Here is a 60,948-nt window from a genome sequence, read left to right as displayed (position 1 = left end):
TTTAATCTATTCTGTGATTATACCTTGGAATTGTGCCTTGAGGATTGAATTAAAATAAAAACGAATTAAATTATATAATCCTTATTTAATTATTAAAAAAAATATTCGTGTTTTATAAAAATATTGTTTTGGATACGAATTGCTAAAATTGTCCTCATTCAAGAACTCTGATTTTTTTTTTTTGATATCGGTTTTTGTTTTTAATATATTCATTTTACGTACGGAGATGATTTGTCAGTCTATACTCTATAGGATAATTAGTATAGGATATATTATATGATAACTTATATTTAAATAATTGTGATGTACAATATTTTACTTGATTTCGTAAACAAATTAATTTCATATGCTCATAAAAATTTTTCTATATTGATGCTGGAATTTTTTTTATAGTTATTTGAAGAAAAAGTTATGGATAACCTTTTGTTGTGTTTTTTTAACCTTAGATATAAATTATTACAAAAATTTTATGAATTTTCAACTTCAAAATGCCTTGCAAATGTTCGCAATTTTGATATAATATTTTGTAAACATTTGAACTTTTAATGCTTATAAGCAAAAAATGTGACTAACGATTTTTGATTTTTTTTTTTTACTACCATAAGAACAACTTATAATAAACCTTATATTAAATTTTAAAGATTTTTTGAAAGCCGAATTTGTTTTATCGATATTTCAAGAAAAAAATTCCCGTTTTTCCGTTACTTTTTCAAGGTTTTTCCTGACGCTTTTGAAAACTACTACACAGCATATATTTTACTTTTGACCACAAAGTACCAACTAGATTCAATTTCCTTTTCAAAGAGGGACTGATATCAAAAATCAAAGCACTATTACTACTCTAAAACGTGATGACAGACACAAAAATAAAAATAATAAAAACATTCATATACGTACGTAAACATAATAAAATAAAAATTTAATGAGAAAATAAGTGTGACAAAATTAAATTAGTATACCTAACAGTGATTCATGTTTACTTGCTTACACGTACATACCTACTTAGATGTATAACTGTAAATAAATAAAACGACAAACATAATCGTAATACGACATTTTATTTTGAATTTTTTGCATATTTTTCAATAATTTTATCGTTTAGTGTATATAATAGGTAATCTATTTTTCAGCAATTACAATAAATTTTTGTTACCAAATTTCGATAGATAATGAAAAAATAAATATTTTTTTTTAAATAGGATTTGATATATTTTAAATACACACCAATTTCGTCTATTGGTATCTAATATTTGAGATAAATTTTTGAATACATATAGTACATTCATTTATATTATTTTATACATTTTTTATTCAACTATAATATGTTTAGTTTTTTTTTTAAATTTACGAGGTAAAAAGTATAAAATTGTCAAATGTTTATATTATTATTAGGGCTGGGATTTTGATGCAAAGGCATCTTTTTTTCTGGTGTTTTGAAACATTGGTCCGTAAGTATAAAATGTGTTTTGGGTGATACTGATTATTTTAAAGAATTTTTTATTTTGCATTTTTTGCATTTTTTGACAAAATTAACTCTTAAATGCATTTTTAGGACATTTTTTATGTTTTTAGTGCATTTTCTTGGTTTTTAGAGCATTTTTCATAATTTCTTCATAAAATGAACGAAAATTGTTGCGATTCACAAAAAACTTTCGGCAAACTGCTGACGGTACGCTAGGGTTTTCCCCGAAAATTATCACCGTTATATTATACCTATTATGAATTATTATTTTTATTACACCATACATACATACATAGGTACAAGTTATCGTCGATAACAATTTTATCATAGCTAGGCTTAGATAACTATTACTGAATTAGTAACCAATTAGTACGTCCGCCGTCGTAGTCTCGATAGCATTCGTTGTGTTTCGTCGTGTCGTGTTTTTTCGTGTGATTCATAAGTTCAATATGCCGAAAGTAAAAACGTCGAAATCAAATCGATTAACGAAATATGTAAATGAATTCGGTAAAGAATTTTTTTCTACAGACGGTGAAATATTATTTTGCAAAATATGTGAAATAAAAGTGGCTTCTGAAAAAAAATTTACCGTTGTACAACACATTTCCCGAGATAAACACGTTCAAGGATTACGTCGCCGAGAACTTAAATCGGACCAACAGGTATCCACAATGCAATTTATAAATGAAAATCAGCTATCTCCGTTTTCTTATGATTTGACTAATGCCTTTCTTTCGGCCAATATACCACTTAATAAACTTGAAAATCCAATATTAAAAGGTTTTTTAGAGAAGTATACCAATAAATCAATTCCTGATAGATCGTCAATTAGAAAAAATTATGTAAGTAAATGTTACAATAATACCATGAATAAAATAATTCAATATGCAGCAGATAAAAAAATTTGGGTTTCTTTGGACGAAACAACCGACGCAGAAGGACGTTTTGTTGCAAACTTCATCGTAGGTACGTTAGAAGTCGGTTGTCCTGGAAAAACATTTCTTTTAAACTGTGAGGTATTGGAAAAAGCGAACCATTCTACTGTTGCTAAAATGTTCAATAATTCTCTATCTTTATTGTGGCCTGGAGGTATTCAATATGACAACGTATTACTATTTGTAAGTGATGCAGCACCTTACATGGTGAAAGCTGGAAAGTCAATCCAGTCATTTTATTCAAAAATGATACATGTGACTTGTATTGCACATGCCCTGCATCGAGTCGCTGATGAAATAAGAGGGAATTTTTCGAAAGTAGATAAATTAGTTTCAAATGGGAAAAAAATATTTTTGAAAGCACCTTCCCGCGTAGAGAAATTTAGAGAAATAGCAAAAGGTATACCTTTACCGCCGCAACCAGTTATAACTCGTTGGGGAACGTGGTTAAACGCTTCAATTTATTACTGCGAACATTTTGAATCTATCAAAGAAGTTGTCAATGCACTTGACAGTGAAGACGCTATTTCTATTAAAAAAGTGCAAACAGTAATTAAAAGTTCTAGCTTACACAGGAATTTAATTTATATAAAAGCGCATTTCGGTACATTGCCTGAATCGATTACTAAATTAGAAACTCGTGGACAGACTTTATCAGAATCTTTAAGAGTATTAGAAGATATAAGAGTTTTAATAAATGAAGCACCAAATGAAATTGGTACTGCAATAAATAAAAAAATGGAAAATGTTTTGAATAAAAATAAAGGGTTGAAAATACTACAAAATATTTCAAAAATTATAAATGGTGAAAAACCAGATGAAAACAACATACCGGAAGATATAACGACGGACGATATTTCACACTTTAAATATGCTCCAGTATCATCAGTCGAAGTCGAAAGAAGTTTTTCTACTTACAAAAGTATATTGTCCGACCAACGACGATCATTTTTATTTGAAAATATAAGACAGCATATCATTATTCAGTGCAATAGCGATTTTGTTCAGGTTAGTATTAATAACAACTAGCAAAAACAAATTAAAATGTTAAAATTTTTTTTTAAATTATTATTTTAGAATGAATGATTAAGAAAACAGAAGCATAAAAAAACTAAAGAAGCAACAACGTACAATAAACAAAAAAAAATACATTACTGTAGTATAATTTAAATTTTTTTCTAATTTTTAACCTATAATAAATATAATTTAAATGCATTTTTTTAGTGCATTTTTTGAGTTTTTTAAGTCATTTTTGCATTTTTTTAAGGGCATTTTTTGAGATTTTTTAGGGCATTAAAATCCCAGCCCTAATTATTATATTGTATTTTAAATAAACATAAATTGAAAGTAAAATCGTATTATTTAAAAGGTATTTTTTTTTTTAATTCGATTCGATATCTATATTTATTAAAGACATATTATCTACATGTTTTGACGATTTTAAGTATGTATTAGTGCATGCTTTTTTAACTAATTTTTAATACATGAATTTCCGGGTCATATATTTATAAATAAAATGTATTTTCTTAGGTTTAGTATCAGAGAATACCAAGGTATTCAATTTAAATATTTGATAGACAAAAACATTTTTGGAAAAATGGTGGAAGACAAATTTTTTAAATTATGGGGTTGATTTACGGCGTGTTGGGACTAATGATGGGGATATTCTTCGTTGCAATAGTTATATTAACTATACTTGTGGACACATTTATGTATCAAACTTTTTGGCAAGACTTTTTTCTAGCATTACCTACCCATATAATTTAATACTTCGGTCTCATAAACACAGCTATAGGTACTTGTACATTAAAAATCAAGAGTTTGATGCGTTGGAAATAATAAACTTTCAGTGTCATAAAAAAAAAAACAATAATTATCCGAATTTGTAGCATGAAATGGTTTAAAACCATCAAAATTAATAATGTATGTATTTATTTATATGAATGAATGTAGTGATTAATATATTGATTTGTTTAATTTGTTTAATTTGTTAAATTGTACATGTACATTTATTATATTTATAACTATAAATTAAATTGTAATTATATTTTATTCATAACGTTATATTAATCGATGGCAATAATTTATAAATTATTAGTATTATTAAATTGTTACTGATAGTTTTTTAAATAATAACTATATGTTGTAAAATAGCTTTTATAGTTTAGTTTAAGTATTTCCATACATATTTAGGGAACAGAAACTTCAATCAATAATACGATAAATAATATCGTAAAATTAGTTTATGAACGCGCAAGCGAGCGCGCGCTTATCAAATTCAAATTTCAAATTACCCCAGTAATATAAATACAAAATAGCATTGACGCGAAACGTTCTAGACGGCGGTCCGAGAAATAATAATGTGCCGCTCCTGAGACTATTGCGCGTAGCCCCTCTTTGGTAAAAGTGGGCGTGGTTACGGGTGACCGCCGCCGCGGCGATATGAAATTCAACGCCATCTCTTGAGCGTTGTATACGTTTCACTTTTACCAGAACGGCCTCTTAAAATAAACTGACAGCGTTTGATAGTTGAGCGTTTCCGAACAATATATTTTACGTGTAAGTTACTATACTTACTACTATATGCTGCTGGAGCATATATACCGAAAGTTCTGGAACGCCGCCCCATCACCATGTGTTAATAGTATATATATGTTACGGTAAATGATGTAACACATGAAAATTACGTAATTAACCGGGAATTATCGTAAACATATATACAAAATGGAGATTTTCAATATTTACCGGTTGCGATATTCACCTAACAAATTGGTAAATGTTGTGTACAATACTAAAATTCGACTATAACAAAACTTTTATGTTTTTCTGCTGCACAGTTTTACATTAGGTAGATTTCTAGTATCTACTATCTATAAATATGTTTTTGCGCAAGATATCTGATAATCATTACCTAAAGATTAAAGGTATAAAATATAATCGATAATCAAGTCCAGTATTAGGTTTTATCTTATCATTAGAAAAACCAATATAATTAATTGTATAAATGAAGTAATAAATTACACTAGTCCGTGTTGAAGACACTATCGTAATTGTCATTTGGCGTATATGTTGTTTAGCGTGTTGTTTTTTCGTTGTGTTAAAAACTTGGACAAGCAAACGCGCTGAAGAAATTGCTCACAATCTACTCGACATTTACACAACATTTGGAGCTCCGGTTATATTACATTCGGATAATGGGCGTGAATTTGTGAACTCAATAATAACTAAATTACATTCAATGTGGAGTGATGTAAAATCGTCCACGGAAAACCTCGGCTTGGATGGCACAAAATAATACAAAGGACTGGCCAAATGGCTTGAAATTTATTCAATTTCAGAAAAATCGCGTTTTCCATTCAGGTACTAATTTATATTATAATTAACTTAACCTATTTATACTATAATCAAGTTTTAATTTTGTTTTTCTATACATGGTAGTTTGCATACCTATAATTTTTACTATATTAATAATAAATAATATATTATTATGTATTATTATTATTATGTAGGTATTGGTAGATCACCAAATGAAGCGATGTTCGGATGTCCTGCAAGAGTAGGATTAGCCTCAATTGGCATTCCAACAAATGAAATTGAAAGTTTGTGTACTGAGGAGGATATTGAATCAATTCTACCACAAACTCAAAATAGTGATGAAAACACTGAAAATATTTCAAGTCTAAGTGATGAATATTGTGAAAATTATACTAAAGATGAAGCAAAACCTGGTTTGTTTTTATATAATCTTTCTCATTAAATAAAATTAAAAACATTTAAAATACTTTAGTTAACGAGCGTCAAAACAAAATATTGAATGAACGAAAAAAATCAGTCTCCTGTTTGCAAAAACAAGCAGAAAAGATGTTAAAGTCATCATCGGCTCGATTTGATCCACTCGAAATAGGTTCCACTGTTAGAGTATCAATACCAGATGTAGATCGTGCTAGAGGAGCTCCGCGTAATTTATTAGCAGTCGTTATACATGCCGAAAATGATCTTTACAAATTATGTGAGTACCCACATATAAATAAATTATTCAAATATTTACAAAAATGAATGTTATACACTTATACAGGATGATTCTTTTATCATAAGACACTCGTTATTTTAAAAAGTATTCATATTTTTGAAAAAAATTGTTACATGGTTTCAAGTTGTTAAAAAACAAATTTTTTATTAAAAAATTATATTTTAAAATATTTTTTATCCTTTTATTTTCTTAAGTTTTTTACTTTTTTGAATGACAGAATAATTTGTACGTAATGAGTTGTATGTATTTAAAGTTTTGACAAGCGGAGTAGTGGACAAACATTTTGCGGGGTAACCCTGTACCACTCCACTCCACGTAACAATAAACTTTAAATATTTATAACTCATAAACTTGTAAACTACTCGCCCTAAATTCCATTTTTATATTATATTTTAATATAGGTACTGAACATGGATACTTAAAACATAAATACACAAGATCTGAGCTAGTACCTTGTAAAGAAAAACTTCTTGACATACCTAAATCTGTCAAAGAAAAAGAGCTAACTCTTCGAGAGGCAGCTGGTTTGAGCAGTATTTCGGGCACTCAAGGGTACCAACGATGTCACTGCAAAACTAAATGTAAAAATAATAAATGTGCTTGTCGTTCTTCAGGTAAACTTTGCAATTCAAAATGTCATGGATCATTAATATGTGAAAATAAATAGTTAATAATATAATATGATATAAATAAAACAATAACCATTTGTATAATTTTTTATCGTAAATTCCCGGTAATTAACATAAAAATCTACTGATATAAATTAAAAATGGATATTAACGATATTTACCGGTAAATTACGTAAATTATTATTTTTCGTCATTTACCGTAACATATATATAGGTACATGCAGGGATGGCCTCTATATATATTGTATATTATTATATCTATTAGCTATGCCACCAATACGTAATTATAATCTTTATAACCATTGTAGAGTGTAACGTTGATTCAACAAAAGTTCTACAGCTATGTTATGAACCCAGATGACAATATGGCGATGCATATTTCGAAATTGTAGAGTCTTGGTAGAAAATTAAACCAGTTAGGTGAACCAATATCCGACTCAATGCTTATGACCAAGATACTAATGACTTTGCCAGAAAATTACAAACATTTCTACAGTGCATGTGATTCGATACCAAATGTGGACAAAACATTGTCTAATTTGTCGTCCAGATTCATGGTGGAGGAAACAAGGCAAACTCAAGAACATGATGTCCAGAGAGATACTGCAAGTAGTAGTGCGTTTTCGGCAAAGAAATCGTTTGGAACACATTATAAAGAAAAACACACGAAAATTGGCAATTCTGAAAAACAACGGAACAATGATAAAAAAACCAGGCAAGTGCAATTATTGCAAAAAGCCCGGGCATTGGAAGCGTGAATGCCGGATTTTCTTAAAAGAACAATAAGAAAAAATTAAGTGCGAATCAAACTCAGGAAATGTGTTGGTTGGTGTACAATCAAAGGACATCGAAACTAGAGAAGAGAATCAGAACAATGGTATGTGGATTCAGGTGCTAGCGATCACATGACCAGCAGAAGAGAATGGTTCAGTAACTATGAGACATTTGAAGTGCAGTCACCAGTACGTATCGGTGATGGTAAATATATTATGGCTATTGGTAAAGGTAATATAAATGTTCAAGCAAAAATTGGTGATAAATGGGTTGACAGTTATTTGTCTAACGTTTTACACGTGCCTGATCTTAAGGTAAATTTGTTTTCGTGTGGAGCATGCCTTGACAAAGGTATAAAAATGGTGACAGACAGTGACGGCTGTATATTTAAAAAAAACAATCGTATAGTTGCTATTGGAGTACGTGAGAATAACATGTTTTCAATGCTTTTTAAGACTAGGCCATTAAAAGCGGCTGACCAAGCAAATGTTGCGATTAAAAATTTCACGTTACTACAGTGGCATGAAATGCTGAGTCACCAGAATGTTCAATATGTTCGGAGTTACTTGAAATATATGCAAATCCCGTTTACAGACACGAAAAACATATAACACTATAGTTATTCGTATCAATTATACATATTATTATATTAGTACATATATCCGATCTTATTTTATTTACCTTAGCTTCTGTATATCTGTGTACATCAACATGCTTTTGTAAACAGATTCTGTTTTTCAAAAGTCTGTTCTTCACCAGCTACTTACTATGAAATTTGAAATTCGTACAGTTGATGAAAAATTAAATAATCTTACCAAACTTATAGAAGAAAGTAATAATAACTTGAAATCGAAGAATTATGAAACAGATGTTACACATAATTATCAGTTTGATTTGGACTTGCCCATAAATTCACTAGACCAGTTAGACGAATTGGAAATAAAACTAATTAGTGATAAGACTTATCGTGCTCATTTGGTATTCATTTCCATTTACATAATATTTAAACTTTAAATTTTATATTAATAAGATATATTATACTAGTCGTTAATTTATAGGTTAAACGACTTTCTGCAATCGGAGGAAAAACTATAAAAATGATGGTTAAACGAATAATGTCGATGTTATTTATTCAAGATGTTCTGTGTGTTTTCTCATATAACGGCCGTGGCAATAAAAAGCAAAGTTTTTCCAAATTAATTACAAATAAAATAATTTTTGGTAAGTAATTTAATATATACATATTATATATAACTTGTATGCATTTAATTTTAAATTATTTTTTATAGCATTAAATTGTTTATAATTGCACCATTTGCACCTTTATTATATAATTAGTGTAGGTGATATTTTCTTTCGTACTTTTGACAAAAATAATAGCAGATTCCTTGTATTCTAAACAGAGTTTAAATATCAGTAACACAATTTAAATACCTAACCCTCATACCAATTTTGTCTTACAAATATTGTTCATAAAAAAGTCACTGCAGTTTATATTAAAAACATTGTCATTCTTATATATCTCAACATAATAAAGTTTATATAAAAAAAATCATAATATAGAATATCAGAATTTTCTATACCTCTATAGTTAAGAGGACGTGATACCCAAAGTGTTCCGAATGCAACGGCCGAGAGAACGCGCTATTAGGTGTTTTCGGGATCCGCAAGCGCGCGACGTCTAAGCCACGCCCACTACTTGCAGTCCGCGGCACTACTGGCACTGCTCATTCAGCGCGTCTCGGGAGTAGGGATGGGCAAAGATTTATAAACATCGATTTTCGATGTATCGATATATCGAAATTTGAAACATCGATTTTTTTTTACATCGATTCTCACAGTGAAAAAAATCGATGTTTTTAAAAATCGATGTACATGGTAGAAACATCGATGTTTACCGATGTTTTCGAATTTATTAGTATTATTGGTAAATGCAATATTATGCAAATTGGCAAAATTGAAAATGGTACTTACTGTCTTACTTAATAATAATAATCTCTTTTATCAAATGATCGTATGTATTATCAAAGGTACCAGAAGCACTAAACTACTTGAAATAGTCGTTTAGTGATAGGACCAAACATTTTAGTAAACAGTAAACAGTTTTGACAAAAAATTGTCGCCAAAACAGATTTTAGTAAACTGTTTTCTCTCGGTACGTCCGCGAAAACGTGCTTAATGGTTATAATATAACCATTAATACAATACATATTATGTATTAAGATAAAGATAATACCTAAGTATATTTTTTTTTTTAGATAAATCATAGGTTTTCTTAGTACTTAGTTATAAATTATAAGTTATAACTTATAATACATACAAATTACAAAATATATAATATTAATAAAAACAATAAAACTAAACAAAAACTATATAATATTAAAAACATATTTGTTTATAAATGATAAAACAAAAACTAAAAACATAAGAGGTTAAAATATTAAAAACATAACTTATCGTTTATACATATATTAAAACAAACAATTTTTAACAAAATGGATAATATAATATTAAAAACAATAACTTTTTGTTTAAACATTTATGGCATAAAACACAATAACTTGGTTATAATGACCATAACGTATCATCTAAGGATTGCAAAAATAATAATTTGTTAAGATGTTTTGGGGTTAAACGATTCCTTTGATTACTTAAAGTTAGTCCAGCCTTAGAAAACAACCTCTCACTTGGTACAGACGTTGCAACAGTTGACAAATATTTTATTGCGATGTTTGACAATATGGGATATATACTTTTCATATCTTTCCATAAGTGAAGAGGATTGTCTGATAACCGAGCCACGCTTGATTTCAAGTACAAATTTAGTTCATTTGGAAACCCTATGTCATCAGACTGAAGCTGTCCTCTACGTCTGGTAGATTGTTGTACCATAGATTCATGTTCTTGCCATAAATTGAAAGGTTTTGCTTCATCATGTTCTAAAACAAAATAAATATATACATATAATAATATTATAATAGTTTTTTTTTTAAATTTAATTTCTTGAAGTTTCCATACCTGTTATTGTATCACTGTCACTTGAGCTTTCACTTTGAACTTGGTTTTGTAAGTTTTGTTTTATCTCGTCAGAAATATATTTTAACGTTTTAGAGAGTGCCAATGAATCTTTAAAATAAATCTTTTTAAAACGTGGATCTAAAACTGTTGCTATGCTAAAAAGTGCAACACTTTCAACTGAACCAAAACGCTTCTCACAGTGAAATAAAATTTCTTTTTTCAACTGAATGCCTAATTCTTGTGTAGGTTTGAATTGGCTGATGTTTTTAACCATCATGTATATCATAGGAATAACCATACTTGAAGTTATATATTTTTGACCACAAAGTTCTTTGGTAGATGCTTCAATAGGTCTTAATAAATCTATAATATCAGAAATATCTTTGATTTCTTTTGCGGATATCATTGATGGCAATGTAATATGTTTATGCACAATATCATTAATTATTTTGCTTAGTTTAGTGAAGCGTTCTAACATGTAATAAGTACTGTTCCATCTGGTTGCCACCTCTTGAATAAGTTTCTGTCAGTTCGGAGACACTTGAAATTGCATTCTGTGCTACCAGATTTAGTGTATGTGCAAAGCAAAGAATGTGTTTTTTTTTTTCCAAAAGATAAATCGATTGCTTTAGTCATGTTTGCCGCTCCATCGGTTACCACTGCAACTATTTTTTGTTTGGTAATATTCTATTCTACGCAAATATCTACCAATTTAGTGGCTATATATTCACTTGTATGTCTCTCGTCTAGTTCATATACTCCTAATAATGCTGCGTTGAATTTATATTGATCGACAAAGTGAATAGTAACACCAATATAACTCCTAGTTTGGATGTCTGTCCAAATATCTGTGGTTAAAGTGAAATATTGTACATTTTTTTAATTTGTCCATAAAAATTTCCTTCATTGCATCATATTTTTCAAATATTTTGCTAGAAATATATCGACGACTGGGTACTTTAAAATTTGGTGAAACTGTCTTCATTAAGTATTTAAACCCTTCATCTTCGACTATGCTTAATGGCTGATTGTCTTTACATATCATAAACATAATTGCATGGATAATTTTTTCGGATTTGACACCACCTTCTTTAAACGATACCATAACACCAAATGATTCTGAAATCGTTTTTTGCCGTTTAAATGCTCCCATAAAAGTTTCATTGGATACGTTATGGTCTTTATTTTGTTCAATGGAACTTGCAGGTAAATCACGAATCTTTGATGTTGATGCCACAGTAATCTCGGATACTGATGCCTCAGGACTCTTTGGTTTATCTTTATTAGATAATAAAGAATTTTTATGTTTGCTCTTTAAATGTCCATTCATATTAGATGTGTTACCTAAAAAATATGTTATGAAATAAATGTTATGCTCCACTTAGCATACGATAAACCAGAATAAATATGCAAATGTTGAAATGCATACAAATCTACGCTCTACATAGGTATTCTAAGTAGGGTCCGGAACTTGAAGCATTTGCATCTTTTTATCTAATGCTTGTATTCGAGGCCCATCTTTATAGAAATTTGACTTGTGCCATGCAGAATTCAATAATACAAATTTAATTTTGCATTTATTGCATTTTTTTGGTAATTCTCAGTTAGGTTATTTTTTTAACAATTTTAGTGAATTTTATGCATTTTTCTACTTTTGTATGTATATTTGCATTTTACTTGCTAAAAGAACATATTTAATTTAATATTATTTTGATAAAATTAAATATTTAAAAAAACTAACATATATTGTATAGCTTGTATATATTTTTATCGTCGTTATAGTCATTTTTGTTATTTTTGAAGTCATTTTTTGATGTTTATAAGTCATTTTAACCGTTTTTATGTGCATTTTTAAAGATTTAAGGTCATCAAGTTCCGGGCCATACTTATAAGATTCATTAAAGAATTTACAAATTATTTAACTGAGATACCCATGTATTAATATTAAATAAATTATACTCTACCTGATGATTTTATTTTTTTTTTGGCATAGCAAACATGTTGCAGTTTTGTCATCGTCTTTTTTAAAAAACTTCCACACATTACTAGTTTTATTACTCATTTTGTAATTCTAAACAATTAAATATGAAATATTATTCACTTAACACAAAACTACAAAACAAAACGTATACAAATACAGAGCAATAATAAAATTGTTCTTCAGTCTTCACTACACAGTACACACACTACACAGTAGACGTAGTCGAAAAACATACCTAATAAAAATTAATATTGATATACTAAGCATATTATACTTAAATAATACTGTGTCACCCCACTTAATCAATTTTAATAATAGTTAGGAATTGTTCAAAAATATAGAATATATGACACGGGCATAATCTTTACTCTTATTCTTAGTATTTTAATGCAATAGAGTCAATAAAGGGTCATCTGATCAAAGTTAGGTAGTTAGGTACTTAATTGCAATATCTAGGTACCTATATTAAAAGAAATTCAATTCGTTCGTCATTCTAAAGCCGTGTGTTCCAGGAAATACTAGTTGACATTTTAAACAGTTATAATACTACTTGTTTATTATACCATACGTTTAAATATGTCTTTAAACTTATATTTTTGACCAAAATAAATTTCACAGTACTCTTATGACTGTAATATTATGTATTACCTCTTACCTATACAACTATTTTCCGTATAATAAAAATAAAATTATCTAATACTGAAGAATCATTAAAATAACCGCAATGGGTAAATACTTAATACTAAATAACAAATATCAGAAAGCCGGGTTCATCTGTATTCTGTACCATAGACATATTAAATAAAAATGTAGAAACATAGTACATGTTGCTATGGTAGTATGTTACACTCAAGTGTATGGTACGACGAATATTTAATTTTATTCAATTAGTTTGTTCAATTAATTGAATAATGTACGAATTTACAAGTTTACCCAAGTTTCCAATTTCCATAAGACATTATAAAAAAAAAAATTTAAATATTTTTTTTTTTTTAAACATCGGTCATCGGGATAAAACATCGAAATTTTTCTCGATACATCAAAAAAAAACCATCGATGTCCAACATCGATGTATCGGACAAAAACATCGATGTTTTTAAAAAATCGATGTATTTTGCCCATCCCTACTCGGGAGCGCCGATTATTATTTCATGAACGTTCGACTATGATGTATCCCGTAAATATAAAATTCACACAGTAAACGCCGCGGTATTATTTGTAATATCTGCGCGTACCCATTCGAACTATCTTTTGTGAAAAGTTACTGCTTACCTAAATATATGCACCAATATATAGACTGTAAAAACAGTAACACAACATAGCTTAGTTTGTAGTTATTGCACTATTACTCATTCAAATATAATACATACAGTAAAATATAATTTAACAGTACCTAAACAAATACATCTTTTACGTTCAACTGTTCAATATTATATTATTTTTAACTACAGCATAATTTGCATTTTCCCATTTCTTAGCATCTTTCCGTTTATTAACGACTAAACTTAAAAAAAAAATATTATACAAAGTGGTTTACAAATTAGTAATACATGTATAAAAAAAATGTATATTATGTAGTAGTTATAATGAAGACTAAATTTTGTTTTTTTTATTTTTCATAATTTTAATATTTTCAATTATGTGAGGAGGTTCAATAATGTCGCTTTTTAATTGACGTTTGCTGTACTGAGGGTCTATTATTTCTCGAAGTAGACATTCCTCGTAAAATCTATATAAAAAAACAGTATGCATTTTTCAAAATTGTTTGATTAGGTATATTTTAATATTATACTGACAACTTTAAAGGGGATTCCATAAAAATACACCGTACAAATAGTGAAATTCGTGTTGTTCTTTTATACTGACCGGCTCACCGAACACCTACCGACGTAGCCGTGTCACGTTGGACAGTTTACCAGAACGGCGAAGTCAGTGTAGCCAAGATGCTAACATATCTAATACATGGATTTGTAATAAAAATATATTGTAATATTTTAAGAAGTATTTGTTTAATGTATTTTGATAATAATATGGAATTATATGGATAGGTGAGGGCATTAATATTTAATTATATTAATACATTTATGTAGGTATCAATACTATACTTAATATTCTATGATAAATATGTCATCATACACATACAAAATGACAATACAAACAAATATTCTAGACAAACACATACAAAACACAATTTATATGAATATCCAAATTTCATTACTGTTCGAACGAGGATCTACTAACGCGCATTATCGCGACTTATTAATTTCCCCCCGGATCATGCAACGGGTGGCGAATCTTCTCCGGCCGGTTTTACCCCCTCCCTTTTCGAAGTTCGCCATCGTACCGTTTGCCGTGAGTGCTAATTTTTATATAAGCTGTGCCGCCAGCGGCCAGCCTTTATATTATTATGACACTTTTTTCCTGGCGTTCGAGCCCGACGCATCGTTGCGTCCGCTCGCCGCCTCAGTGCCGGGTTGTGCGGTCAACGCGTTGTTCGTACTTATTATTCGCGCCGGGCTTTGCTCTCCAGCGTTCTACCCGTGCGGACCTAGTCTCCGCACGCCCGCCATCTTCACGTGTGTCGTAAGTTCTAGTTGTTTTGGTCGCGCGGTTGAAACGTGCCTACCCGTGTCTGCCTCACACGTAATCGTCCAGCGTGATCGCTGCTGTGTTGTGTTTTACGTCCAGTTCGACGTCTTATTCGAGCGATACGACTCATCGCCGACACCGACAATTCGTTGTGGGTTCACGTGTGTTCGAGTATACTTGCGGTCCGTAATAACGTGACGTAGGTATATATGTCAATAACATGGTGTCGTGAAGGAAAACAGCGTTATTATCAGCGTAAACATCGTTCACTCGCACTTACGCATATAGTCGCGTGGTCCGACGGCAATATTATTGTGTATAGGTACGCCGTCGTCCGATATTCGCCGTGTTCGCGGGTACCCACACCCTAGACGTGATCGTCTCGCATCTTAAGCTGCTGTCGCTTTACCAGCTGGGAGGACCGGAGGAATAGCCGCATCATTAACCTGCCTTCGTAGACCGTCGTGTCATCACCCAAGCCGTGGTCATTGGTAATTTGTTATTTTGTATTTTGTTCTCTGATGTAAGCTCCCTCTATACGGGCAAAGCACTGCTAGGTGATTTATTAATTATTATTATATATTTTTGTATATATAGGGCACTCATTCGTTAATTATTGTCATTTATTGTGTTTATCATTCTGCTTATTATCTATTATAACTAGCTGTGTGCGCTGAGCGCTTTAAATTGATTATATTATTGTTCTATATACACATATACCGGGTAACTTTTCCCGTTTCCAACACCTCGCGAGTCGTGTCCGATAACCGCGAATTTCCAAAAGTAGGATCGGACGCGGCGCCAACAATTACACACGAATATACGAATTGCATAAAAAAACAGTGCTTAATGCAAAATTCGTCGCGGATCGGAAACGGTTGAAATACTCGAGATTTGGAACTATTTAACAATTCGAACTGTAGTCGATAGGTTTAGGCATTAGGTCCCCGTGATTAGGATAGGCAGATGTAACAAGAATGAATTCCGCTCCGGCGGATATAGCAGCGGCGCATGCCGTAACATGGCCACCCGGAATTTTCGCATTTTTTTTTCTGTTTTTCACTAAATATTTTGCTTTAAATTTATTTAGAATTATAATTGTATATAATACCAAACGCAAAATAGCATTAAAAAAATAACACTAATAAGTATTATAATGACAATTATCTATTAAAAGGTAAATCAGGTATTGAGGTATGTAATTTTAATTTAGGTATTTATTTATTTTATATTTTTTAGTTTTTAGATTAAATAAATAATTATTTTGTGAATCATAATATGATTATATAAGTTATTATAGGTACCTACCTACTAAAGTGCAAGGATGGGCAAGTTAATGATATTTTTTAACTCAGTTAAGTTAAGTTAAATTAAAATCTAAATTAAGTTAATAGTTAAAAGTTAATTCAAAATTTTCTATCAATTGAACTGAGTTAACCAAAATTTAATATTAACTTTTTAACTTATACTTAACTTGTTAAGTTAGTTAAAAAAAAAAGTATTTTGTTTTCACATAAGTAAAATTAAAATAATCTGTACCTTAAATTGTTCATGTTATTAGACCAAAGAACTATTATTATTTGTATATGTTCCAAATTTAACAGTACAAATGTTGTTAGCACACTTATAACTTATAAAATGTGTACCAGGAATTTGCATACATACAATAGTTTACATAATTTAAAAATAAAACAAATTCATATGTATACTCATTAGGGTGGTCCTTTGTAATAGAACATTTTTGAAGTGAGACCCCTAAAACCTGATCTTATGCATATAAAAATAATGTGTGTAAAATTTGGTCAAGATTGATTGCACCTAAGACGTACCCCAAGAGGGTTGATTATTTGAACTTGGGGTAGTTTTTCAGTTTTTCCTAATTATCTCATAAACTATTCTACTTACGATAAAAATGTATAGAACGTTTATTATAAATAATCTTATTTCTTAAAAAAATGTTATCATTAGTAATACGCTTAAATCTATTTATTAACATGAAAATCAATAATGAAAATAATGTGTACAATTTCTGTTACATATCGATTATACAGTATCTCCATAGATTGATTAAATATACGAATAAAAAGTCTTATGTTAAATTGACGAATCAATGATATTATTTTTTCGTAATTGTCGTAATGGATGCATAATATTATTGGTTGCATATTGGTCATTAACTTGTTTACGTGTGGGTTAAAAATAGAATAGAAATTATCTCTTTAAAAATATATTCACAATAGTCTTATCGCACTGTATCGCAGTAATTTTTAGACTAAAAATATTGTGGCTATTAGTTGTCTCAGTAATATTATCGCAGTTGTCATTTGGTGATCAGTGACTATTAATTGTTAATTCATATTTGAAATATTACTGTTTAGGATATTAATCGCCTCTCCTATAGTCTATTCAAAATAAGACCGGACCTCGGCGGCGACCAGTTTTCGTTCGCGACGGTCAGGCACCTCCCCCACCATAGATCGCGTGTCAGGCCGAGCTGCAGAAATAAGCCACGCCCATGCGCACAACTCGGCCGCCGAGGTCCGGTCTTATTTTGAATAGACTATAGTCTCATCCGTACTTTCTATTGTTTGTTTTATTTGTATTTGTGTATTTTTGTAAACGGTATCAACCTATCGGCAACTCAAAGTGCACAGCACTGAACACCGACGTTCGGGTGAGATACCTTACGTGTACACTTCGTACATTGTTGTCGTGATCGTCGCTCGAGTCGTTGTACGTCGGCTATTACACTTTTTTGTTTTTGTTGTGTGTGATTTATACAACACAATACCCAAGCACGGATTAAGGGGGGGGGGCATGACCTTTTTACCTTTACTTTTTTTTTATTAAATCAGAAATATTTAGATATAGTGATAATAGTATATTTCGTAAATCAAAAGAAACATGTACACTGGTATATAATATATTATATTATATAAGAAAAAATACAAAGATTTGCAATGATAAAATATGGACGGTGTTTGTAAGAAAGGGCATAAGTCAAAATTCACTAGTTTTCAGGAGACAGGTAAACGTTTTATTCGCAATGTTTTACTTATTGTAAATTTTTTTTTTTATTTATATCATTTATATTTGATTTGATTTTTTAAAACAAGGGATAATAATTTTAATTTATCGTTTCATTATTTTAAATGACTTGTGACCATTATCACATTGAATTTAATAATTTTATGACTTGTGCCTTTTCTCACATACTGACTTGTATCTAATCGCACATGAATAAAATCGTAATTATTGTGATAAAGGACACATGTCATAAATAAAATAATAATAATATTATATAATCATGTTTTTTAGCAATATGTATTATGTACTTATCATTTTTATAACTCAACACCGTTTACAAAAATAATGTATTTTTTGGTAACACAAATAACATAAATAAAATAACACATAATAATTATAAATTTATTAAGATATATGGTTCATTTACGAATATTAAACACTCATATAGAAACATAATTAATTATAAATTGTAACAAAATGTACCTATATTATAAATTATTAAAACATATTAGAAAACAAATATGATAGTAAAATAAAAATAAATATAACTCCATAAACTTTTTTTAATTATTAATTTATAAAATAAATCATTAACTATTAAAATACTTTAGTTTAACCTTTAAACAAAAAATAAAAATTACAAACATAACTCTTGATAGGTAGTTTTTTAAAACATTTTTTAAAAAATAATTAGAAATTAAAAATAATGTAGGAATATAATATTATATAAGTAAACTGATAACTAAATTAAAATTTTAAAATCTCAGGATATGAGTAAAATTACACTTATATAATTAAAAATAAAATACATAAACAAATTAATCATTTTCTTCATCTGACACTATAGGGTCATTTATATTTTGTTTAGTTTTTAAATTCTGATAAAAACTATGAAAAGTTTCAGGAATAAATTTTAAAAGAGAAAGTCCTTTTTCTTTTCTTCAGTGATACAGTGATTCTTCAGTACGATATCGTTGTATGCTTTTGGAATTGATGTATTATTATTTTGAAGTGAATTTCTACGAGACATATTTATACTATTAAATAAAGCATTTTCACTTAGCATAGTTTTGTAGAATACTTTATTTTTGTCTTGTTTTGTATACCTTAACCATTTTACATCGCAGAATTTAAATATTTCGCCTTTGTCGTTTTTTTTTTTTAATTGGTATTTAGTTTTTAGTAAACTGTTAAAATCTAAAAAATACGATTGATCCATTTCTATAACAGTAAACTTATCTTTACCTGCAAATCTAATTAACTGGACCTAGTCATGTGGATGAAAAATAGGGGTAGAAAATCGTTTTTTGGATTTTTCTATCCGAGCGTGATCGGAATCACACTCCATCCGGGAGTGCCCAGACACCATAAATTTATGGTCAATAATTTCAATATTTGTATTTGCTTGTTCCAGAAAGATTAGACACATTGCCATAAATAAAGAATTTTTGTTTTGTCCAGGACAACAATCACTGTACATTATCACATGTTTGATTTCTGGTGGTAAGTTTGATAAAAAATGAAAAACGCATGACCCTATATCATTTCCTCCTCTTTTCGCTATTGACTCATTCAAGACATAACATGATGCTTTTGATGTATTAATATCATGAACTGTTAAATTAAAAGTCCATAATTAACGTTTATAGAATGCAATAGACGATTCTAGACTAGGGGTTGGAAGGCATTGTTGCAAATCAAATGATACTTCACATACCTCATTTGAATTAATACCGGCATCTCTTTTTTTGGTCTCATACGCATTTTCAGCTTCATTTTGATGTATTTTTTTTTCATTAATTAGTTCTATTTTACGTTCTTCTGTACAGCTAATATTGGTAGCTTGAATTGTTAAACTGTCACATTTAGAACATGTATCTTTTTTAGGGTTTTTTATTTTAAGACCACATTCTATAAAATATTTTTGGTATAATGTTCGACTAGCTGGTTCATTTATTGATTTTTTATAATCATCATATGCTAATTATATAGTATAATGAGGAGGTAGATATTTTTTGGCCGTTTCTTTTCTGCAATAATGGCTTTCATATGATGGTAATTTATTTATATGATCAATTACAGACTTTATAACTTGTGGGTTTTTTTTATTTTGAGGTTTGGAATGTCCTCTTTTATCAGGAGTAATTTTATGAGCAGGGGAACTACTTTTCTGGGTACAAATAAAACGTATAAATTTAGGTGTTATGCCAAATATTTTCAAAAAACATGCTTTGCAAACCTTTGTTAAATCTTTATCTTTTGGAATAAAATAAGAAAAATTACAGACCCTATTCTTTTGTTTTTCCGGTGTACTATTTCTTTTCCTACTTGTGAGTTTACTGGTAACACACACCAAGCTAGAAATATATGATACTTGTCTGTCTCGAGATTTCAAAGACCAGTAAATATTAAATAATGTTGTTTGTAAGTTTTCGTTAATTTTATTCTTACATTGTGACCTGCAGTCATTTAAAATTATTGATTTACGAGCTTTCACAGTTTTTCCAAGATTGGTAATATATTCTTCTCCACAATCTCTTCTATATTTTCGATTTTCTCTATATTTTCTAGTGTCACCTAACTATTTCTAACTTTCCTAATATTGTTATTACTACTATCAGTATTTAAGTTCATAGCATCATCTATTTTAATATTATAATACATACAATAAAATTAATCACTATTTTATAAACTATTTATTTTAACTTAAAATATTTACCCGAAATGTTGAATGAAACATGTTCAGGTGTACCTAATATCACGCTAATATCTTCGTAATTATTTGTATTTGGATTAATGTCACGTATAAAACTATATATATCACTGTTAGTATCATCTAGTTGTTGGATATTTTTCAAAACATTTTCTTGAGAAATAGAAACTTCAGTCTAAACAAATAACATAAAATTAAAATGTATAAAATAAAATAAAAATATAAGTCAACAATAAATAATTCAAAGTCAAAAAATCATTTATTTAGTTTAATTTCAAATTAAAACTGTATTTACCTGCTCTTCATGAATTGTTGGAGGTATATTTATAATATTATCCACACAGGAAACCTCTTCAGATATCTCGAGATTATCACAGCTATATTCAATATTATAATCTACTCCATTTAATGTTATACAATCACTAGAGTTATCGCTTTCATTAAAATTAGTTTGATTAACCCAGTTCTAAATTAAAATTAAAACATACAAATTGTAATAAAAAAATAAATATATTTTTAAGAATATTATTAATATTTTTAATAGTAATAATTAGGGCTGTCATTTATATGTAATACAAAATCAAACATTTGTACATATATATGTAATTAAAATGGACAAAATATGTAGTATAAAATAAAAGATTTGTATTAAGAAAAATTTAAAATTATGTTAACGTGTAAAATTAAAATAAAATTTTAAATAATTTTTTAATAATTGTTTTTAATTTCTAATCAATTTAATTTATAAATATAAAAACAAAGATATTTTCACAACTACGCGAACGCAAGTATTGACACTGTTGAAATTCGTAAATATATTTTGTCTAATAATTGATGAATATAAAGTATAATTTAAGATCATTAATGTATAGTCATCGAATAGAAACAAATAAGATAAACTATAAAGAAGTTATTAATATATAACTAATACTTTCATGTACTTGTGCATTATACACTTACAATTTTTACGAGTACTATTATCAAAGTATAAAATGTATAATATTACTAAACGTCCAAAATTGTCAACAAATCAACAATATGTAAAAACATGTAAAATAAAATATGTTTTATTTTATTGCAAATCACGTGAAATGAATTTATTATTTGCAGTATTTAATTAAATTTATTATGTTTTAGTAAAAATAAGTATGTATCTACATACAAATCCCAGCCCTAGACTAATAATATATTTTTAATTCATGACAAACACTTACTATTGTTTTTTGTCTTTTGTATTCAGATTCAAACTGATGATTTAAATTTCGACAATGTTCTGTTGATTTTGGTTTAATCTTTAAGTCCCCATGAGTATTGTCTATTAATTTAAATACAAGAATAAATTATATATATGAATAAGTAATAAAATTAAGTAATATTATTATTCATAAGTGATTAATAAGTGTATATTATAACGTAGTATTGTAATATAATAGAGTACTAACCAACGACCATTTTCAATAACTGTTTACTTCTTTTAGACGTCATAATTAAAAGTTTAGTTGCTACTAATAATATTATTAAAATATTTTAAACTATCTTTGCAGCAATTAAAATAAAATAGTATTAAAATATACACGGCAGCAGTGGACTGATTTTAGTTTAATAATTATGCATATTCATGTTGACTTGTGCCCTTTCTCACAAACACATTTTTTTTTTTTATTATTATGTCTAAACGCACATAGATGTATTTCGGTAAAAACAATAAATAGAATATTTACAGTTGTACCAAACGACGGGGCGTGAAACTTCCTACTAAATTAATGTATAATATGAAAATGTAAAAAAATGACTTATGCCCTTTCTCACAAACACCGTCCATATAAACTTATATCATTATTATTATAATACATTAACGTTTCCTATAAGCTATAGGTACATAGAGTACTCTATGAAGCTATACCATGGCTAAATACTATATTGATAATGGATAATATGTTATTATTGTTATTATGCTATCGTAATATCGGCAATATCGTCTATTTTTAGCATGGTGATAATGGTAATGCAATGGAATTTATAGGAATCCCGAGTACAATGAATACCATCGATTACGAATTTACGACGGTTGAAACATCATTACTATTTACTAATAATACATTTAGCTATCAAACTATTTTTTATGATAAAACATATTCCTCAATAGTTATTATTTATTAACCAAACAAATTGTATTTATGTTATTTTCAATATTTACTACGAAAACAATACTTCAACAAGTCTTGTATAGTCTTCAGTTGAAGTCACAATAACGTTTAACATTGGTTAGTGTTGGTGTTTTGTTTTACAAATACAACTTATAACTTACAATATCGTTACCCTAACAGCAACAACACGTATCTGCAAATTTTCGATTTTTATGTTTTGATATCAAACGATTCAGAACAATTTCGCGCGTATTTTCATTCATAACAATGGTTATTGTAAATTAAATATTAACCTCAAAAAATAGATATTAGTGATAACTCGTATCTGGTAATCTTCAGGAATATTGAATCTTTTGAATACATTTTTGGAATTGGGACCTAACAAATCCAATGGTAAATCTTTATCCAGAAAGTGTTGTACATCTTCAAACTTAACAATGTACTTTTTTGTGGTTCTCTTTCAGGTTGTTCTTGCAAAATTTTTTCAGCCATTTTTAATCGTGTGTCAATACTTAATCTTTCATCAAATATTGAAAAAGCAGAACACTCTTCACTCAAATACCATATATGATTTATGCATTTTATTATTGCTTTTTCCGCTACTTATTTATCGTTTATTTTATACAGTTCTAATTTTTTTAGAAACATGTTATCATTCATTGGAGCTGTAATTGCGTTTGGAGTTAATAACCATGATTCTGCATAGCACTTAATAATACAACAACATAATATTTTTAATGCCTTTTCTTCACGTTGCGTAATTTTGAATTGTTTTCGAAATAAAAATATTTTTAAATAATACAACGCTTTTGCCATCCATCGTGCAAGATGATAAGCACCTGGAGCTTTAAAACGCATCCCTCGTGGTGGCATACCTCCTAAAAATATTATTATTAATTCTAGAAATTTTTTATAGTCATCTCTAGGCAAATCTTCTTTAATTTTATTTATACAAAATTGTATTGTTTCGTCAGAAACGTCTTTTAAAATATCGTTCACATTTTCATCGGCAGACCATATTGAATATGAATTAGTATCTATAGTGTTCCATTCTTTTCTGAACTTTTTAAATAATAAAATATCTGGCCTTGTACTTGTTGCTAATTTTACTTCAGTAAATACACCTTGTAGAACTATTTCATACACATGATGCCTACATGCCAAGTATAAAATATCACGATCAAGTTTTTGCTCTAATAAATGACATGCACCGTTTAATTGACCTGTGTTACTAGCAGTTGTATCAAATACAAAAGCCTGTACTTTGCTTAATAAAGACCATTCCTCTAGAGTTTCATATATAGCAGATCTTGTTTCATATCCCGTACCCGAATCAAGTTTTGGAACTCCTAACAACTGCTATACATTCGTCGCTGTAACAATTACTGGAAGTCGATCAACTTTCAAATGTCCAGTTATGTCTGGTAATAATTTAGAATCCCAATGAAGTACGTATGATTTAAAATTTAAATTATCAAACCTATAATTCATCTCTTTAAAAATATGCTGTCGAAATTTTTCCTAGCAGATTTTATTGATGTTCTGTTAATAATATATTCATTTGGATCTTCCGATATTGCATCTAAAACTGCAGTTAACCCTTTGAGTCAAAATTCTTTTGACAGACTTTTTATTGTCATCCAAATAAGGTCTCTGAATTTTTTCAAAAAATTTTTTTACCCTTCCCCCCTCCCCTTTTTTTGACCGGGACCCATATGTCCCATCAGGGCTCTGTGCATACCGATTTTTAATACATATTTCTAATTGTGAAATATGAAATCAATTTTAATATTAATACTAAAAAATAAAAATTAAGAATTAATAAATAAAACAATATTTTTTAGAAAGTTATATTTTATTATTATCATAATGTGTACTATGTACTTAAAATATAATTACTCATCATTAATTATTTCTATTTGATGATAATCAACAAAACAATTTTTTTTTTCATTGCAACATAAAAACACACGACAATGATTACAAATTGATGTTGGTCGTGACTCCACTCCTCTTACACTACACAGTTCACACTTTACCCTTTTTGATCCGAATGCTGGCCAATGAACACCTCTGAAAAATATGCAAAACAAATGTATACCTTATAATATATAATATAATATATTATATTATGATGTAATACCTGTTACCCAATCTCACGTCTTTAACAATAGACAAGGTTTTTCTTCTTCGGTTGCTAGGAGTACTCGGAGGAGTTCTTTTTATGCATATTGACCTTTTGGAGGCTGGGCCACATTCAGACATAAGACCGAGTGCAATTGAACGTCGAACTTCTAATACATCTATTTGTCCAAAAAGTTCACAGCATACAACGTATGCATTTATAAAAACTATGTCCAGAAGGCCCCAAAAAATTCGCAACCACCACTTCTTCGATTTTCGATCAACACCACAATATAAGGCTCGCAGTCGGTCCGCGTGGTCTACTCCTCCCATGAACGCATTGTAGTCTTTTACCAATGTCGGACACGTAACATCTGATTTTGAGCCATCTTTTGAAGTTCTTTGCACAGTCGTAGTTTCATTACCACGATAGTTTGATACCAAGTACACAGCTTTATTATCTTTCCGTTTAAATATGCCGATTCCAGAATTAGAAAATCTATGGTCAAAATTTCCACGCGCAATATCCGAATCTTTTTTAAGATTTTGTGGGATTCCTTTACGATTATTTCGTATAGTACCACAAGCCAATGTCACTTCATTTTTCAATCTTTCCAAAAGTGGTATTGATGTGAAATAATTATCAAACAATATGATTCTGTGTTGTTTCCAAAACGGTTTAGTCAACATAAGTACTACTCTTTCGCCCAAATTATACTTATAACCACGTTTGATTGGTTTCATGGGATTATATTGTTTAAGTATACTTCGACCCTTAAATTTTATCATTGATTCGTCAACACTTAATTTACGAGTTCTATGATATGCTTCGGGAAAAATTTTGTTTAGAGCGTCAATCATAGGACGTAATTTATATAATTTATCTTTATTATTATTTGGTAAATTCGCATTGTTATTAACATGAATGTTTGATAAAATTTCTCGAAATCGATCCCTAGACATGGCTTTGGAAATCAAACGTACATTTAAATCTTCACTAGTATTCCAATATAACTTATATGATGGTAATTTATTGTACCCCATGCAAAAATTTATTCCCAAAAAAGCATATAGTTCTTTTTCAGTTAGTTTTCAAAGATTACTTTGGTTAACAATGTTATCGATAATAGGGTGAATAAATTTTATAAAAACATCAGTTGCAGTTTTGCAACTAACAAACATATTTTCATTATATAAAAATACATGTTAAAAAATGTACATATTGGGGCAGTTCAGCAGTAATTTCATATTTTTTTTTCCACTGTCGATTTATTTCGATATTAGATTCTGTACTAATGGGAATAACACCCCCATCAGCCGGTAAATTTACAACAATAGGCATTTGAGAAGTTTGGGACCTCAAAGTTCTAGTATCTAATATAGACGAATCTGAAGTACACTGATTTATATTATTGCTTTCAGGAAAATCAAAAATAATAATATCGTCATTATTAACTATTTCAGTTACTTCAGAAAGCTGTTCATTATGTAAAAAATATTTATCAAGTTTTTCTACCTCATTTTGAGCTTGTTCGTTAGTCAAGATATCATCCAAATCATATTCATCTTCAGAATCTTCACCGTCGGGTAAATCCATCGCTAGCCATTCTTCAAGATCTGATACTTTTTTAGCACTCATTTTGATTTTAACAAAATAAATTTGCAAACAAATTAATGAGAAATAATAACAAAAACTTTCGAAATAAAAATTAAAAACACCGAGCACGAGACGACAACACAACTTTGATACTACGTACCGCGCGAATAGCGAACACGTCGGGGACTGACGGTACATTTGAGTCCGGTTTGTAAATCGTAATTATTTACGTAAATACTGATAATATAACGACCAAACACATTTTATTTCATTTTTAAGAAGTATTGAAAAATAAACCCATGATTAGCATCGTCAGTAAATAGATTATATACGCAGAATATATACACAAAAATATCATTACTGGCAGATAAGAGTACGGTTAGGTTTTCCCTGCTACAACGTAAAATACTTAGTATGAGAATAAATATATTTCACTTTTTTTTTTTCAACGTGTATTAGGTGGGACTCAGATGTCTCGCCAGGCCAGAACATACCGATATCTAAAAGCATATATTTTCTATTACCGATTAAAGTGTCCGGGACTCTAACGTCCCGCTAGTACCGAAAGGACACAATCCCTGTCACTTATCTTACACTTATCAAAAACAGCTGATAATCGTGGAGATATTATTTCTTTTCTAGCTCTTTTTGTTTTTGTTGGTCCAGACTCAGGTAAAATTTTATCTTGGATGCCCGATGTACTATACTAGCGCCGGCGAGAGAACGCTTTTGGGCGGCGACCAAAATTCGTCCGATCTCGCGCATTCCCACCACTTAACCTTCCCGAACGCTGGCCGCCGTCAACGCCTAGGTGGTAGAGTGGGAGAAATGTGGGTACGAAACCGCGGAGCTCCGTCATTTGGATGCGCCAACGAAAAGCGTTCTCTCGCCGGCGCGAGTATAGCAATAAAACGATTTGGTGATTCTAGCATATTGATACCACAACAAGAGTTCAAATAGTCGGACAAAGACGAATCGGTTTCGGAATAGTGTACTAAAAAATTTAAAAAAAATAATTTATTAAATTAATTGATTAACTTGTTAATATAAATAAATAAAATGCATAGAAATCAGTTATGTTGGTATTCAAATAAAAAATATATAAATATTTACGGCTTAAATACTTTACTATAAAAAATCAAAATATTTTATTAATTATATAACACATACCTGGTTCAAGGATTGACTGTTGTTTCTCTTTAAGCAATTTCAATTTTTCTTCTTTGGCTATCTTCTTTTTTTCAATTTTTGTTTGTTTCGTATTAACTCCAAGCATACACCCTTGGCGTCCTTTTATTCGCTGTGCAATTAAAAATTGTTTGTCTTCGTCAATTTTTATCATAGATAGAGCGTCAGCATGTGCTATGTCAAACAAATCTTTTAAGCCATCTTCAAATTCTTTTCGTTTGCTTTTATTTAATTCACTTGTACGAGCTTTATGCTTTTCCAGGATTCGTAAATCAGTGAAAAATTTTTAGTATTTAGCAATACAATCCGAACGATGATGTGTTGGTATGCGAGCTTTTTTCCAATAAATAAGACACTCGTCAATAACTAATGACGCACTTTCCTGTAAACTAAGATTAACAACACGCATATTATAAAAAAGTATGCTTAAAATATCTCTTTTTGAGGGTAACTTTCCACCAGTTATTTGATTTTTCATAATCCCAACCAAAAACACTTGTTTTCGCGACATTTTAAAGTAATTGTTTGGGATGAAAGTGGACTGTATGAAAAAATTGGAAAAAAAGGCAATAAAAAATATAAAGAAAATAAAACAAATGATGTTTGTTGGTAAATTACCGCAATGGTGGAATACTATTGATTAATAATTAAATATAAATCAAAATAATAAAACCAGTAAACTGGTTATAAATCAGTAGGTATATATGTATAAGTGGGCACAAAAGTATGCCGGCCGACAGAGGGACTAATTCTATCTTATAAAATAATATTAAAATTACTACTAACAATATAAATACGGTAGATAATATAGGTATATAAAATATAAAATATAATATATATAGATATATAAAATAATAATAACAAAATAACGATACGTGAAGATGGTGATAGTCGAATGATGATCGTGATTGGTAGATGGCAAAGGGTGAATGGTATATACTATATATGGTGTTGTAATCGGGTAGTTGGCGGTGTCAAACGGTTGACAACGATGGTAGCACAAGACAGCACAAAAAATGGTACGGTATTGACAACTGACAAGCCCGGATTAAGATAATTTTGGGCCCGGGGCCAAACAATTTTAGGGGCCCATAACCATAATCAAAATTTTGGCCACCCACAAATAAAAATAATACAGACAAAAAAAAATTATGTTTATAAATTTCATTTTTTTTAAATACAAAAATAAAAATTATATAATTATAAATAATTTTTCCTTGATTTTTGGGCAGCAAACTCTTTGATTATATCATCGGTATTAATTACATCCAAAACATCATTCTCTGAACACAAAACCATAAAACAATTTAAATTTTCTTGAGAAGAGCTTGTTCTATATTTGTTTTTTATGCGAGCTAATTTGGAGAATGCTCTTTCAGCCGAACAATTTGCAATAGCCAATAGGTATGGTTAGATATATTTTAATTGCAGTATACAAATTAGGAAAAGAAAGTAATAGATTTTTTTCATTGAAATGCTGCCAAATATCAAGCAGATAATCTTGTGTGTCATCATATGAAGGTTTACTGATAGACCAATAGTTTTTGAATTGTATAATTTCATTTTGTATGGTATTGTCAACATCTTTTTTATACAATAAAATAAAATTTTCAAGACTCTTATTAACTTCTTCTTCTTCATCATCAGTATCTTGTGGTAAAACAACATGTAATTTTGTGATGAACAAAAAATTGTTTTTTTAGAATATTATAAGCTTCAATTCGCTTTTCTAATTGTGAACAAAAACTATCTATTATAACATTATAAGTATCTACTCTGAACTTGTCATAACCACTTAAAGATACCTGGTTACAACCAGAGTCATTTGGAAATTTCTTTTTTTTTATTCTCTCTTGTTCATCGGATAAATATGGTGTACAATCACATATTTTACGTGTAAATGAACCAACGACATTTTTACTATGTTCATCTCATAGCCTTAATCTGGTAGGTGTTCATGCTGCAGAAGTTTCACCCATGATGATAACATTTTTTGGCATAATTCAAAATATATACACATTTTTTTCTGGCTCAACAAGTAAATGGGAACTCTTAATGAAAACTATTAAAATTACTTTAAAATCTCATTGTGACACACGTTGGAGTACAAAAAAAACAAGCATTGAATGCTCTAAAATTAAATTTTAAACATGTTTTTGACATACTAACTCTTATGGCGGTGAACCCGAAAGATTTTAATAAAAACACAACAACATCTGCTCAACATATTCTAAAACAAATAAACTTCAAGTTTTTATGCCTACTTCACTTTTGGAATTCTATACTAGGGCAGATTGACAAAGTAAATTTATCTTTACAAAATCAAAATCAGACTATTGATGTGGCAACAAAAAGTTTAGAAGGTTTAATTAAATGCATTCAAAATATACGAGAAAATGGTTTTGAAAACGCATCAAATGAAGCTAAAAAAATTGCACTTTTAATAAACATACCCACTGATTTTCCAACTACCAGAAAAATAAAATGTAAAGTATATGACTTAGAGTCAAATGAAACAGAAACTAATGAAACAAGTGAAACTAATGTGAAGCTACAATGCTATGAATCTTTAGATTCTATTATTACAAGTTTAAAATGGAGATTTGAAAAATTATCTAATATATCTTTGAATTTTTCATTTTTATCTGGTCGAATTTATCGATTATGGAAATTGATGATATTAAAAAATGGTCAGATGATCTAGTCTTATTATACAGTGTTGATTTAAATAGTAGTGAATTATATATTGAAGTTCAAAGTTTCAAGTTTCAAGCTTCTACATTAATAGAATCATTTAAAACTGCAACATCTTATGACTTTTTAAAATTCATACATCAACACTCTCTCCAAGATGTATAACCAAATTTGGAAGTTGAATTAAGAATTTTTTTAACAATGCCTGTTACTACAGCTACATGCGAGAGAAGTTTTAGCAAATTAAAGATTATAAAAAAATTATCTTCGTTCCACCATGGCTCAAGAACGTCTATCAAATTTAACCATAATTTCTATTGAACAAGAACTTGCATCTAAGATGAACTACACTTCAGTCATCGAAGAATTTGCTTCAAAAAAAGCCAGAAAAGTTCAAATATTTTAATTATGTTGTACTAAATTGTACTAAATGTACTGTATTATTTGTATTATTTTATTTACATTTTTATATAATTCTTGTTTATGTTGTAGATGTTGTAGTGCATTTTAGAAATTTCCATTTAAGTTACGAGTATACCAAAGTAGGCAATATAAATCTATTAATTTGTAATTAATATCTTTATTTGAATTTGAAATATTATTAAAGTTTTGTTATTTCAACTATTAAAATAAAAAAATTTAAGCTTTACAGTAAGTATTGATTATGCTTATAGATAAATAAGTTAACATTTATTTTTTTATTTTGTGGTGGCGCAAATTTTTACTTCACCAGAAGCGCCACTAATGATCGGCCCGGCCCTGTGAATAGGCAAGAAAAAACTGAACAAAGCTGAAGACCGTAATGTATCATTAACAACTGATGTTGTGAAGGATAAAGTAAATCGAAAACTACGTCACAAAAGAGCTTATACTTCATCTGATGACTCGTCTCAAGAAATACGAACATCAATTGTGAAAAAAATTAAACCTATGCCTAAACTACCAAATAAGAAAATGTGCATACAAGAACCAATACCAAAATCCAAAATGTCTCATGTTTTAAATAAAATTTTATATTAGTAAATAATATGCCATTTTTATTTTAAGAACTTATTCTTTGTAATTTTAATAAAAATATAATAAATTATTATATGTTAATATTGTTTATATATTAGGCGAAGATGAGGATCAGGCATCACAATCTAGTGATTCAACAACTCATTACTATAATAACAGTAATGAAAAGAAAAAGACTTAGTCAAAACTATTTACTGATAAATCTGCAGAAAAAACATTAATATCAAAAAAGATTTATGATGTGTTCTCTAAAGATGAAGAAGGTATTTTCCTTAAGAAAAAAAATATTAGTATTTCATTATACATACTATTAATTTAATGTAGATAAAAATCCTAAATAATTTGTTTTGATCGATAACATTTTAGATGTATTGACATTATCTCATAAACCTACAACTTCTGAAATTCGAAAACCTAAAGAATAAACCTTAGACAACACCATTCAACATTCAAAATATCAATTTGTAACTGATCAGAACAATGAAGAATTGTATAATTCTGAAATAATGTCAAACAGAGATATGTGGATTCATACATTAAATTAATTTTATTTAGGAAAATATTGAATAAATTACTTTGAAACATTGTTGTAAAGTATAATAGAGAATATTTTATACTTCATTTATGCAAATAAAATTAAAAAAATAGTGTTTAATATATAAATGAAATTTTCTATAATAAATCTTTAACATATTATTTTATAATTTGTTGTAGAGTTTCAAAAAAATATATTAAAGAGCTTAGCTTTTATCAAATTAACCCTCAAACGTCTGGATGAAAAGATTAGTAGTGTCTCTTCATCACAGTCAGATGACATTGATTATGAAGGAATCGAAGACATTTTCAAAGACTTTCCACTTTCTGAAAAAATAAATTAATTTAATTTAGAAGAAAAGCTGAAAAAAACATTATTTATAAAAAAAAATTGGTAAATATGTTAATTACTAATAAATATTGTGGGTGCATATGTAATATTTTTAAAGTTGTTATAATGAAAACATAAGTTAGTGGAATCATAAAATGGTATATGTCATATAAAAACTATGAATATGGAGATTTAATCAAATGTTTTTGTATATTAATATATTCTATATTTTATTATTATATTACTGTACATATAGCAATTCTTACTGAATATAAAATATTTTTCAAATACATTTTTTTTACTAAGTATTTTAAATGCTATTTTGAAAGTATATTTGTGTTTGAAATCTAATTTTCTAAAAGTCTTATTAAACTCACATGACTATATACATTTTATAAAGAGTATTTACAGAATTACAAAGTTAAGCATACTTGTAATTTTAATTAATAATTTTAATAATAATAAAAAATTATCTTTAATTACATGATAAGTAATTATATTTGTTCATAATTTTTCCTAAAAAATTGAAATGTATTTTAAAAATTTTTTTACTGTTTACTATGTTTACTATTTTTAATTTGGTTATTTACTATGACAACAAAAAATTTAAACAGATTAATTAAACATTCATGTTATACATAGGCGGAAATTGGGGGGGGGGTGGCTTGAGGGGACTTAGTTCCCCCAAATATCGTAATATGCCTGGTGCAGGTGTTTAGAGTTTTTCCAAAAATTTTTTTCGTAAAAACCTTCTCCTGGAAATTACGAACAATTTAAAAAAAATTTGAGCCAAATTGGCCCAGCCGTTCTCAATTGATGAATTGTTATACATTTTTGGCTCCATTTTTATATATATAGATATAATATAATTATTAAATTATTTTTATACAGATGCTGTTTTCAAAAACGCTAAAGAATCAAAAGAGTCTGAAATTATTACATGTATTAAGAACTGGATGAGACATTCAGAAGCTAGATACAAAAACAAGTATAAAAAATTTACTTCTGATACAATAAATGAATATTTTCACAATTATTTCAGATTAAATAAACAGAATGACCACGAAGAAATTGATCAAATATAAATATAATATCAAATAATATATTGTATATTGAAAAATATAAAAAATATAAATTAATTGATGTTTTAACTTTGTTGTTATTTATAAAAATAGTAATTTAATACTATATTATTATAAACATAATTACATTTTTAGATTCTGAACGGAGTGATGAATGTATTGATTTTACAATGATGTGTGTTTTTTTTAAATTTTTTTTTATTTTTGTGTCTGTCATCACGTTTTGAAGTAGTAATAATGCTTCAATTTTTGACTTCAGCCCCTCTTTGAATAGGAAAATTCATCTAGTTGGTACTTTGGGGGAGGGGGCCAAAAGTACATTTTCCAATAGTTTTCAAAAGCGTCGGGAAAAACCCTGAAAAAATTACGGAAAAACGGGAATTTTTACGCATAACCATTTTTTGACAAAATCGATTTTTTGATTTTGCTGTAACTCAAAAACGAATCATTGTAAATACTTGAAATTTTCACCAAATATTTATATTATGGTTATATATTTGCGATTAAATTTTCAAAATATTTTGACCTTTTTTAAGCTACTTATAGACAATTGAAATTTTCGATTTTTCTATTTTTTTTTTTTAAATGCCGATAAAAAAATTTGGCTATCAAAAAAATCTTTAAAATTTAATACAAGGTTTATTATAAGTTGAACTTATCGTAGTAAAAAAAAATAAAAAATCGTTAGTCAAAATTTTTGTTTATAAGCATTTAAAGTTCAAATATTTACGAAATATATCAAAATCGCGAAAATTTGCAAGGAATTTTGAAGTTGAAAATTCATTAAATTTTTGTGATTTGTACTTCAGGTTCAAAAATCCAATACAAGGTTATCCATAAGTTTTCCTTTAAGTAATTGTAAAAAAAAAATTCTAGCGTCGATAAAGAAAAAATTTTATGAGCTTAAGAAATTTAATTTTTTACGAAATCGCGTAAAATAACGATATATTACAATTTAAGTATAGGTAATTATATGATATATCCTGCTAATTAACATTGACTGACAAATCATCTCCGTTCAGAATCGTTTTTCGTATACAATGATATCAGCCGTTGCATTCAAATTTAACACATACATTATAATGACCTACTTTCCATCACTACTATACAGCAGAGCGATACCCACTTGCCCAATTTTTTTTATTTAATATCTAAAAAATATCTCAAAATGATCCATTAGATAACATTATAGGATATTTCATGATTAACTCCAACACATAACTAATGGATATCGAAATTGATTATCCAAACATGCCAATAAAACGGACATTTAGATGAGGAGGAATACGATTCCACACGTTTTTTTTTTTTGAACACGATTCCGCACACTTTATTGTTTATAGGAATACAATAGGAATTGGGTGCAACGTTGTCAATTTTATTACAAACGGTTTATCATATATATTTATATATATTATATACCTACTTATTATATAAATATTATGATGTAAAAAAATATAATAATAATAAAAATAGTTATCTCATATACCTATAGTGAGCCGTCATTACAAAACAAAAATTGATTTTTGTCATAGTTTCGGCTTGTATTTCCATTAGTACAGATATTACTACATGCGTTGGTGTGGGTGAGCACTGTGAAATTGTCCGTTGTACATTTTATGAAAACTTTCTGCTCCATTTGTGGTTCTAACAAAACAATTTTTTCAGTATCCCTAAATAAAATGTATTATAAAAAATAAAATGTAAGTTACCTTGGACTAATTGAAGGTTCACTTGCCCATAATTCAGGGGGAATAAACAACCAGATTCTATGTACGACTTAAGTATGTAATCAGAAAATATATAGCCTTCATTTTCATTTGGACACGTATTCATGAGTTCTAAAAAGCCTTCTTCAACTTTTTCCACTGGGAGAAACGGTAATCCAAAAAATGATTTTAACCAAATGCCTAATTCATCTCCATCTATCAAATATGAAGTTCTAAAAATATTGTGTTCTTGTATCTAAATATCAAATTTATGTGATATTACGTATATTACGTCTCACGTGAAATATAAAAATTAAGTAATAATTTATATTATTTAATTACCTTACGCCACCATGCCTGACCTAAATGGAATCTACACCCAATGATAGCTATTCCAGGAAACATAGTTTTCGCGGCTTCATGTGCAGCTTTTTCAAAATCCACATGTAATGTGTGGATACATAGTCTGGTGGATAAATATTCAAAACAAATGTTTTTTAAAAATGTCCACATTTGAATGTAAGTTTCTTCACATTTATCGGGTAAAAAGAAGTATACAAGTGGTATATAAAAACTATTTTTAAATCCATGGATTGTATAAAGTTGTAAAAAATACTTAGGAGCGTATTCAAATGTGCCATCTATAAATATGTCATCACACTGTGTGAGTAAATTAATATTTGTTCTCGTCGTAATACAAATTAAGTTTTGATTTTCAGAAACATGAATAAATTTTTTGTTTTTAAATTTAAAGCGATCTTCGTTTTGCATTTCTTTAAGTTGTGTGATAGCACTATTTAACGACTGTGGAAATGTTGGGTATTCTTTTCGACGTAAATCATACATACTTTTTCGAACAGATTTAATATAATTATGAGATAGTTTGCAAAATCTGACGCTGGATTTTTTCTACAGTATCTAATGTATGCTTGTGTTCTCCCAGTATTTCCAATAGAATTGTATGTTTTGAGTCAGTTAAAATACTTGCAGTACATGTTTTATGTACACACCTCCATTTCACTTTTCCGTCATTTCGTTGACGAATATGCCGATATTTACATGTATTTACCAACGCTAAATCGTTGCCCTTTTCAGATTTTATTATCTCCAATGCCTATCAATTAACTTATAAATTTTAACACCGTAAAAAATTCGTACTCACGCGCTGCGTTTTAACTAGACAGTTCTGACTAGACTGGTATATTTTACCATGACAACACCAACCAACAACTATATTTTATAGTTATATTTTATATAGATTATCGTTATAATGTTAAGTCGCATAACAAATATTAATTAAATCATATAGACTCGGATGCTCGGTAAATTATTCTGGTTGACATATAGAACACATGTAATTAAATGTATATTGTTATCTTTATCGACTTTATCAAAAGACCCGAATTATCTTATTTTCAATTAGTTTGAACTTGAAATGTCGTGGTAAATAGGTGGAAAAGTTCAGGTCCCTAAATAATATGTACTAATTGTATCAATCTTATCTTACAAGAATAAACGTGCGGAATCGTATTCGTTACATGGCAACGTCGTATTCGAATACAATACGGAGTTGGGTAGAAAAAAAAAGGTAATATAGAACAATGAACGTGCGGAATCGTGTTCTACCCAGATCACATTGGAAGTCCTAAATATTTAATGGATATTATAGATATCTTAAAAATACATCCACTGTATAACCATTAGATATATTTGTGCTGTGTGGGATATACTAATATATTATAGGTAGTAGGTACTTATGTATACAACAATTGTATTTTAATAATTACATTTTATTTCAGATAATAAGATTTTAATATATTATTAACGGGGATATTTATAACTATAAAAATGAATAAACTTTCTTATAGTTCCCGTACTAGACAACGAATGAAAGAAGAATTTGATTTTTTTTCTGATTCTAGTAATTTTAAAAGTGATGTAGTGATAGAAAATAACAATGAAAAAAATATACTCGATAATAATATTAAAATTTTAGATAAAAGTAATTGTTTTGACTTAAATATTTGTCAGGAGGTACCACAATGATCACAAACTGTAGCAAGTTCATCACATGTAGATGTTAGCCATTATATTGAATTCATCGATTCAAATAATACTGAAGATGATATACCAATACAAAATGAGTCTGACAATAATACATCAGGGTCAGATAATTATAATACAACGTTTAGTTCTATTAGTTAAATATCCCAATGGGCATTAATGCATAAACTTCCACATAATTCTATAAATGATCTTTTAGTTATATTAAAAAAGCATAAATATTTTTCCATGTTGCCTAAAGATGCAAGAACATTATTAGGTACTAAGCCAGTCCCAATACTAAATATGTATGAAGTTAAACCTGGTAAATATTATCATTTTGGTTTGGAAAATGGTATTATTCGTAATTTACCTAACAATGTATCTCCCACGAGAGATCAAGCTCGTTATTGGTATAGATGGACTTCCTATTTCAAAGATTACTTCTACCCAATTTTGGCCCATTCAATTATGGCATATTTAAGACCAAATTCAAACCTTGTTTTTCCTGTAGGATTGTATTGTGGTACAGATAAACCCAGTGATAGTAATGAGTATTTAAAATACTTTGTAAATGAAGCTCAACATATAATCACAAATGGTGTTCGTATTCATAATAGATTATATAGTATCATACTTGATGTATTTTGTTGTGATGCACCAGCTAAATCATTTGTCTTAAAAATTAAAGGACACAATGGTCTTTTTTCTTGTTCAAGGTGTGAAATTGAAGGTGAATACAAAGAAAATAGAATGTGTTTTCCTTACAGTGAACCAGATATCAAATTAGCCACCACATAATATAATCTACTAATTCTTGCGTTAGTGAAATTCCAAATAATAATAATAATAATTTTTCACTAAATTATATGCATTCGATATGCCTTTGTGTAACAAAAAAACTAATTTTATTATGGATGAAAGGGCCATTGCGGGTTCGTTTGCCTTCTAGTAAAATTAATCAAATTTCAGAATTACTCGTAAAATTGCGATTAAATTTTTGTTGTGAATTATCTAGAAAACCACGAAAACTAGAAGAAGTATGTCGATAGAAGGCGACAGAATTCCGCTCATTTTTGTTGTATTTAGGTCCAATTGTTTTGAATGGTATAGTGAATGATTCTTGTTTTAAAAATGTTATGTCCCTTAACATAGCTATGATAATACTTTTAAGCCCACATCACAGTTCATTTGTAGATTATGCACGTGAAATGTTAAATTATTTTGTAAAAACATTTGAAAAAATGTATGGTCAACATTTAATGTCTCATAATGTACATGGTGTACTCCATTCAACCGAAGATTATAACAATTATGGACCATTGGATAACTGTAGCACATTCCCTTTTGAGAATTATATGCAGACACTTAAAGGACTACACAACTGAAAAAAAATTTTTTTTTTATATTTTTGTGAAATATAACTAAATAATAAAAGACTATTGGCACCACTAAAAATTGTTAGCGTCCAATATTTAGCCAGTTACGGGTATTTGAAAAATACGCGTGACGTCATAATTTCGCCGCCGCCGTTTACTCTGTACACGGTTTAAAGGGAATATTACAAGTCTCGCTGTTTAAACGCGTATAACTCGGGTAATAATCAATTTATTGATTTAGAGTTTAGACCCTTATAATAATTTGAAGCTTTAGAACTAAATTTTTAATTTAATATTATTTTATTGTAAAATTATTAAACGGTTTATTTATAAACGAATGATAAACTTTCTTAGCAATATTTTTGTATTATTAGATTTGTTCATTTTTTTACTTACGTACGCCGTTTGTATTCAATATATGAATAATATTATTGTGGTGGTTTATTAGTGTGTATATATGTACAATAAAATATGTTTGAAAATTATTTTTAGACGAGTGATTAATTAATAACATTACTTTATGTGTATTGTATTTACATCAGTGGGTATTATTATTATTAGCCATCAGTAAGACAAGCAGTCGCTTGTCAGTCGCCAGTCGTCACAAGCACAAGCACAGTACACGCATACAACCTGTATATTTTTTTACTCTAGGTAATTTTAAAGTTTTGTTAGTGCTATCAAACTAATTTGTGACATGGCATTACAACCATACAGTTTTGAGCCAACAATCAACGATATTGACAGTAATTTCAATCCTATGCATTTCGCTAACGAAATATTAAATACAAATTTATGTGTCGAAAACAAATCTATAAAACCAGTGAACGAATGGTGTTTATGTGAGAAGTGTTTAAATTTAAGTACTGATCGCGAGTGCGTTTGTTGTATTGAATTTGAAAATTTACAAAAACTTTGTCTAGATAAAAAATGCATTACATTAAATAAATCATTTTCTAAAATTATATTGGATGAAGAAATTTTAAATATTACACGGCAGCAAATGATCGTTAAGACTAAAAATCGAAAAAAACGTAACAACTTATGTATACTGGATAACAAAATATGGAGATTCATCTGTTATAAACAATTTACTCACTGGGTAAATTCGTGGTCCAAACTTGGTAAAGGTTGGTAACTCTAAATTCATAAACCTATATTAAACAAACTAGATACATAGGTATGTATATTTATGAATATTATGGAAAAAAATATTATAAATATACCTAATAAATAAATTGTTACCTGTAAACCTGAATACTTAATTGTATTGTATTATTTAAAAAAACCTATTGGCTATTATTATAATATAAAAAAAAATATTGCTATTTGTACGAGTGATAATACCATCATGTGTCGTGCACAAAATCAGGGAAACTTATCCAGAAAGCAATGGAAATTACGTAGGATTCAAAGATTCTAATGTTCTACCATCATAACCATTTTCTATATTAATTAACAATATAATTTTAATTATATATCTGTTTTACAACTTTTAATTATTTTTGACAATTTAGATTTAAATTTGTAAAACTACTGTTTCCAGGTACAAATACTATAAATTGTAAAAAAAAATATAATATTAACAATACATTTAAACAAAAGGTTTACTGTACACATTAAAAATATTTTAAATTAATTACTAATTAGCGAGAAGAATATCCACTTATTAGACGAAAATCTAGAAAATCGTTTCGCTTTTAGATAATCTAAATCAGGTTTAGTTACCGGAGCAATATTTTTTGGTGCGTTTTTATTACTGTATGTGAACTGTTCACAAACAACAGGTACTCCATTTCTAATTGCAGTTTGTAGATTTTCTAATATAACACACCGCCACTCTGATTTTGTTGGTTCAAAACGAGTCTTTATTGTATATTTTCAAAGGCTCTTTAAATACACCACTTTTTCTCCGATAGGATTTTTATTTAAATTACTGTTGTGGTCAATAATTGCCAAAATTGATCTAATATACATACCGTTGTATTTCAAATGAATTCTTTTGGGCATATATTTGAGTCTGACATTATGGTATGACTCTAGTCTCCCTGTATGAATAAAATGTTTAGCATGTGCCAAGTCTTTTTATAAAATCTTTAGCTGTGACTATTTTTTTTAGAGCAACGTAAGATTCACTATTTTGATTTATCCAAAGTTTATTGCGTTGTTCATCGTTTGATAGTGGTGCATGTTCACATTTTATTAATTCGCCATCTTCAACCCATTCGTGTATATTACTAATATGCTTCAAAATAGAAGTAAATTTCTTCACTAACAAATCTCCGTCACCATGGCATGTTTGCGCTGACCACCATAAATGGTTGCTAATACTGGTTTTCCACAAAAACGCATCAGGATATTTTTTGTCTAATGTTTTCATACGTTTCATTAAACTTTTAGAAATATGCCATATGACACTCATGTTCAATATTCGAATGATTTATTCTCATGTCACATCGAATACCCTTATGTCTATCGGTAAGAAAAATATCTATTTTGCAATTTTCTTCATTAACTAACTCGTTAAGCAACGTTCTAAATCACCTTGAACCATTAATTTTTGAACTTATTTAAAACCAATTATTTTTCCTGTCTGCACGTCCATAATTGAATAAGTATAATATTTTGCACAGAATCCAGGAGAGTCAAATTGTCCATCGCCCGCAAGCCAAATATTATTAGACCCATTTTTAAGTTCTTCTAAATTTTTTTTTTCCTTTTCCCAAACATTACAAATAACTGGCCCAATATAAAGTTTTAAAAATTTATCATATATAGTTCTCGTAAAAAAGTTAAGTTTTAAAGTATTACAAAATACAGTCATTTGATTGAAAAAAATTCCCGACAGTGTTAATGAAGCAGCTATTAATATATTACCTTCTAGTTGTTTACCATTCTTTTTTTGAGAATTCCACTGGAACGTATGTCCTTTTTCACATTTTTTTGTAATTGAGAGTAATGCACCTTGAAAATAATGTTTTTTTTTCCACTACGGAAGAAGAACATTTACGGCACGTGTCAAATAATTCAGATAAACACTCCCAAAACATAATAAAGCATGAATTATTACTAATTTTATTTGAATTATCTATAAGTTATTGTGATTGGTCATTATGATCACTTTCAGAAAATTCCTCAAACTCTTCATCTTCTTCTGACAAATCATCTTCCGATGGCAGATCAAACGATAATTCATTTACGTTGTCACAACGTAAATAGTCATTTTCGATGTCTCATTGTATACCAACATCATTTGTACCAAATTTTATTTTTTTGATTTAATTGTACTTGTAGAAGCACTATCAAAACTGCCGTCAACAGATTCACTGTCTGATATATATTTTTTGATGTTATGCATGAATTGTTATTTTTTTTCGGTGTACTTGTTTTGGCAGTTACTGAATTTACCATATTTTGCAATTTTGTTCTAGAAGAACGTTGCGAACGGTTTAACGTTTGATTAGAACCCTGTTGTGAAAAAATAGTAGGGAAAACACCAGCATTTAAATGAACAAGGACCTTAGAATTCGGCATAAGTTTTTGACGAAGTAAATCAGATTGATTTAAATCATTTTCGTTAAAATGTTTTGAACATATTACAGCTGATTTTCCTGGAACGAAATTTTTTCTTTTACAGAAATCACAATTTTTTAAATCGTTTATGAGATTTTTCTCTTTTAGGAAATGTAAAAAAATGTATTTTTTCTTGGCCTGTTTTAACACCTTTTTCACTATGATCAGAACAACCATAAACGGAACACAACATTTTAATAGGTGTAATAATAATTAAAAAATAAATTATTATTAAAAATAATTATTATTTTATTGTATAAATATAAACTATACTGCGCATACGAAAACTAAACATACGATTACACGAAACACGATAAGTACGGACTCGCGACGTACGACTGAGGCCTATATATTATATATTATATTTATATAAATTATTACAGTTTTTATTTTGACACACCACTGGGCAAATATTATTATTTATATTACGATAAACACAACATTATACTAAGTTAAACAATACTGTAAATATTATCTACAAACATGTATAAATATAGTTACATTTACACAATAATAATACGGTGGACAACAGTCCTAAAATAGTCTACAGTCGTATAAATAAATGTTGTTTTAATTTTTAATTGAATCATATAATGAACTTATTATTTTAAAAAACATGCAATAAAAGAAAAATTTGTGAACTTTAAATTATTATAAAGGTCTACATCAATAAATTGAGTATTAGCCGACTTATAAGAGATTAAACAGCGAAAGTCGTATTACTCCCGTAAAATCGTATACAGAGTAATCGGCGGCGGCGAAATTATGACGTCACGCGTATTTTTCAAATGACTACCGCAGGCTAAATAATAGTTGTAAATATATTTTAATGGTATCTCTGTTTTTATTTCACTTAATACTATATTTAAAATAGACTTATTTTTTTGAGTGTTATGGTCCTTTAAGAGTATGCTCAGAAAACCACACAAACCTTTAGAGCAAGTTATAATGAGGTACAATGAAGGGGCTAGTTTAAATTCTACCAGTACTAGTGAAAAAGAACCACATGTTCATGGGTTGTTATTAGGGCCACACAATAAGGGACCTTTATTGAATGGTATAAGTACTAATCCACAGTATAGCAGTTTTATATTGGGTAATTGTAAAGTAAAATTGATGCACATTCTTATTTTTGTACAACAAATGATGTAATTGTTAAATTAGTAAATATCACTTATTCAAAAATGTCAGGAAATGTAATTTTGATTGGGCGGCAGTTTAAGGAAAAAGAAAATTTCTATTTACAACCAATAACATGATCATTGTTTGAAATATTTAAGGTAAAACATTTTTCAAACAACTTGAAATACTGGGATATAAGTGAGGCTAAAACAAAAATTATGATAATGCCGTGTAATGATGAACTTGTTGCAGTCCCATTACTCCACTGTATTTAGTTTTGTAAATAATATATTTGTAAGCTATAATTATATCTATTGTTAGGTTTAGAAAAAATTGTATATGAATATTTTTAAATAGGACAACTGTTTTCTTTTAATTGTAAAAATGTTGTTTTATATTGTTTTGTTATAAAAATAATCCTTTATATTTTCTAATATATACATATATATAGTTATTACATGGCCGTCGTTGTGTGTACACGTCTGTTGATATCGCTCTCTTATCGCGTTCCGATATTTCGTTATGACTTTATGTGTTATTTGCTCAACCACGGTAAAACGTGGTATTACTAATTCTATAACGTGCGTAACGTGCAATAAAATATTCCATATAAATTGTATTCGTCTTACACAAAATGAAGCAGATTATCTTAAAACCATAAAAAAAAACTGGTCTTGTAAAAATTGTTCAAATAAGAGATCCATGTCGGATAACTCTAATAACTCTAAATCACCTATTCCGGTTCCACCATCTACAAATTCAAATAGTATTGATTTAATATTAAAGAAAATTGGAGAGCTAGCTTCCGGTCAATCTAAACTAATTAATCTCGTAAATAAACATAATGAAAAGTTAACCTCGTTCGAAAATAAATTAACAGAATTATCTGCTCAATTAGTCAGTATCAAAGATGAAAATAACATACTTCGGGATTAATTGTCTGCTCTGGCTCAACGTGTCGTCTCTCTTGAAACAAAAAATTCTACTCTAAGTGAAGATTCTTTTTCTGATTTTATCGATCGCCAAGCCCGCTCTAAAAACATTATCTTATTTAATGTACCCGAATGCCAAACTGACGCTAATAATTCAGACATATCAACGACAAATCTAATTTTTCAAAGCCTCAATATCGACATTAAACCGGTTACAATTCACAGACTTGGGAAATCCAATGGGCAAACCCGTCCCTTAAAAGTAACGTTAAATACCACTTCTGATGTCTTCAAAATCTTAGGCTCGTCTCGAAAATTAAAATCCAACCAAACATATAAAGATGTGAGAATTAGCAGTGATAAAACTCCGAAACAGCGTGAACATTTTCAAAATCTACGTAAAGAACTTGATGAACGACGTTCAAATGGTGAGCCTAATTTATTAATCAAATACCACAAAGGCATTCCGTCAATAGTCTCCACCGTCATCGTTCAAAAAAACTAAAAAAAATCAAGAGTATACAAATGTATTATCAGAATGTCAGAAGCATAGTCTCAAAACTTAATATTCTTATACCTAATTTAATTGCGTCTGCCTTTGATATAATCGCTCTTTCTGAAACCTGGTTATCCCTTTCTGTATTAAACTCTGAACTTAACTTTAATAATTATATTATTTATCGCTCTGACAGATCCTCACTAAATAGTGTTTATAAACGTGGTGGTGGAGTTTTAGTTGCCGTTAGATCTCATTTGAAAAGTAAAATGTTAAATGTTACTGTTAATTGTATTGAACAGGTCTTTGTTCAAATTCAAATGGGATCTAACTTGTTTATTATTTGTTGTATTTATATCCCACCCACTTCACCTCTTATACTGTATGAACAATTTTTCCTATCTATTAATGAGCTTTATTTGTCTAATCCCAAAGCCAAATTTATTTTATTAGGTGACTTTAATTTGCCATCGTTAGATTGGTCGCTTTATTCTTTACCTTTAATATGTAATTCCCAAATTGATTCTTATTTTGTTAGCATGCTATCACACTATAATTTCAACCAATTTAATCTTGTGCGTAATCATAATATTACCATTCTTGATTTAGCCTTATCTAATGTTCACATAACTGTCACTAATGACCCAGACCCTTTATTACCAATTGATATACACCACCCAGCTCTCAATATATCTTTGAATTGTGATCATTATGATTTCTTGATAGCCAAACACGATTTAATTTATGACTATTACAATTGCGATTACATCAAAATCGTTAAATCTATTGGTGACTCACTTTCTACTTTAAGTTTAAATTCCTACAATATAGACGAAACAGTTGACCAATTTTACTCTATCTTATATAAATCAATTAATAATTATGTCCCTATGAAATTTATATATAATACTTCATATCCTGTTTGGTACTCAAAACTGCTAAAATCATTGATTAAAGATAAAAAAATTGCCCATCTCATCTATAAACAATCTAATAATGTCTCTGACTATATTAATTTCTCCCGTTTAAAAGCTAAATGCAAAAAGCAGGCTAAATTAGATCATAAAAATTATATTAGTAAAGTTCAATCCTCAATTAAAAATAATCCAAAATATTTCTGGAAATTTATTAATATGTTAACACACACCGATGCTCTACCTTGTTCCCTTCCTCTGGACGCAACTGTTGCCGATAACGGTACCGATATCGTTGAGCTCTTCGGTAAATACTTCTCTGATGCCTATTGTACTCCTCAATCATCTAGTTCACCGTCTTCAATTTTTGATAATTCTAATTCAAACTCTACCCTAAATCTGAATTATATTACTCTCACCGAACTTGATGTTCTTAATATGATTTCTGACCTGAAATTAAGTTCAACTACAGGCCCTGATGACATTCCTACTATCTTTATCTATAATTGTAGATTTATCCTAGCACCAGTATTAACCAGTATATTTAATTTATCACTTAGTAAAGGTATTTTTCCATCTCTTTGAAAAACATCATTTATCTCACCCATTTTAAAAAAAGGTAATCCTTCACTAATCTCAAATTATCGACCGGTCTCTAAATTATCATCAATCCCGAAGTTATTTTCCCGTCTAATTTCATCAAAATTGACACATTTTTACTCTTCATTTCTTGTAAATAATCAATTTGGTTTTATGCCAAAACGTTCAGCTTGCAACAATTTGACCACAGCAAAAAACATAATACTTCACTCGTTTGATTCTAATGCACAAACTGACATTATCTACACAGACTTTTCTAAAGCCTTTGATCAAGTTAATCATTTAATTCTTTTTAATAAATTACAATCTTTTGGTTTCTCAGGATCTCTTCTTAATTGGTTCAAATCATTTCTTTCAGACCGTTTCCAAATTGTTAAACACCTCAAATTTAAATCTACATGTTTCCCAGTTCCATCAGGCGTTCCTCAAGGAGACCACTTATCTACACTTTTATTCAATATTTTTATAAATGACTTACCTAATGTTATAAAAAATTCTAATATACTTCTATTTGCTGACGATGCAAAATTAATAAAAATAATTAAAACTGAACAAGATACATTTGATTTACAAACCGACATTAACAACTTAATTTCATGGTGTAATAAGAATCTCTTATTTCTTAACGTCAATAAATGTAAATTTATGCGCTTTTGTCTTATAAAAAATCCATTATATTATGATAATACTATTTCTGACTCTAATATTGAGCTTGTATCTCAATTTAAAGATTTGGGCGTCATTTTTGACTCCAAATTAAACTTTTCACCTCACACAGAAATGATAAAGAATAAAGCAATGCGTAATTTGGGATTTATTAAGCGCACTTGTAGCTCTTTCATGGATCCTATTCCCTTAAAAATTCTTTATTGCTCCCTTGTTCGTTCCCAACTTGAATATTGTCTTCTTATTTGGATAAACAATACCTCAAAACAAATATCTATGTTAGAATCTATCCAAAATAATTTTTTGCGTTTTATTTCCTTCAAATTTAATATATACAGGCCTCCCCATGGCTCTTATGATAATGTTTTACAATACCTAAATCTCCTACCACTCAAAGACCGACGAATATATTTACTTTCTAGATTTCTTCAAAATTTATTATTAGGCCTCATTGATTGTCCAGATTTGTTATCATTGATTAACTTAAAAACAAATAACCTTAATACCAGAAATCCAAAACCATTTTACCCACTATTTTCAAATAAGAATTATATTTTAAATTCCCCTGCAAACCTTCTGATGGTGGCTGGCAACACATTTCCCTTTGATTTTATATAACTTGTCTTTTTCTTTATTGTATGCTTATAAGATAATCCTTTAAGATTTTTCTTATTATATTCATTTAAAATTTACAATAGTTTATGTAAAATATTATATTCGTTCTATGATATTCTATAATATCTGTATTTATATTTAAATATCTCTGTACACACACATTAAAACTGTAACAGGACTAACGTCCGTATATTTGAATAAATAAATAAATAAAATAAATAAATAATAGTTCTATATTATTTATAATTTAATTGATACTTATAATAATTCACCTCTTACAGTATTATTCAAGTATATTTTTTTTAATTTTAAGTACCTACTCTAAAATTTGTACCTATTTATTTATAAGAAATGTGGTGAGTCAATTTAGTTACAAGTTAAAATGTTTAAACCTACTTTATTATTAATTGTAATTTTAACTAAAACATATTCAATTTGTTTTTAAATTTTTTAATTATAGATATATTTAATATTATTATGTGGTCAATCGTCTAATTTATTGATCAGCATACTATTGAAATCGTACCATCCCATTGGGTAAAAAATAAGAAATGCGCCTGGCCAAAAAAAAACATAAAATCCAATATTGAAAAAAAAACAATTCCGAATACTTTTGATTTTATCTATTACGCCTACAGAGTAATTAAAAAAAGCATTGGTAAACTTTTTGTTTTTTAACAATTAATAACTTTTTGAAATTAATTTACTTATATTTAAATTAAATACGAAATATTAAAATTTTTTCTTAAGCTTCTAGTGTTTTTATATTTGTTATAAAAATTTTAGAAACTCTACATGTAGCTAGGGCTATGTTAAAGATTACTGAACATACTTCAGACTTATCAACTACCGAAGAAGTTTGTTTTAAAGACAAAAAAAAACAACAATTCCTGACCCTCTATTGTACATATCACATAGTATGGAGACTTCTAGTGTTAAAAACGGTAAACAAGTACCTATTTAAAATTGTTACGTGTATTATATATTTAAGACGCTTATAAATGTATTATTACAGATCATTATAATCATAACTTTGAAACTGCAAGTTTGAAAAGTGTAGTATCATCTAAGACATGCAAGAGAAAACTATTTGACTCCATTATTTCTGATGAAGGTAATAATTATATACATTTTAATCAACCGGAAATTTAGAATCAATAATAAAAAATAATTTTTTAAGCTTTAGAAATATTAAATTTTATAAGGTTGTATTTGTATATATTTTAGATGACACAAATAATATGATCATCCTAAGTCGTTCAGCAAGTATAAAAAGTCGTAGTGAAATGTATAGATTCAAATAATTTGAATTCTCCTGATGAAAAATATAAATCTACTAATTATTATTATCAATCTAAGAATTCTACACGCCAAGGTATAATAAATAACTGAATATTTATATTTTCAGATAAATTATTTATTATAATAATTCATAAGTAGGTATATGTTATTAAAATCATATTATTTTTTTTTTTTAATTTAATGCTTTCACTACACAACACTCCTCAGATGTTAGATAAAGTAAATAAACAATATGATAAATCTGCTGAACAGCATTTTGCAGTAACTGGTAATAATTAATTTAGACAATCCTTTGAATAATATATATATTATTTAACAGATATTGTTTTTTGTAGATTCAAATGTCAATGAATCTATAGTTTATACTTCTTCGTCGCCATTCAAAGTTACTTCAGAAATGCATAAAGAAAGGTCTAAACATTTACAAGATAACATTGAAACAGTGACACCACCTATAGTACTTCCTTCAACTTTGCAAAGTTCTTTAAATGATAGTGGTTAGTATAAATGACAGAAGTGTCCTTCAATTTATTGATTCGTTAATTTTGTTGATTACTAATTTTTTTTATATTACAGAAATTGTTAAACGAATATTACAAGTAGTTTTAAAAATCAGGTATGATGTTGAAAGTTTGGCTCAAAATAAAATAGATTAAGTTTAATTAAAACAGGTGTTAATAATGATCTGACTTATATTGAAACTATAAATCAAGAGGATGATTTCAGATTTTGAATCTATACTTCCTCTAATGAATGAAGATGAACTTGATATGTTTGAAAACAAGCTCTCCAACAGGAGCTTCAGATTAAATGTGGTTAGTTTAAATAATTTATAAATTTATAATAAGTATGTTTTTTAAGTACACAAATTCCAATTTAATGTTTTATAGGTGAATGGCCTCAAGCGATTAGCCAGAAAAACTTTGGCTTCTTCAATACGCCAAATAATGCGTAAACTATTTTCTGACGAATTATTAAAATATTATAGTTATGTTGGTCAAAAAAAAAAAAGAAAATATTTTCACCATTGTCATCTTGCACTATTATTTTTGGTAAGAAAAATTGTATAGGTAAATTAAAAGAGTCTGACCATATTTTTTCAAACACTTGTTCAATGGACTATAGTTACAATAATATTACTTTTTAATACCAATTTATATTTAATAGTCTCTATAGTAAATATTAGATATTACTATTTAAAATATTTACTCATGGTTTAGAAATTTAACATTTATAATATTTATTTACATATTAAACAAGTTATATAAATTAACACATCTATAATATCTTACTCAGTTTAATTTTTATAAAGTTATTCTAAAGCTAAATGATACAGTAAAAGCATTAATTAATATTTTATTTTAATGTATATGTATATAATAATTGTAGTTAACACATATTATGTATCCTTTTATATTTCAGAAACCATAAAAATATGTAAAGATTTCTAAAACACTTTAAATGCTGAAATTGAAGGACCAATTAAAATATATATTGCTGGAGCAGCATTCAGAAAAAAATAACCTTATTTAAATAATTTGTTATTATTATTATCTTTATTATGTAATTATTATTAAAGTGAAAGTTATGTTTATGTTAATCTTTACATACCTAAACGGCCAAACAATTTGTATATTGTAGCTATAATATTGATATTATTATAAGCTTTTAAGATTTTGAGTTTTTTTTTTATTGAAGCAGTTAAACAATTATTAAGTAATAAAATCATCTATATAAATGCAAGTGTTCTTATACTTTATAGTGGTATAATTGTAACAACCAAATAAGTATATACTTAAATAAACAGCATTGTTTTTGTAATCATATGATATGATGATACATATAACTGTTTAGGAACTCATCGGGAAAACAAAGTTTATTTCAACCTTCAAAAAAATGTTAATGCAATAATTTTTTTTGTCCTATTGTATTATATTTCAACTATAGGTAATTTTATCATATTGTTCTGACTATAAGTTGAATTATAAGATTTACATTCAATATAATAGATCCTAGTTTAATATGAATAATACAATTACAAATATGATAAAAAATATTTTAAATAATTACTTTTATGTTATATTAACATTTTAAAAATAATAGTATAATATTTTTTAATAAATATTATAAAATGTTTTTTTATAAATATTATAATAACAATATAAAAATAATAATATAGTAAAAATTCATACCTGGTCAAATAATAATACACAAATATTACAAAAACATTTTTATTTTCTATTTATATTGAAATAAAAATGATCGAATAATATTATTCATTATACCTATTTGTAATTTTATAAAAACATTATAATAATATGTTTTTGCTATCTGGGCGTGAACTAATTGACTTTCGAGTTTCGACTATTTATATAGGTGTTATATTCATTAAAAAAATTCAAACAAATTTATCGCTAAAAAACGTATATTAATCAATATTTCATATTGCGTCTACGTTGCCACCAAAACCGCTGACGTCCCCGCCGTTGTCGTTACGTCGTTCCCGTCGCCATTACCATCACCAGTGGCGTAACTGGGAAAAAATCTAAGGGGGCAATGTATAATGAATGTAATAAATGTATTATTATCAAAACCCTGACACCCCTCCCCCCCGGTTAAAATATATACCTTAAGCTTTCAAAAAATTGTCAGGGGGGGCAAGTGCCCCCTCTTGCCCCCCCACAATTACGCCACTGACCATCGCTATCTTCATTCTCGTCATCCAGTTCCTCGTATTCGCCGTATACTTCACCGTCACCGCTGTCGTCATATTCATTGCCATAGTCCTCGTGTTATAAATCAAACCGGCTTGTTTAAGAAATTCAGCTGTCGGGTCTAATTTATGTGACTTTATAGACCACTGTTCCTTAATTTTTTTAATCCGTGGAACCCTACTTTGTTTCAATAGTTTTAATGTGTAATTTTATAAAAGAATTATTTAATTCAAAAAATATTTTTAGAATTTACCATAAGTTTTTAAAATAAGAGACAGATAAGACTTTAATATTTTAATTTTAATAAGATAAGCAAAATCTCTTTTTATTAATAAATGTGTATGATTAACTTAACATTTTCTCACTTGCCGCTATTGACCCTTAGTTAGATTTTTTTAAAGTAATTTTCTTGAACATTTTGAAAAAACACTTAAGTTTTACAGAACCTTTATAAATTACTCTTTACTTAGATATTTGGATTAATTAATATAGAGTTTAAACACTTGCCTAATAATTTTGTTGATAGGGAAGAGAAAAATGTTATAAAGAGAAAAAAAAACCTTTAAATGTAATTACATTAAAACAATTAAAAAGAAGAATAATTCAAGAAAGAAACATAGTCTCTAGTTCTTCATCAATTAATATTTCAAGTACATTTAGTACTAAAAATATTCAATATAATGAAGTTGTGTCATGTGAAAAAGTTAATAGACCAGTAATTGAATCTCTTTCTTCAAAAATATCACAGGCAGCTTGTTAATTTTAGGCCAACAGAAACATCCACTGATAAAAATTTTACAGTTAATCAAAGTTTACAGGAAAAATTAGTGTCTTGGACTCTTGAAAACAATATTACACATAAAGCACTTTCTGATTTATTAAATATAATTAAACCACATGTTATTGAAGATAATTTGCCCAGGGATGCCAGAACACTAATTCAGACTCTTAGAATTACCAATGTAAAAAAGGTATTTCCTGGGGAGTACTATCACTTTGGGCTTCAATGTGGTATAATTCATTTTTTAAAACAACATCCTTTATTTTGTACATCAAATTCTACTATTAGTGTTGACGCGTGTAATATATATCATTGATGTAATTATTATTATTATTATTATTATTACTTTTATCTGTAGATTTATATTATCTTATTCTCTCCGATATTGGTTTGATAGACCTTCAATTATTATATTACTTTTAGTTGTGTGTGTTGAACCGTGTGCCCATGTGCATTTACATGTCATCGTGTCCGTCTCCGCAAAATAAATAAATTATTAAGTTATATAAAAAGTGTGTAAGCTTAATATATTAGTAAAAAAAACTTATACAGTCCACTAAAACCGACGGCAACAATTAGTGTAATGATAAATATAGATGGACTCCCAATAGCAAAATCGTCAAATAGTCAAGTTTGGCCAATTTTGGGATCAATTTATAAATATAATCATGTTTTTATAATTGGTGTATACTTTGACAAAGAACATAAACCAGCTAGTTCTAATGAATTTTTGCATGATTTTGTTCAAAAATCTAAGTATATGACTGAAAATGGATTTGAGTTTAATGGTCGCAAGTACAGATTCCATATAAAAGGAATAAGTGCTGATGCTCCGGCAAAATCATTTATGTTATGCATAAAAAGTCATGGAGGATATTCCAGCTGTACCAAATGTACAACTGAAGGAACATATTTTGAACGGCGTGTTTGTTTCCCTTCAGAAACGATTGTTTTGAGAACTGATTTAGATTTTAACAATTATAAAGACGAAGATTATCATATGGGAAAAACTGCACTAACTGAAATACCGGGTTTAGGTTTAGTTACTGATGTACCACTTGATTATCAACATCTTATATGTCTTGGGGTTACTAAAAAATTAATAAGTTTATGGTTACTTGGTAGCCTCAAAGTTCGACTGTCTAGTAGCAATGTTAAAATTATTTCAAATTCTATAGACAATAATATTACACCTTTTGTACCTTTAGAATTCCAAAGAAAGCCAAGATCTTTTAATATGTGGAAACAGTGGAAAGCTACAGAATTACGACAATTCTTATTGTATTATGGTCCAATTGTTCTATATTCAGTCGTATCTGAAGAAGTTTATATACATTTTTTGATTTTACACGTTGCTATTCGTATTTTGTGTACTAGTAAATATTCTAATAAGTCAGAGTTCATAAATTATTGCCAAGATCTACTTACTCATTTTGTAAAGTCTTTCAAATTGATTTATGGTATACATCATGTATCACACAATGTTCACGCATTACTACATTTGGCTAAAGATGTTGAACATTATGGATCTTTGGATTTATTTTCAACTTTCAAATTTGAAAATTATATGCAGAAAATAAAAAAAATGATAAAAAAAGATGATAAACCGCTACAACAAAGTTCGAAGGATCCATGAAGCAAAATCTAATAATATATCTCAGTGCAATTGTGATTTTTAAAAAAATGTTATCTATTATAAGTTACATTCAAAAGGACCCCTTACTAATGATACTTGTGGTTCTCATCAATACCAATCTTTAAAATTCAAACAATTCACACTAATTTCTCAAGATTCTAAAAATCAATACTGTAGTACAATAAATGATGATATTATTAAAATGTATAATATTTCATACCATAAAAAACTACAATGTGAAGTGATAATTGGTCGAACATTTTTAAGTAAAGAAGATTTATTTACATTACCATGTCTATCTTCAAAACTAGGAATATATGAAGTTCATACACTCTCAAAATTAGCATGTTGGCCAGTTCATCACATTGATTCAAAAATTTGTCTTTATCAAATTCCAAGAAAAAAATCTAAATATGCAGCTTTTCCTCTTCTTCATATTGACAAAGATGAAGTTCCAAAAATACAATAAATTAATAAAATTATAAATAAATAAATTACTAATTATATGTTATTTATATCAATACACATTATAATATTTAAATTACTTTTCTTGTTTCAATAGTTTAATAACATAATATACTAACCAATATTTGTATATAAACATTTATTTTTACTTATTTCAGAAAATATATCATCGTTGAATTTAGTGATGGGTTACAAATAGTTCCAAAAAACTGGAAAATAAATTATTTAACTTTTTACTATCCTGTTGGTTTAAAGAATCCTAAAATATATGACAGTTTGGTGTCAAAAATGGCTGAACCAAATGTAAAATGTAAGAACAATTATACATTTGTGTGGACACCACTTACAATTATTAAAATATATGGATCTGATGGTAAGAGATACTCGGATACTTATACATATTTCATATATTGTACAATATCAGATAAAATATGAATATTTATTAACTCATGTATAAATCATTATAATTTAGATGATTTCATAAGTGCTAAACACAAATTAAAAACGGCAGAAAACTTCACAGATGTTAATACTTATGATGATGTTAAAACACAAAGACGTACTCATGCAAAGAAAAAATTTTCGTCAAGTTACGATGAAGAATCACAATCATTTTTCCACTTGCCTTCTCAAAAAATGTATGCATCAAAGCCAAAAAAGAAAAAGAATTATGAAGACAATGACGACGACAAAATATTTACTTAATCAATGTTTAATTCTTTTCCCATTCTTCATAACACCATAAAGTCTGCTGATATTCTTTAGAATGGAATGTCCTCTGATTTATCAACTTCCGGTATTTATATTATAACTATATTAATTTTTATAGATAAAATTTATCATATTTAGAATTTTTTTAATTCATACCTAGGGGCCTTTGTTACAAAACCAATAACTTAATGATTTTCTCTGATACTGAGATTGGTTTAATTTTAAATAGAACTTTCAGATATAAATCATTTACTTTACTAAATTCTGTTTTATTTTTAGAAAACAATACATCAAAAAATTATCAATTATTAACTTCAACTCATACAGCAGTAATAAAAAGTCCTATTAAAACTACAAATATAACAAGTAAATTGAATATTTAAATAAATTTACTAAAATTGTAAGCAAATATATAATAATATATATATGTCCTATATAAAATGTATAAGTGGTTAATTATCATTAGGTGTATAACTGTGTTTTTATAAATTGTGTTATGAGCTCATAACTCTATTTAAAAAGTAGTACTAATACTAGTAATTAAATAAAATTATTTCATTATGTTTAGATAACCAGATGGACAATAATTTTTTATCTGAAGAAATTGACACTGAATTTATTAAATAGAATGAATTTATAAGTACATCAACACAAATTGATGAAATGATAACAACTCCTGTGAAAACTATTACTAAAGGTATTCAATAATAATTTTGGTTTAATGTATCATCTTTAACAAGAATAAAATCAATGTAAATTATATTAGGTTAATTGACACAAAATAGATAATCCTTTCATGGGAGTTACTAAATATCTAGCTTCTTTAAAAAGTTAAATTATAGAAAAATTTACTTTAACTATTATTAATTAAATATACATCAAGAAAACAGACATTTTATTTCTTGTACTTCTTCAATGAAAATATTTATACAATGTTTACTTCTATTTTTATATATATTTTTTTCTGTATTATAGCATCAAGTATGTTAAAAAATGCTTTAGATATGACGTTTATGACAAGTCCTGAAAATATTGATTTAAACTTAAATAAACAAATCATACAGCAATTCGATGGTACTTTTTTAAACAAATCAGAAATAATTACGTTAAACGAGTTAGGTATGAACTTTCATGATATAATTTATTTTTATTTAAAGTGTATAAAATATGCATTCATAATGTATTTTTTTAAATTTTTAGATAAAAAACTTGAACACTTATCAAATTATACAGCAGAAATAATATTGAAAGTGGATAAGATATTATTAAACCAAGAAAGAATGCTTAACTTTTTAAGACGTCAACAAATTGGTGAACCAAGTAATACTCAAAGTGAAGAATTTGATGAACATTTTGAAAAAAATTACATTAACAGGATTATCTGCAGGAAGACGCCCAGCACCAGATGAAAAACTAGGTCTTCTTAAAACAAAATTTTTTGGACTTCTTCTTGGTGAGAAAATTTATTTATACATTGCGATGAGAGGACGCTACGCAGATATTTGTTGTCTCCGTCTTATTCAGTTTTTAAGTGATTTATTAGCATTTTTAATTTACTCTTTATTATATACACATAACTTACTAAAACAATGAACTATCGTAAAAAACATACAAACAAACTCAAATAATGTTCTTGCCATCAAGTTTCATAATAGGTCAATTCACTTTAATTTTTAAACTAACAGAGCTAAACGTGATCTGCAGAAAGTAAGTGTGTGAATTTACTATGTTACACACTTGTAAGACAACAAATATCTATGTAGTGTCCATTTAAACTATATAAAATATAAGTTACTAGGGTCTTAAAATGCTAAACTTACTTCTATAACCTGTTACGCTCTTTTAACACAAAATTGTTTTAACATTTATATATTAGTCTTTTTAACTTTGAATTATTCAGAGAAATATATTTCTTAAACTATAGTTTTAACTCTTATTAGAAAACAAGTTTGTTTAAGTGTTATACTTTTTTTGTATGACTCCGTTTATTTTATATAAATATACAAATTTTGGATGAGTAGGACTCGGAAGTTTCTATAAAATTATTGATTTTAAAAATTAAATTATATCTAATACAGTAATACAGATGGATTATCATTAAAATATCATTCTATTAAATATATGTATATATATTATACATTATTTTCAGATGTTTTGAATAAAAGCTTCCCAAACGTAACTGAAGAAATATTGAAGAAACCAATTAGTAGTTGGTTAAAACATGCCAAAGATAGACTTTCCAGAGAAAAACAAAACGCAATTTAATTATAATTATTAATAATAATAATTAATTTCAATTATGTCCTCTATATTTATTATTTTTTTAAGATGCACCATGGTATTACCATGGTAACCTAATTATTATTATACTAAATTAAATTAATATTGTATTAATATTTAAATATATATATATATATATATATATATATATATACAGGTTGTATTATTTGCTTTGTTTGAATATAAAATAAAAATTACTTTTCTAAGTCCAATATTTTTTTTTAATTTATGTATAAAATATTGATAAATACTTACATTCAGTAGTTAAATACAGGTATATTGTTATTGACATTTTAAAGTTTTTTATATATATATATATGTAAATTTTTACTTACTTTTAATAATATATAACTATATACTATAGATTTGCAGAATGGTTATTCCTTGTATCTATTAATTGATATATATATGTATAATAAATATATTTTTTATAATCTACATTATACATGTATAAATGTATAATCTATTTATAAAATGCAATACATACATGTATACATATAAGAAGAGATTTTCTAATTCATATGATGTATATATTTATATATATATATATATATATATATATATATACGCTTATATATATACACCTGTACTTCTATGTATCGATACATCAGGATGAATCATGAATATTGATGAGTAAATGGTACTTTTATGGGATACAAATAGGACTATTATAGGAATTTCCTGTGAATGTCATAGTGGGATATTCCCGGGAAGTAGACATTAAGCAATTATTGGTATATTACTTTGGATGTACGATTTTAAGCCTCGGACCTGATCAGGTTGTTCCTGAAATAGGTCTAATGCTCCCGTCTGAATGTCCATGGACCTACTTTTAGATGTCCCAGTGTTATTAGGGGTAGTTGTCGCGTGGTTCAGTAGCGGATCTGAAGATCATTTAAGGAGGGGGCGAATTTGTATCATAGATTGATAGATACTACAGTCTGTTCAGCGAGGGAGCACGCCACGGCCTGACAAAAATCGGTTCGTTCTGCGCATCCATGAGTTTATGCCTTATGCATTTCATATCCAGCTAAGTAAAAAAAATAAAAGCGGCGGCACGGCAGTGTATATTATCTCGAAGCAGAAGTTTCCCATTAAAACCGTGTAAATTTCGGTGTTTTTTGTCAGATGAGATAATTAATTATCTACTGAATCAATTTATACCTAGTAAATTGCAAAACATGAGGAAAATCATGCAGATGATCCTTTTGTAAAAATCATAAAAATCGTACTGTTATAAATTAAGTTATTAAAGAAAACGTGAATCATTTTTAATGAAAAATTATATTGAAATCTGGAATCACGGCGGCCGCTTCTCGCATTGTCGTGCCGACCGGCCCCCACTCACGCTCCCCCACTCCCAGTCGCCCCTCCCGGACTCCCACTACGGCCTCACACTATTACGTGTATTATCTATGGCTACGTCGCATTTCATTATTACTACTTCATGTTAATATTTTACGTTTCATTTCGTTATCGTCGTCAGCCTGCAGTAGACGTGCACGTTCCGTTCTTTGCATTGCTGCTCATAGCGTGTTGTCTAGTCTGTCTTATCTAATATTAAACCATTTAAAATACGTGCATAGTACATGTTGTCTATTTGTCTCATAGCTTTTAGTTATTGACGCTGGACTTACGCTGTACATGCTTTTTATATTACGTGTCGTTATTGGTCATTATTTAATTACCCTAAACGTTACACTATAGACATAGAGCTGTCAGTTGTCACAGTTAAACTGTGTTCGCAGTATTCGCACTGCGCGTAAGGCTCACGCTGGACTTGTCCGGTATATTCCGTTTTAAACTGTGTTCGCACCTTGCGTATAACTGACCAATAATTTATAAACCGTTTAGTACCTATTACTACGTACTACGTATTATTATTGGCAATCATTGCTGTTAAAATAGTCCGTATTAAATTATTTTCGTACCTCGCGTACGACACACTGGACTTGCAAATTATATATATTGTTGCAAAACATTGTGCATTTTCGCTTCTCTAACTTTGAGTTGTGGGTTAATATTTTATTACTTTAAACTTATAGTAATTTATAAATATGCCTACTAAAATATACAAAAAGAGAATTCAAAATAAAGAAATGTACTTATTGAATAAAAAAAAGAAACTTCCTATTATTAACAAAACTTGTAATAAAATAAAGTCACCTAAAAAACTACTGTTTCGACGACCTAAAAAAAATCAAGGCAAAGGTAGTGTTTCCATTTCATGGACACATTGAAAAATGGACAATTCGACTTATGAACACTGTCAAATTGCCTTTAGGTATTGCAAGAATACAATGTGACGACATTCTCAAATCTTCCATGATGGCCAGAAAAAATAACGTACAATTATACATTAATTCTTTCTCATATTTAAAGAAAGTTATAAGTAAAAATATTAAATATAATATTCTTATTCCTAAAAACAAGGATATAGATTTCAGTTTCTTGTGTTTAATACTAGGACCATCGCAACATACTAAACATACAGAACCATTCTTTGCTGACCCTGTTTATAATCCGTTGCCGAACAATTATAAAACAAATTTAGAAATAAATGAAGTTGGTCAAATTATGAATCTTTTCGATCCTATTAATCATAAAGCTTCTAATATTTCATGGTGGTGTAAAGTTGATGTATGTAATTTAAACTATAATTATGTTATTCATCGGGCATTAAAAATAATAAATGATATTTTATCCTCAAAAATAAAAGTTTCATATATTGATACGTGTATAAGTGAAACGCGTAATAGTTTGAAACTTGGTCATAATTTAGCATGTCATTACAACTATACATGTACATCAAATCTATTATTTCTAAAAAGTCTAGGTACCCATTTCTCAAGTATAAGAAGTATAACTAACATATTGTATAAAATGCAGAGCTCAAAACTTAGTTACACACATTGATCATGCAATATATACTTCAGATTTCAATAAATTGAAAGAGATTAGGGATCGACTAAAATTAACAGGGTCAGTTTTCAATGTAGGTACTTTTATGTATACCAATGAAAATAATATAATTGCTACTCATTCCCAGTCGTTTATTAAGTTTAACATTCGAGTAATAGATAAACCTATTAATGTATGCATGTCATGTCACAAATTATGCTTTCGAAGAGATGTAGT

The 60,948-nt window shown here is 28.2% G+C and overlaps 5 protein-coding genes across 5 annotated transcripts; 4 read left to right on the top strand and 1 right to left on the bottom strand.

Moving 5' to 3' along the window:
• The first annotated feature begins 1,396 nt into the window (after window positions 1–1,396).
• LOC132927510 (uncharacterized) lies at window positions 1,397–3,642 on the top strand. Its single transcript, XM_060992052.1, has 2 exons — window positions 1,397–3,405; window positions 3,475–3,642. Exons 1-2 carry the CDS (start codon window positions 1,912–1,914, stop codon window positions 3,481–3,483), a joined length of 1,503 nt encoding a protein of 500 aa, XP_060848035.1. The 5' UTR covers window positions 1,397–1,911; the 3' UTR covers window positions 3,484–3,642.
• A 2,616-nt stretch (window positions 3,643–6,258) lies between these two features.
• LOC132924135 (uncharacterized) lies at window positions 6,259–7,094 on the top strand. The gene is made up of 2 exons (XM_060988250.1): window positions 6,259–6,406; window positions 6,829–7,094. The coding sequence occupies exons 1-2, from the start codon at window positions 6,259–6,261 to the stop codon at window positions 7,092–7,094; spliced, it is 414 nt and encodes a 137-aa protein (XP_060844233.1).
• Window positions 7,095–10,395: 3,301 nt separating this feature from the next.
• LOC132926078 (zinc finger BED domain-containing protein 4-like) lies at window positions 10,396–11,254 on the bottom strand. The gene is made up of 2 exons (XM_060990424.1): window positions 10,849–11,254; window positions 10,396–10,769 (listed from the first exon to the last, which is right to left on the bottom strand). Exons 1-2 carry the CDS (start codon window positions 11,252–11,254, stop codon window positions 10,396–10,398), a joined length of 780 nt encoding a protein of 259 aa, XP_060846407.1.
• A 26,550-nt stretch (window positions 11,255–37,804) lies between these two features.
• Window positions 37,805–38,425, top strand: LOC132926077 (uncharacterized). The gene has a single exon (XM_060990422.1). It carries the CDS (start codon window positions 37,805–37,807, stop codon window positions 38,423–38,425), a length of 621 nt encoding a protein of 206 aa, XP_060846405.1.
• An 18,088-nt stretch (window positions 38,426–56,513) lies between these two features.
• Window positions 56,514–57,795, top strand: LOC132926076 (uncharacterized). The gene is given in 4 exon segments (XM_060990421.1): window positions 56,514–56,649; window positions 56,731–56,887; window positions 56,889–56,983; window positions 57,680–57,795. Coding segments are annotated over 4 exon segments (504 nt in total).
• The last annotated feature ends 3,153 nt before the right edge of the window (window positions 57,796–60,948 follow it).

The sequence above is a fragment of the Rhopalosiphum padi genome, chromosome 3 (assembly GCF_020882245.1).
Source record: "Rhopalosiphum padi isolate XX-2018 chromosome 3, ASM2088224v1, whole genome shotgun sequence".
In the NCBI taxonomy this organism is placed as follows: domain Eukaryota; kingdom Metazoa; phylum Arthropoda; class Insecta; order Hemiptera; family Aphididae; genus Rhopalosiphum; species Rhopalosiphum padi.
The sequence above is the reverse complement of the archived record's forward strand: the minus strand, read 5'-3'. Positions and strand labels throughout refer to the sequence as shown.

Excerpts from the sequence above, each read along its gene's own strand:
- LOC132924135 (XM_060988250.1), top strand. The coding sequence starts at position 6,259 with ATGTTAAAGTCATCATCGGCTCGATTTGATCCACTCGAAATAGGTTCC. Across the intron at positions 6,407-6,828 it reads AAATGATCTTTACAAATTAT|GTACTGAACATGGATACTTA; the intron begins GTGAGTACCCAC and ends ATTTTAATATAG.
- LOC132926077 (XM_060990422.1), top strand. The coding sequence starts at position 37,805 with ATGCATAAACTTCCACATAATTCTATAAATGATCTTTTAGTTATATTA.
- LOC132927510 (XM_060992052.1), top strand. The coding sequence starts at position 1,912 with ATGCCGAAAGTAAAAACGTCGAAATCAAATCGATTAACGAAATATGTA.
- LOC132926078 (XM_060990424.1), bottom strand. The coding sequence starts at position 11,254 with ATGATATCCGCAAAAGAAATCAAAGATATTTCTGATATTATAGATTTA. Across the intron at positions 10,770-10,848 it reads TGACAGTGATACAATAACAG|AACATGATGAAGCAAAACCT; the intron begins GTATGGAAACTT and ends ATTTTGTTTTAG.